General features: G+C 42.1%; 1 protein-coding gene across 1 annotated transcript; it reads left to right on the top strand.

Annotated features, from left to right (window-relative positions):
* Positions 1-23,848: 23,848 nt before the first annotated feature.
* Positions 23,849-55,225, top strand: LOC132814276 (sodium- and chloride-dependent neutral and basic amino acid transporter B(0+)-like). The gene is made up of 5 exons (XM_060823462.1): positions 23,849-23,914; positions 33,097-33,237; positions 35,120-35,348; positions 37,102-37,227; positions 55,059-55,225. Exons 1-5 carry the CDS (start codon positions 23,849-23,851, stop codon positions 55,223-55,225), a joined length of 729 nt encoding a protein of 242 aa, XP_060679445.1.
* Positions 55,226-72,089: the final 16,864 nt, after the last annotated feature.

The raw sequence follows: 72,089 nt of genomic DNA, 5'->3' as shown, positions 1-72,089 counted from the left end.
AGTTATATATGTTTATACATGGTATTAACATTACCAAATATATCCAGGCGTTGGTGTAGGTTGGGGTGGGGCGAGTAGGGTGCTCACTGTTAACTCTAGTTCTGTAGTATATTTGAATTTTCTTCATCCTATTGAGGAGCGCCTGGGTCAAGGGTGGGGCACTGGTTTGGAGGGGATACAATAGACTTTTGGAAAGGAAGTGATACCCCCGGGAACAAGGGAGAAAATCTCCATTTAAATACGTTTTATATTTTTTTTATTTCAAAATAGTTTTTTATTTTACTGTTGTGAGTGTATTAGAGAGCCTTTATTTTTGTGAATTTTATATGCTCTATGCTCGGGATGTTCTGGATAGGGTTTCCCCTCCCGAGGGGTCTCGGATTTGCCTGGACGATTATGGTTGATCAGTCGGTTAAGTGGTGCACCTGGAATGTCAAGGGGAGTAATTCACCAGTCAAAAGGAAGAAAATATTATCAAACCTCAAGAAAGAAAGGGTTGATATAGCTCTCCTACAGGAGACACACTTATTGGATAAAGAACACTTGAAATGACGACAGGGTGGATTTGATCAGGCCTTTTTTTCTTCTTTTAGCTCAAAACGCAGGGGAGTTGTTATTCTTATTCGGAAGAATTTCCCTTTCAAAATCCTAAATCAGATAAAAGACGAATCTGGACGATATATTCTGATTAAAGCCCTTATAAATGGAGAGAAATATGGGATTTTAAATTTGTATTGCCCCCGGCACTTCCTTTTAAATTTATAATGGAAGCCTTCTCAAAGTTGATGGCTCTCGGTGCCTGTCATACAATTATAGCGGGAGACTTTAATTGTATTATGGATCCGGAAATAGATAGGATTCCCAAGAGTACTGCAGGAGTATCTCCCAGATCTAGACAATTGGTGGACTTGAACAAAGAGTTAGGACTATTAAATATATGGAGATGCCTTCATCCACAGGGCAGAGATTTTTCTTTTTACTCCAATCCACACAAATGCCATACCAGAATTGATCTGTTTTTTGCCCCTCGATTTTTTAAAATTCCATATCATCCTGTAAAATAGGCAGTATTACAATTTCTGATCACGCTGCTGTATATATGGAAATCAAGGCGAGGAACAATGAGACATCACCCTGGCATTGGCGTATGGACCCCTTCCTGATGAAAGACAGTAAATTTGTAAAGTACTTCTCTCAAGAATTTAAAACTTTTTTAGAAATTAATTTAGGTACTGCTAGCAACCAATCAATGATGTGGGAGACCATCAAAGCTTATGCACAAGGTTTGATCATCTCATACTCAGCGACCCAGAAAAAATTAAAGGGAGAACAGCAGCGTCTGCTCGAAGCTCGCTTAAAAGCAGCTGAAACAGACCTTCTATTATCAAATTGCAAAGGATTATGGCCCTTAGGACAGCTTTAAACACCACCTTTACCCAAACGGCTAAGAGGGAAATATTATTTGCAAAACAAAGGTCATATGAATTTGGTAAATACTTAGCATTTCTTGCAAAGAAAAAGAAGGCCCCTCAAATATCACGTCTATCAAGGAAAGTACTGGTATTTTTACTCATGATCGTAAAAGGATTAACGCAATCTTTAGAAAATTTTATTCTGATTTATATAAATCACAGGATTGTGAAGACAGGACTTGGAGGATGCAATCATTTTTAAAAAACTTGACCTTTCTGGACCTAACTCAGGAACAGATATCGGTCTTGAATGTTCCCCTAACAATCCAAGAAATACTTGACACAATCAGGCAACTTCAGAGCGGTAAGGCATCTGGCCCAGATGGCTTTCAAGCTGAATTCTATAAAGAATTTACAGGAATATTGGCTGGTCCACTTATGGACATGTATAACTACCCATTCCTGATGAAGGGCTTATGCTCGAAACGTCGAATTCCCTATTCCTGAGATGCTGCCTAACCTGCTGTGCTTTAACCAGCAACACATTTTCAGCTGTGATCTCCAGCATCTGCAGACCTCATTTTTTACACTAACTACTCATCCAGTCAGGGCTGTCTCCCGCCTTCACTGAAAGAGGCAAATATCTCTCATATCCTTAAAAAAGGAAAGGACCCAGAAGATTGTGCGTCATACAGATCAATATCCTTGCTAAATGTATATTTCAAAATCCTCTCTAAAACGTTAGCATTGAGGCTAGAAAGTGTATTGCCACATATCATAAAGGAGGATCAGACGGGGTTTATTAAGGGCCGTAGATCATCCAATAATGTTAGAAGGGTTTTGAATGTGATTCAAGCCTGCCATCAGGGAAAGATACCAGGAATAGTAGTCTCATTAGATGCGGAAAAGGCATTCGACAGGGTTGAATGGTCATATTTGTTTTACACATTGGAAAGCTTTGGCGTTGGAAAGGTGTTTACCAAATGGGTCTCAACACTGTATAGTGATCCCAAAGCAGTTGTGATTACCAATGGATTAGGCTCGGATAACTTCAGTATGGATAGGGGCTGCCGTCAGGGATGTCCTCTCTCGCCATTGCTATTTACGCTAATAATTGAGCCACTAGCAGAAGCTATACAGGCCGACCCTAATATGACGACCCCGAGGATTGGTACAGGTAAACATAAAATTACCCTTTATGCAGATGATGTTCTTCTATTCCTCAGTAATCCTTTGATGTCCGTGCCTCACTTAATCTAAGTTTAGTGTATTTTCAGGCTATAAAATTAATTTCTCAAAATCGGAGGCTCTGCCAATGGGTGGCTTTGGTAGTATATCCCACTTATTGGATGGATCCCACTTTCCCTTTCAGTGGTCCCTGGAGGGTTTTTTATAATTAGGCATTTTTATAACCCCAGCATTTGGTCAGTTATACAAGGCTAACTTTGTGCATTTACTGGAAAGGATAAGGCAGGACCTCCAGCGATGGAGACCTTCCAATTTCCTGGCTAGGTAGAATAGCACTAATTAAAATGAATGTCCTGCCCCGTCTCCTATACCCTATGAGAATGCTTCTGGTGATGCTGCTGAGGCTGGCACTACGTAAATCATAAGGCTGGTTGGGTTTCTTTATTTGGAATCATAGACAGCCCCTCATTAAGCTGAAGAAGCTACAGCTTCCACAGGCAAGGGGAGGATTGGATTTCCCAGATTTTAGGAAATATCAGTTAAGTTCCCTATTAATTACATAGCTGATTGGGTCTTGTCTGACCCGCAATCAATGTGGCTGGACATCGAGGCTTCTCAAGTAAAATGCCCACTTATTAACCTTTTATTTTCAGACAAGAGGAAAATCATTACGGATCACTGTAAAAACCCCATAATACTAAACACAATTAAAGCTTGGAATATAATGCGGCAAAATGAGGGCAACTCACATAAAACATCCCCTTATGCTCCGATAGTGGGAGCATGGGGATTTCAACTGGGGTTTACAGGTGCCACTTTCAAATTCTGGAGATCCAGGAGTATCTCTTGTTTAGGGGATCTATTTAAAGAAGGGATCCTGATGTCTTTTGAACAGCTGCGTCAGAAATTCGGATTACCTAATGGAGACCTCTTTTGATACTTCCAAATTTGAGATTACATACAGAAGAAGACTACGTTATTAGATAGTCTTTATAAATCAGATAGAGAATGTAGAATGCTATGGCCAATGGGGGTATCTTCCATCAGTACTATTTATCATTTACTACATGGTGAAGTATCGGGAGATATAGACAATCTGCTTAAAATATAGGATCAGGATTTGGGACTGGAAATCTCTATAGAAACATGGAATGACATTTGGGAAAATGCCAGAAGAATCACCATCTGCAACAGAACTCAGGCTATTCAGCTGAAGATACTTCATAGGGCCCATATAGCACCGGATCGATTGGCAAAATTTAAGGCAGGAACATCTCCAATGTGTCCCAAATGTAAAATAGAGGTGGGCACTTTTGTACATTGCCTATGGACCTGTCATAAGATCCGTAGATATTGGACTAAAGTAGCAACTGCTATGACAGAAATCTTAGGAACGGAAATTAGAGTGGAACCTGTATCTCTCTTTTTGGGCTTTTCGAACTTACCCTCCCTGGATATGCACGGGAAGAGATTATTTTCTATTCTCTTTCTATGCAAGGAAAAATATTTTGGTAAACTGGGTGGCTGAGGGCCCCCCTGGACTTTCAATTTGGCACAGATTAGTTATGGAATGTATTCCCCTTGATTTCCTTACAAATATGGTGCACCAAAAGACCAAATTATTCCATAAAATATGGCAGTCCTTCTTGAATTATATAAATACATATATTTCGGCCGTCCTAACAAGGGCTTTTATTTAATTGAAATGGCGAACCTGGCTGGTCCGTGGCCCCTTGGGAGAGGAATCCCGCACGAATACGGGTTTTGTTACATATGATGTTAATACATTCCCAGTATGTATCTCAGTACCCAATTTCTGTGTTATCCGTTGGGTTTTTGTTTCTCTTAATTTAATAATGTAAGAGACTTAATTCTGCACTCTAGTTCGCTGTCGGTAGTAGTTAGTTGAGTTTTTTTTGTCGTTTTTTTTTTGTTAAATTTTGGTTATTATTTATTTAAGATTTAATTGTATATCAATGTTTATGCTTGGGTTTTTTTATTTTGTAAACTTGTAAAAATGTTAAATTTTCAATAAAAATACCTATAAAAAAACAAGTTTCTTTAAAATTATTGATTCCCATTGAAAGTAGGCACTATTCAACAAATGTACAGAACTGATTTAACATAGTTTGAGATATGAAATTACTGGCCTTCGACATATCCAGTTCACAATTAAGATGTCACAATCTCACCATTCTGAATTACTGATCTCATGTCCATACATTCATCCTTATATTCAGGGTGTGCCACATGGTATGTTCCAGAAGTGATTGGAATGTCTCAGCTGAGACTTTTTGAATTTGCCTCAACATCAGTGACTATACGGAATTAAATGTAGCAGTGTGTGTTGATTGTATGCAGGACTAATATTATCATTTGTTTTGTATCCATTGTTCAGGGTTTGGTTTGGACTTTATTGCCTACCCAGAGGCCCTTGCACAGTTGCCATGGGCAACTTTATGGTCCATTTTATTTTTCTTCATGCTGCTCACTTTGGGACTTGACACATTGTTTGCAAGTTTTGGTAAGAATGACATCTTTTAAGTTCAACAATAATGTTACTTAATTTAACCAATCTCTTTCTACTTCTATAAAAGGAACTTATCTAAGCTATTATGTTTGGAACTACTGCTGATGATTGTAATGCATGAGAAAACAATGTTACTCAAGAGTCAAATTCTCCACAATGTCTTAATGAAACCTCAGCTTGGTTGAATGAAGCGTGTTCCAAGTTGTAGGAAAGAAATATTCAGGTCATTGTTACCTAACATCTGGAAGATTTACAGTGGAATTCATGTTTTTTAAAAATCTGCATTCATGTTCAGTCGCTGTTCACAATTTTGTTTTTCTTCATTCATTCATGGGATGAGATCATTGCTGCCTAGGCAGCATTTATTGCCCATCTCTAATTGCCCAGATGGCAGTTAAGAGTCAACCACATTGCAACGGGTCTGGAGCCACATCTAGGCCAGGTCAAGTAAGGATGGCAGCTTCCTTCTCTAAAAGACATTAGGAAATCAGGTCAGCTTTTCCAACAATCAATTCATGGTCATCATTAGATTCTGAATTCCACCAACTGCCATGGCAGGATTTGAGCCTGGGTCCCTTGGATATAATCTCTGGATTAACAGTCCAACGATAATACCATTAGGCCATTGCTTCCCCTTTCCTTGTTCTTTCTGTTGTATCATACAACTCATATTTCTGTTTCTGCTGCCAAGTTCTAGGTGTCTCAATATAATAACTATCATTTTTGATGTACATCTAGACCCTTTTCATCAGGAACAGGATTTGTTAAAATGTATTGAGCAGCAATTATGTTGTGATTCAGTTAACAGACTAATCTGGAGGCCTGGATAAATGACCTGGAGACATGAGATCAACCTTCACCTCTATGTCAAAAAAGAACTGCAGATGCTGGAAATCAGAAATTGCAGGAAGAACTCAGCAGGTTTGGCAGCATCTGTAGAGAGGAAGCACAGTTAATGTTTTGTGTCCAGTGACCCTTCTTCAAAAAACAGCATTCTGAAGTAGGGTCACTGGATCTGAAATGTTAATTCTGCTTTCTCTCCACAGATGCTGCCAAACCCTCAGAGTGTTTCCAATAGTTTCTGGTTGTGTTTCACGTCAGTGTCTGAGGAATTTGAATTCAATCAAATAAACCTGGATGAAATAACATTGCTGTCAGTAATTTTGACTGTAGAGCTATCATTGTGTCAGAAAAACCCATCTGACACCTAATGCCTTTTATAGAAGGAGATTGTGTGTGAGAGACCTTCTTGAAAACCTCAGAACCATAATCATATGTTAGACCCTGGAATCCTTGATGTGCATTTTGCTTCAATGCTTTATGTGATTAAAGAATCTAACAGAATATTTATTGCAGCTCACTGTTATATTCAAACATTATATTCATGTACGCTTCTCGGTGAGTATGAAAGTACTCAATTACAACATGCAGCACAGTTTGTCAGTATGTCATGCTTGAAGTGGCCCAAGTCAAGATAGTTTCTGAGACCTTTCTGCTTTTAAGTCACATAATTATGCAGGGTTTATATAATGCCTTACAGGTTATTATATTAGATAAGATTCCCTACTGTGTGGAAACAGACCCTTTGGCCCAACAGGTACACACCGACCCTCTGAAGAGTAACCCACCCAGACCCATTCTCCTACGTTTACTCCTGACTAATGCACCTAATACTACAGGCATTTTAGCATGGCCAACTCACCTAATTTGCACATCCTTGGATTGTGGGAGGAAACCAAGCATCCGGAGGAAACCCATGCAGACATCACAACCCACACTCACTCCACACAGACAGGCACCCAAGGCTGGAATTGAACCTGGGTCCCTGGCACTGTGAGACAGCAATGCTAACCACTGAGCAACCTTGCTGCCCCACAGTGACGTGGTAACATATTAATTGTGAGGCATGAAACAACAACCCTCTCTGAAATAAAGTGGCAAGCCACTCAGTTGTGGCTCATTGCTCCGATAGGAAAAATAAACCAGATGAACTGCCTGGCATCAGAAACAGCAAAGGTACAATCTTCCCAATCAGTGTTGCAAACTCTTCTGCAATACAATCTGAGAGAGTTCTCCCACACATTGTTGAACTAAATGTCTAATATTGTCGTTCCCACTGAATCACAGCCTATAGCCCACATCTCAGAATCTTCTATCACCCACCCTGAGATGGTGAGTTACTTTCAGGAGACATTAGCAAGCCTCCATTTTCCAAACATTGCTCTTATATAATTCTGCCCATAGACAGAGAAATCTCTCCCCATTCGCTCCTTCAGTCCTCTTGGCTGCCATTTCTCTGGTGGTGGATTTATCTAAGACTTGGTATAATTCATTAATTAATCACTGATAACTTTTGTTTTCAGTAGAAACAGTAATAACAAGCCTGCTGGACCAGTTTCCTGAGTTCCTTAGGCCAAAGCGTCTTTATCTGACAGCTGGTCTTTGTTATTTTATTTCCTTGGCCTTCTGTTTGTAACACAGGTAAGTTGTAGCTTAGTCATTTGCTATGTTTCCACATGAGCAATCAACCCTCTCTAGACAAGGATACTCAGTAAAATGAGACACTGTTTCATAAATCACAAAGAATTAAGTTCAGTCTAAATAAGCTCCCAGCATTTAGAACCCCACTGCTGGTTTGGTTTTGGACCAGGGGTGGTGATAAAAATGGATAATTGGCAGTCCAGAATAAGAAGAATTAACTGGAGGAGAGCTGACTTCAATGGGCAAAGAATGGAGCTGAGCCAGAGAGACAGGAACAAAATTATGGTGGGAAAAACAGTCACTGAACAAAGGGCTATGTTTAAAATAGACATGATTCAGGTACAATCAAGGTATGTTCTCTCAAAAAGCAAAAGGAAAACAAACAAATGCAGAGCTCTGAGGATGAACAAAGGAGATAGAATACAAAATGAAGAAGAAAAAGTGAGGTTATGATGAGTGTCAAGACAAAAACTTCAAGCAGAACACTAAGGTTCAAAGGGAAAATGAAAAGCATATTGGAGAAGTGAAGGGGGTTTAATAAGAAGATTAAGGTCAGAGGTAAAGCCAACATGGGCCTCCTGGGCCACAGAGAGGCGACGAGTGATGGTTTAATGTGAGAATCATCACACCTCAGGGAAGGGGAGAGGTTGATACTTCGTGGTATCTTCAGCTGGTGCAGGAATTGAAACGCACCTCTGACATCTCTCAGCATTTCAAGACAGCTGTCCAGCCAAATGTACTAACTGATAAGAAAGCACTGTCAGCCAAACATATCAAGGAATTCCAAAGTCTTCTATAGGCACATTAATAGCAAAATGAGGAGTTGAGTCAATTAGGGTAAAAAAGGTGGTTTACACAGTGAATCATAGAATCCTCTAGTACAGAAGAGGACCTTTGGCCCTCAAGTCTGTACAACCAAAATTATATTAATTCTACATTAATCTCACTTTCCAGCACTTGGCCCACAAGTTGAAATATAGGAAATATGGAGACAAGAGACATGACTAAGGGGTTAACTGAATACCTTGCATCTGTCTTTACCAAGGAGATGGAAGCGACACCAGTTATAGTAATGGAGGAGGAAGGTCTATCACGATAAAGATCAATATTCACCAGGAAGAAGTTTTGAGTAGGCAATCAATATTTAAATTGACAAGGTCCAGAAGCAGGTGTCATGCATCCAAGAACATTTAGGGAAGCAAATGTAGAAATTAAAGCACCACTGACCATAATTTTCCAGCCTTCCCTAAACTCAGGGGAGGTGCCGACTGGTTAGACAATTGCAGACGTTACGCCTTTATTTTTAAAAAAAACCTATGAAGGTAAGCCCAGCAATGACAGACAATTCAGTTTAACTTCAGTGGTGGATAAAAATCTGGAAACAAATATTAATGACAGAATCAGTTGAGGCATAGATAAATATGTGGGTTAATTAGGAACAGTCAGCGTGGATTTCTAAAAGGCAAATCATGGCTGACAATTCTTGAAGAGGTAATAGAAAGGATCGATTAGGGTAATGTCATTGATGTGGTGTACATGAACCTTCAAAACTCACTTTAAGCAATGTTACACAGCAGACTTATGAAGAAAGTTATAGCTCATGGTATAAAGGAGATAATAGCAGTCTGGATACAAAATTGGCTGGGTGAAATAAAATGGAGAATGGTGATCACCAAATATTTTTTGGGTTGTAGGAAGGCTTGTAATGGAGTTCGCCAGAGATCGGGATTGGAACAAAAACAGAAATTGCTGGTGAAACCCAGAAAGTCTGACAGCATCTGAAGGGAGAAAGCAGAGTTAATGTTTCAAGTCCAGTGACTCATCATCGAGAAATGGTAACTCCACTTTCTCACCAGAGGTGTACCGTAGCTGCTAGGTTTCACCAGCAATTTCTGTTTGTGTGTTTGATTCAGATGTCCAACATCCATAGTTCCTTGTTTTACATCAGTTGTGGGAGCCCTGCTTTTCCTGCTTTATTTGCAGGGTATAGACCTTGTCTTGTAAGGGACAGTTTCAAAGTTTGGAGGTGACATGAACCTTGGAAGGATTGTAAACTCTAAGCAAGAGAGTTGAAAAGTCCACAAGTTCACAGACATGTTGGTGGAGTGAGCAGGTAGCTTCCAGGTAAAGCTCAATGCAAGAAGTTTGAGACGATCCATTTTGGGGAGAGAAAACATTTGTAACGTCAGGGGTGCAGTACTTAAGAAGTGCAGGAGTGGTCTGGGCAGCTTTTCACAGATCATTGAAGGTAGTAGGATATGTAGAGAGAGCATATGGTATCCTGGGCTTTAATAATAGAGTTATTAGGGTATAATAGCAAGAAGGTTATGTTGAACTTGTATAAGAAATTTGTTAATCCTCACCAGGTGTGCTGAGCACTGTTGTGAATGCTACAATATTGGAAGGATGTGAACACTTTGGAAGAATGCAGAAGAGATCGACAAAAATGATTCCAAAATGAGAAACTTAATGTATGAGAATACATTGGACAGATTGGGTCATTCTCCTTAGAGAGGAGAGGAGGGGTCAAAAGAAGATGTGACAGACATTGCCAAACTCATATGAGGTCTGAATAGAGTAGATAGGGAGAAACTGTTCCCCTTTGTGAAAGGATCGAAAATGAGATGGCTCAGATTTGAAGCGATTTGCAAATGTAATGAAGAAGATCTTTTTCACGTTCAGGTCTGGAGTGCACAGTTTTGAAATGTGATGGTGAGTCAATTGAGGTATTGGTGATTATTTAATTGGAAAAAGGGTGTGAGGAAGGGGTGTGTGGCAGGAGTCATAATGCTTGCTGGGAAGCAGTGTGGACATAATGGGCTGAATGGCCACCTTCTGTACTGTAACAATCTATGATTCTGTGACTCTTTCTCTTGTTTGTTTGTGGAATGTGAGTATTGCTGGCTAAGAAGACAGTCAACAGGATGTGATTTATCCATTCCCTGCAGCCTTACAGTGCAGTGGGCAGGATAAATTTCCTAATAAAGGGGCTCATGCCAATCACCAGCAGGAAGAGGTGCCATCCTTAGCAAGAGTATCCGATTGACCAGCCATTCCACCAGTGTCAGCAGTGCCACAAGCACAGTGGTGGGCACTGCTGGTACTGCAGGCAAGGCCACATGTGGGACCAAGGAATCTATAAATCCTGGATATTGGGTCGAGGAAGATTTGGAAATCTTTGGTTGGGATGGATTTTGCAGAGCAGTTGAGCATGATGCTATTTGTAATTGGAGTGCCCCCAAGTTGCCCCCTGAAAACAACACCCTCCCTTCTTTCCTTCCCACCATTTTATGCATGTCTTTATAAACAAAATGTGGATTCCTACCGACTTGCTTTGCAAAATCCATTTCCAACTCTCCACCCTCAGTACCCTTGTCCCTTGATGAAGATTTCCAATTCCTTCCTGAAGGATCATCATTGAGCTGAAATGTTAATCTTATTCATCTCCCTGTTGAATATGTCTGCCCTGTTGAATAATTCTAGAATTTCCTGATTTCCATCTCAACCTTCCAGCACCTGAAATTCTTTGCTTTGTAAATCAACTTTCTTTTGTGCCTGGTGCCTGCTTTAGCTTGGTTGTGGGGAATGCAGTTTTGGAAAGTGCTCTTGCAGGACACTTGCCGAAGTGGTGAATGTTGAAAGTGTTCCTTGGTGAGTCAATTAAACAGGCTGCGTTCTCTTGGATTGTGTCATGCTTTCTGTGTTTCACGAAGTCCATAAGCCTCATCAATTGGACCACAAAACTGTAGAATAGAAATCAGAAGGAATGGTCATCAAACTTTACAGCACTGTGGTCAGACCTTACCTTAACTACTGCGTCCAGTTCTTCCCAACAAGACAGACAGACACGTGGATACTGGAGACTGTAATGCTAGGAGTCACAAGACTGACCCCTAGAATTGGGGTTTTGAGTTATGAGGAAAGATTCAAGAAATTGTACTTTTCAGGCTGCAGACCAGTTCATTTTGAGAGGTGATCTTATGCGGTTATAGAATGTGATTTTACTCAGAATATTAAATTTATGAGATTGGAGAACTTGGTTTAAAATGAGGAAAAGCAATTTGAGAATTTATGTCTGGAATTCTGCAACACATGAAGAATGATTGACACACAGCACTAATTTCTGCATTGAGCAGTGGAGGCTAAAATCTAGAAATCATTGATGAAACAATCAGATGTTGCAATATCAGGGTGTTCACCAATTATTAACGTCTGTATGAAGATGGAGTGATGACCTTCCTCATCCAGGATAAAGCTGTGGTCTCTATATTTATTGCTGCCTTTAATTCCCACGATCGCAGTAATAAAAAGAAAATATTTTGACTAATGTTGCAGATTTAATTTAATAAAGACGATTGCAATTTGAGCAGAGGGAAAGTTGATGAGGAATATGTGTCATCTGAGAATGTAGTAGAGGTCATGGGAAGGGGAGATATCTAGAGGACATTTGTGAACATTTCATAAATATCATTAGTACAATGTTCCCAGGAAGTTAAAACAGTGAATAAAATATTGAAAGGCATGGAAAGATCATAATATATAGATCCAGAGAGGTGTTGCACCTGACCGAGATCACATCTGGACAGAATCATAGACTCTCTGCCGTGTGGAAATACCATTTAGCCCATCAAGTCTGTATTGATCCTCTGAAGAGCTGCGCACCCAGAACCATCCTCTACCTTACAACCCTGCGTTCCCCATGGTTAATCCGCCTAGCCTTTGCATCCCTGGACACTATGAACAATTTAGCATGGCCAATCCACCTAATCCACATATTTAAAATCTGGTTGAAGATTTGTAGCTCGGGTGTCCGTTGTTGTGGTTCTGTTTGCCGAGCTGGAAGTTTTTGCTGCAAACGTTTCGTTCCCTGGCTAGGGAACATCATCAGTGCTATCGGAGCCTCCTGTGAAGCGCTGCTTTGATGTTTCTTCCGGTATTTATAGTGGAAGCGGCAAGAACAAACCATTATAAATACCGGAAGAAACATCAAAGCAGCGCTTCACAGGAGGCTCCAATAGCACTGATGATGTTCCCTAGCCAGGGAACGAAACGTTTGCAGCAAAAACTTCCAGCTCGGTGAACAGAACCACAATAATCCACATATCTTTGGACTGTGGAAGGAAACCAGAGCACCTGGAGTAAACCCACACAGACATGGGGAGAACTTATAAACTCCACACAGACAGTCACCCACGGGTGGAATCAGACTTGCATTCCTGGCATTGTGAGGCAGCACTGCTAACCACTGAGCCACCGTGCTGCTACATGCAAAATTGACTGTTTATTTCAAAAAAGAAAAATGGAACACAACTAATTCCAGCCCTTCAAGGAATGAGAATAAATCGAGTAAACAGGGCATTTTGCGGTTGAGAAAAGATAAATTCTTAAATCCTTTTAATGTCTATTTTAAAGATTTGAATGTTATGTTTTTTTCCATTTAATGCTTTCTAATTTTCCATTTCATTTTAGGTTGGGATTTATTGGTTACATTTAATGGATTATTTCTGTACTGGATGGATTCTCATTGTAGTTGCTCTGTTGGAACTCATTGGTCTCAGCTGGATCAATGGTGGGTATGACTGGAAAAAAATATAATTACAATTGAAATGTATTTATGAGAATACTTTCACCTCTTCAGAGAACACTACAAAATCTACACTGGATATTGTGCAGATAACTATAGGGTTTGAACCGTTAGTGAGGATTTAGACTTGAGTCAAATGAATAATGACAGAGGCAAAAGTTTAGGATTATAAAATTCATGAACTAATTTTATTGAACTATGTTTACAAAATCACAAGGCTATGATACAGATATAACAGGTGAACAACATCATGCATGTCCCACAGTGAAAAGCAAAATTTAGAAACTAATTGGCTTGCTATTCAATCATGCCCTCACTTGATAACTACCCCACAGCAACTGAATCCTTCCAATCCAATTAACCTGTGGCATACTTGCCTTCATTGGAAGTGGCATTGATTGTAAGAGTAGGCAAATTATGCTGCAGCTTTATGGACCTTTAGTTAAGTCACACTTGGTGTATTACATACAGTTCTGGTCACCACAGTAGCAGATGGATGTGGATGCTTAGGAAACGTTTACCAGGATGTTGCAGGGTATGGGGATTTTAGCTATGAAGAACATTTAGACAGACTGGGTTTGTTTTCATTGGAATATGAAAGGTTGAGGGGTGACTTGATAGAAGTTTAGAAGATTGTGATGGCATGGATTGAGTGGAAGGTAAGAGGTTTTTTTCCCCAGGGTGGAGGGATCAATTACTAGGGGACACACTTTCAAGGTGTGGGGGGATGTTTCGAAGTGATCTACAAGGCATGTTTTTCACACAAAGGGTGGTGAGTGCCTGGAACACGCCTGCTAGAGGAGATGGTGGAAGTAGACACAATAGCAGCATTCAAGAAGCACCTGGACAAATACATGAATAGGAAGGGAATAGAGGGATACAGATCCTGTTCGTGAGGACAGTTTTATTATGGAAGAGCAAAATGTGTAAGCGCAGGCTTAGAGGGCCGATAGGCCTATTTCTATACAGTTGTATTCTTTGTCCATTCTGACTGTTTCAAAACCCCCAAATATTCCCTTCCTCCTTCATAACAGAAGCATCACATGGGTAGATTCTTTACATTGTTTCAAGACTTCTCACTTCCCTGACCACAATGATGATCCTACAGAATCAGGAGATTCCCTTAATGAGATTGTTCCTGTGAGTGTCTTGATCATCATAGAGATTAGGAACATTAATATGCTTCCTGATCCTTTATCTTGGGACACAGGAATAAGAGTAGGCCATTCAGTCCATCAAACCTGTTCCCCTATTTAATACCATCATGGTCAGTCAACACACCAATGTCTTTTATCTGTGCTATCCATATCCATTCATTCCATTGGACAAGTTTCTTGGTCATTTTCTTGCCCTTATGGTGCCCTGAGAATACAGCCAAGGGAATACTATTTACTGATTACCTGTTTACAGGAATTAACATTAGCCATTGTTTCCAATCCCTTAACCATTGTTCACACAAAGATCAGGCTCATCAATTCTAAAGTGATGAATGCAATTTCTTAGCCGACATTTTACATTTCCAGATTTTGGGACACCAGGCATTGGCTGGAAGCTGTACACCAGGATCAGGCAGATGTCCCAACACACTGGCTATATGGGAATTGCCTGGGAATGTATGATACTCATGGAAATACCCAGTGTCAAAAATCCTCTGAATAAGTTCCAACTCTGAGTTAGAGACAGAGACTTCAGAAAGTTCTGACTGACTTATAATTACCCAGGAAATGTTAGAAGGATTAAAATCTGCTCTCATTATAAAAATGACTCCCTCAATCATTCACGTTGACCTGACAATGAATAACATTAACAGTCTCCCACCAAGTCATTCACCTGTGACATCACTTCCCATGGGCATGTGACCACCCACCACTCTCTATTCCAGACAACACACACCTCTCATCTCCACTATCAAACACCCCCGACTCCATACCTGACCAGATCCAAATCTTCCACAACCCTGCTCCACAACCAACATGACTTCACCACATCATCAATCCCCACTCATTGGCACCTTTGGCCTCAACCTGCCACCTCACTTCATCTCCCATTCACCTTGAACACTTGTCTTCTCAAAACAGTGTGAGAGTTCCTTCAGGACCTTTAAATCTTGGAGTACAGATAATCGATTTGGTGATAAGGAACACTCTGTTCATCCAATTTGAAATCTTCAGCAATCCTTTCTCTGTTTAACCTGTTCATCAATGCCACCTGTACAAGATGAACTTCAACAGAAAACAAGCTGCCCTGAAGACAGGACAGCGCGAGTGATGGTGTCTCTCTGCTTCCTTGCCATTCACAGGGATAAACAGATTCATCAAGGACATTGAGATGATGATTGGGAAAAGGAATTGGCTTTTCTGGCTCTGGTGGAGAGCTTGTTGGATTCTGATCTCTCCGTGCATTTTAACCGTAAGGAGATGTTACATCTTTGAGTGATTTAAGCTGAATGTAAAAATGTACAGTAAGTCCCTTTCATCATGTTACTGATTTTACTTTCTGTGTTTATTTCATTCAGGCAATCTTAGTCTGGTCCTTAACAACATTTGCCCTTCCAACATATGAATACTCTGTCTGGTCAATAGCGCTGGGCTAGTGTATGATCATCTTCTGTATTATGTGGGTACCCATAATAGCCGTGGTGAGAGTTGTCCAAGCTGAGGCCCCCACCTTGTGGCAGGTGAGGAAATGTTTGAAAGATCAGGAAACAGTTTCTGTGACAACCTCTCAGACTCCTACTTTACAGCAACTTTTAGTAATACAGTGCCTCTACTGCTATATTATATCCCACTGTACTCCCAAGAAGTGTCATAAAGTAAAATCTTACACCAAACCTCACGACAAATTACACAGTAGAAGAACAGAAGCTTGGCTGAACCAGTCGGTGTGAAGATATGTTGAGAAGGAGAAAAGAGAAATAGAGAAGTCTAATAATGAATATGTAACCACTGGTGATTGTCATTAAAATGCATTTGGTTTACTAATGTCCTTCACGAAAGGACATAATTGATTCTTACCTATTTTGAGAGCAAACAAAACATCCGACATCAACCTAAGCACCAGACAGGACAAACGCAGCCTTGCCGACACTGTGATGTCCTCCTTATTTACATCTGGGGACTTGTTGCTTAATCGGAATAGCCTCTCCTATCTCTGCATCATGCACCATTTGGCTAATATTTCCCAGGTTATTTCCTCATATCTCCCCATGTGATAGTAATGCTCTTTCAGGTAATTTCAATTTTTCTCCGGAAGATAACCCAATCATTTATCCCAATTTTTGACAACTTCCTCATTGTCCCATTTAATTTGAGGAATGTCCAATTCAGAAGCCTCTGAACTTGGCTCTTCCTTCTGTGCTGTAATCATTAACACCTTCTCTTGCTTTCCTTCCCTGTCAAAATATCTTTTGAGTATCCCACAAGACACACTCTGTGAGATTTCTTCCAGTCTGGGGTCCATATCAAGTAGTTTACCTCACTCAGTGTCCTTTCGATTTTATAAGATCCACTAAATCCTGCTTTTAAAGGTTCACCTATTACTGGAAGTACCACAATACCTTATCCCTGATAGCAAAATAGCGATATTTTGATTTCTTATTCCACTTGCTGAGTCATTGTGAGCTGTGGTACTTTTAAATGCTGTTGAGTCAACTCCCTAGCTCAATTTAATCATTCTCTAAAATTTGACACAAAGTCCAAATGGGTGGTCTCTGAATTCTGACATATTAATTTCTCCTTAATCAATTTTAGTGGTCCTCTCACTTCATGTCCAAAAACTAATTCAAATAGACTGAATTAGGTGGATTCATTTGGTACATCTCTGATCATAAAAAGAACAACCAAATTCCCTTATTCCAATCATCTGGATAATCCTGACTATAAGCCCTCAACATGGTCTTTAGTGTTCAATGCCATCTTTCTAACGCTTCCTGCGATTCTGGATGGTACGCAGTAGATTTGAATTGTTTTATGTCTAAACTGTCCATAACTTCCTTAAATAGTTTGGATGTGAAGTTTGACCCTTGATTTGACTGTATCTCTGTTGGTAGTCTGTATCTAGTGAAAACTTTGAGTAATTCCTCTACAATCCTTTTAGCTGTGATATTGTGTAATGGAACAGCCTCTTGAAATCTTGTCGATGTATACATTATTGTTAACAAATATTGGTTCCCACTTTTTGTTTGTGGTAGGGGACCTACTCAATCAATTAAGACTCTGGTAAAAAGTTCCTCAAAATCTGGAATAGGTATTAAAGTTACAGGTTTTATTACCATCGGTGGTTTTCCAATCACTTGACATGCATGACATAGCTGGCAAAATTCAACTACATTCTTGTGCAGTCCAGTAAAAATGTCTTTGTATTTTAGCTTGTGTTTTCCTCACTTCTAAATGGCCTCCAAGTGGTGATTCATGTGCCACCTGCAACATTTCCTTTCTATACCCCACTGGCAATACAATTTGATGAATCTCTGCCCATTTCTCATCTGCTTGAATATGTGATGGTCTCTGTTTCCTAATTAAGACATCATTTTTCAGGTAATAGCACACAGGGATAAATTCAGACTCCTTCTCTGTATATGCCTTTTGATACAATTGCTTTAAGTTTTCATCTTTCTGCTGAACCTCAATGAGTTTTGCACAGGTAAAGATATTTGCATGATTATTTATTTATTCCTGTTTTATCTTAACTAACTGATCGAATACAGTCTCTGCTAATGCTACTTCAGATTTCTTATCTGTACCCTTTGATCTCTCCTCCTTCAACTGGTGACTCTGTGACCTCATTACTACACAAACAGGGAAGATTCCCAAGTCAGATTCTTGCAGTGCTTTAGTTGCTTGAGTATCCACAGGTCTTTCAACTACAGTAGGCAGCACACCTACCAGTGAATCAGCTGTATCATTCACAAGGACAAATTGTTTTCCTGGAACCGATACTTTGTCCAGTACTCCTATACACATTCTCCACTCTTTTCTAGTCACTCTAGCATCATTTTACATAATTGAGCACTTTTTGTCTCACCATGAACTCTTGTTACCAGTAACTTTTCTGGCAATAGTCCTTCAGGAGTATATTCCTCCACATCCTTCAACATCACAGACTGAGAGAATCCTGTGTCCCTTAATATTATAACCTCTTTACTTGCTACTCTAACATGAATAAACTTTACCTTTTCAGGTATATTTTTAAAGCAGATCTGGCATTTCTTCCTTAACCAACCTTTGATCAGCTTGTGCACTCTGATGCAGCTTTCTAGCTCCCACTGTTACCACTCCAACAACACTTCCAGGGTTATACTGCTTTCCCATGCCTGGCTTTCCTGTGCTTTTCCTAGCCCAACCAACACTGTGATTTCATGTGATCTACTTTGTTGCAATAAAAACACTGGAGCTTTTACCTTCTTCGTCCCCTTCTGAGGTTTCCTTTTTACGCTGTGATAAGGTCTCCTTATGATCTTCACTGAGATCTATCTCACCCTTTCCACAGGAGGATTTCTCTTTTCCCCAACTTCTATCCCTCATGGATTGAAATTGATGCAGGAAGTCAGACCGTGATTTATGGACCAACTCATAATCATCAGCCACTTCAATTGCTAAGCTTGCCATTTTTAACTCTCTGCTCTGCCAAATGAATTTGCACTATGTCAGGCAGTGAATTTTTAAACTCCTCCAAAATAATTGTCTCTCTAAGGGTATTGTAAGTTTGTTCTATTTTTAAAGCTCGTATCCACCTACCAAAATTACTTTGTTTAATTCTTTCAACCTCAATATAAGTTTGACCAGGGTTCCTCCTTAGATTCTTTAAACGTCTGTAGGCTTTCTGGTACCAATTCATATGCGCTTAAGATTGATTCTTTTCCCTACTCATACTCCCCAGATACCTGCTCTGATAGCGATGTGAATTCCTCACTAGCTCAACACACAAGTTTGGTTTGGATCAACAAAACCCACACACTGACTGGCCATTGCATTTGTTTAGATTCTTTTTCAAATGAAATGACAAGGGCTTCCACATTCTTCTCATTAAATTTAGGCCTTGTTTGAACATACTTAAACAGTTTCTCACTAGGCTTCTGACTGCCAGGGGCTTGCTCATCCTCACTCTCTTCCTCACTAAACCTACCTTCAGCCTGCATCTCCATCCTTTTGTGCTGACTTCCCTTTTTAAGTGTCAATTTCTAAAGTTCAATCTCTTTGCTTTTTCTTTCTCTTCTGCTAGAGTTCTTCATTATCTTTCTTTCTCTGTGGCTAAAGCCCTTAATGTGTTTGTTTTTTCTCTCTCTTCTGATTTTAATTGTAATTCAAACTGTTTCATTTCTGCTGCCCTTTCCTTATCTCTCCCCTCTAACTCAAGCTGCTTCATTTACAATCGAATTCTTGCCATCTCTACAGATCCTGATAGTGTTTCCAGCAAATTTGAATACTGAGCTACTGCTGAATTCATCTCATCTTTCCTCACATTAGGAGGTAAATTCAACCCTAGCTTGTCTATTAATTCCTGCAGTTTGGTCTTATCTGCCTTTTGCAAAACCCCCGAGGTCACTTCTTCCACCTCCAGGACCTCCTTGGTGATTGAAAGAGCCATTGCCATCTGAACACAGTTTAAACCAACCAAATCAACACCCGAAATAAAAGACACTAGCAACTACCACTCGCTGTTTAAATCCCACAAAAAGCCCCCAGTCTGTCATGGACTAGGTCTGACTGTAACTTTGCTATTTGTTTAATGAGGTGTACAGTGGATATTCCTGGAGCACATCAGCTTGGTCAACTGCCAGGTTTTAAACAAACAAAATTTATTTACAAAATTATAAAATGAACTACAAGGAACTGAAAACAGAATACCCGATAACTTATCCTATCCAAACCCTACCTAAGAATGCTGTTCTGAAAATTCCTGCAACAATCCCAGTACACAGATCCCTAAGCACAAACAGCAAACAATGGCACAGGCAGCATACAGTTCAAAATCAGAAGGGCACAACGACAGAGAGAAGGCTTCCAGTTTCCCCCATGACTCTACTCCCTCCCGTACTGAACTGAACAGCTAGAGAGCTGGCCACGTCCCCTTGACAAGACCAAGTTTTCAAAAGGTCTTTCAAGCTTTTGATCTGAAGCAGTATTTGTTCGGGGAAACAACAAGGCCCCAGTGAACCATTCAAAGTTCAGGCACGATGGAGCCTGGCCAATTATCCCCTCTCTAAAAAAAACTCAAGGGCAAACTAACTTGTACCAGACCATTACTGTGACAATTGTTGGGGACTTATAATCCAATCCAATCAAAGTGATCACCCCTTTCTTATTTTTAGTTCATCCATATAGCTAGACAATCACCCAGGAATATTCTGTCTAAGTACAAGTTGAATTCCCTAATCAAAAACATCATTCCCTCACCTGTCTTGTGCACCTTTTTATCCTCCTGATAGCATCAACATGCCAAGCACTAAGCTGCCAATTATCATCCTCCCTCAGCCAAATTTCTGCAAAGGGTATGATATCCCAGTCCCATGTTCCTATCCATACCCTACGTACATCTGCCTTACCTGTCAGTCCTCTTGCGTTGAAATAAATGTGTTTAATTCATTATTTTTCCTCATAGCCCGCCATGCTCTTGCCTGCCTTGTTTATTGAACTTTCTCCCTTTATCTTCTGTATCAGTTCTCAACCTTTTCTCTTTTCTCATTGTTGCTCCCATCCCTGACCCCCATCAAGGTTTAAGAAAGTGCAGTCAGAGAGGAGAAGGGTATTATTAAGCAGGAGAGGGGTCAGAAGGGATTTACCAGGATGTGGCCAGGTATGGAAGGTTTGAGTTATAAAGAAAGGCTGAAACGTTTTTTCACTGGAGCGTAGGAGGTTGAGAGGTGACCTGATAGAGGTTTATAAAATAATGAGAGGTATAGATAGAGTTGATGGTAGTTGTCTTTTCCTTAAGATGGGGAATTTCAAGACTAGGGGGACATTTTTAAGGAGAAAGTGAGGACTGCAGATGCTGGAGATCAGAGCTGAAAATGTGTTGCTGGAAAAGCGCAGCAGGTCAGGCAGCATTCAAGGAGCAGGAGAGTCGATGTTTCGGGCAATTTTTAAGGTGAGCAGTGAGAAGAGAGAGATTTGAACAAGATATGAGGCAATTTTTTTACACCAAGAGTAGTTTGTGTGTGGACTTCCTGAGAAATGATGGATGTGGGTACAATTACAGCGTTTAAAAGATATTTTGATGGATACGTGAATAGGAAAGGTTTTGAGGGATATGAGCCAAGACCAGGCAGGTGAGACTAACTTAGTTTGGGATTATGTTCAGCATGGACAGGGTAAACCAAAGTGTTTCCATGCTGTATGAATCTATGACTCTGACCAATCAGAAAGAGGCTGGCAAGAAGTCAGGAAAGCTCCAGAGTGCATTGCGATCCGGAACAGATTAGTGTTGGATCACCACATTTATTTCTGGAGAAGGTGGGACATACAAGTGTTCTGGTTTTCTGAAGGTATTGCTGAATGTGATGGTGGGATTTAAAACTAATTTTTGCAGGGGTCTGGGATACTAAATGGAGGTTCAGTAAAGGTTGATGTACTGAAAAGTATTGAAGAACCCACCATTGCAATGCAGAAATACGTGCAAATATATTCAAGTTAGTGCAGAATGGAGTGTGGCAAAGATGGATGGTATTTTTTAATGCAAGGAGTCTTGTGAGTAAGGCAGAGGAGTTGTGCGTGTTTATTAATGTATGAGGATCTAATATCATTGCTATCACAGAGATGGTTGTGGTTGAGGAAAGAACATGATTGTCAGCACAATATTCTGGGTTATAGAATCTTCAGGTGAGATAGGGGAGATGGGTGAGGGTGTAAAAGAGCTGGTGTCACCACATTGATCAGGGAGTCAGTTACTCCAGTAAGCAGGAATAATATCTTAATAACAAACACAAACAATGCTGCAGAACACAGAAGGTTTGGCATAATCAATAGAGAGATGAACAGAGTTAATTAGTTGAGTCCAGTACAAGGCTTCTTCAGAGTTGAAAGTTGTAGTAAAATGGGCCTTTATACTTTTGTCAGAGACAGAGGAGGGTGTAGGGGCCAGAGGACCAGTGCAAAAGACAGGGGGCAGCAGCAGCAAGAGAGAACAGCTCCTTCGGGTGATTGATGGCGGTTGCAGCTGCCATGGTGATCGGTCTTCCTGTGTTTTTTTTTGTTTCTGCATGGGAGTCGGTTGGGGCAGGGCCCCATGCAGTCCCAGATCCTTGGCTGGCTCTGGCTCTAGCACTGAGGTCACAGATGAGGCCTGAGCCAGGATCCCGATGACTGGTGGCAGCTTCGCAGGGAGAGCAGTAGGTAGGAGATCAGGCCCATGGCTCCAGCTCAGACATAGAGGCTTGTGGGAGACATGGCAATGGCAGGGGTGGGTCCATAATTAAGAACTCAGAGCCCAATGACAAGACCCTGGAGCCCGTTACAAAGACCCTGGCTGATGTTAAGCAGTGAATGGAGGAGGAGCGGAGGGTATTAAGAAGAAGAGGGAAAGATGAACTCAAAAGCAGTAAAATTTTGCATTAAACTCAGTCTTTCAAGATGACGCTGAATGTGGTGACACATTGCATTTTGTACAAGAGAATACACTTTTTGTTGTATTTTTATATGCAATCATCACTCTTCCAAACCCACTGGTGTTTGTGATTCAGCCAAAAGATCATGCACCTAGCAAAGCTTCTAATGATCCAGCCAGATGGCTAAGCTGATCAGTAAATAACATTTGAAAGCAATGGAAGTTTTTCAGTAATTAGCTCTGGATCTCACACTGAGAGAGCCCTATCTAATCATACAATTCAGAATATTGCTTTCCCCTATCAATAACCTACTCCAATACAGATGAAGACTTTTGAATATTAATGTGCTGCTCTTTCAATTGGTGACTTGCTGATAGTCAGAGGCAACAGTGTAGGAACCATACTATTTAATAGTTACTTAACTTTTCCAACTATAGAACTATTACACCTCACTTTAGTAAGCATAGTTATAATTTAGGCGATAACATTTCATGATGGAATGCTAAGAAAGCAATACAGATTTACTTCTCTCTTATAATCTTCTAACTTTAAACATTTGGTTAGAGGTGAGACTGCCAGATCAATGGACAAGCAATCATGTTTTTCCCAAATCCATGTACATTTCATCTTATATAGGGATTTCAAAACTGCAGCCACACATTCAAAACTAATTAAAATTTCATTACGTAAAATGAACTCGGGTAGCAGGGGATGACAATTATATTTCTAATATGGGAGAAGACCCGTTCATTTTTAGAAGAAATCTTAGATAGCTTTTCTTTGGCTGAAGTTCAACTTGGTTTGGATTCACTTGGAAGCTATTCCTTTTAAAACCAGCGCTTTGCCCAAACCCTGAGGACAGGGAATGAATGCCCTTTGATCGTAACTGTTCTGAAAACAAATCATTTAACTCAATAGAAATGTTTAGTGTGGAAATTGAATGATTAGCTCAGTAGAGTTACACCTGTTATGAAACACAGTAAGAGGCTGACTTCTGACTCAACAAGAATAATCCATTCATGAGAAGTTGAAGGACTTTTGGCCAAAAGGAGTTTCCTCATTTTACTTCCAATTCTTGTGCAAGTGGAAGAATAGTTCATTGATGTCTGAAAATGGACCGAAGGCATTTATTTCGGTTCTTACTGAATGACAATCGGCCAAACCCTCCACAGGATACGGTGAGTATTTCAACAAAACAAAACAGTAAAAATCCATGTAAGACAATTTCAGATACTATTGATTTGTAGATTTTGGTCGTTGTGAATTGTAGACTCTCTGTGGACATCTGGCTGTTTCTAACCTGACAGACATTGCTGCTAAATAGAGAACTGCACCATTTTCCGATAGTTGTGGGAGTGGTGACTATACATTTCACTTGAGATCGAGTCTGAGAAAGATTAATGTCTGAGCTTGCCATTTCAGTTCTTTCTCCCAGGATACCGCCAATGAACATGGTGCTGTGGGTGATGAGAATGTGGAACGGGGTAACTGGTCTTCGAAGACTGATTACCTGCTCTCAATGATTGGTAATGCAGTGGGTTTTGGGAATGTTTGGAGATTTCCTTACCTGGCTTACAAAAATGGAGGAGGTATGGTAGAGAAATTAAAAATATCGGAGAGTAAGAAAGGCAGAACTAAATGGATCGATTTGTTGACTTATACTGAAAATTGTAGTTCAGTAAATAACAAATGTTTATTGCACTAAAAATGATATAGTAAATAATGCAGAGTTAAACAATTTCAATGTGAACTGGTAAATTCAATCCCACAGCTAACAAGTTTGACTACTATTTTCTGATGAAGAGAGAGATATGTCAAGGTAATAGTTTAAAATTAGCAATGTGATGCATCAAATATATGCTATTGATAAACCAAAGTAAATGGTTCATTTATTAATTTGCAATGTATTTTCAATTGATATTGTTTAGAATGCATGAGCCATCCACATCAGATATATTTACTGCACAATGTGTGAAATCCTCAGAATAGCAGGCTCCTCAGTCAGGCCCTGTGTTCAGGTTTGTACATTATCATCAAAACTGCTCAAATCAGGGCTCTTCACAACCCACACCATTGGGTTGATGGAAACCAAGCGCAAATGTATAAGAAATGTTACAACATGACTGTGTAAAGTGACCTGAAAAGATATCTGATTGTGTTAGAGAGTGAAATTCACAAAACGGGAATTTGGACATTCGTAGAGATTTCAGGGTAAATTTTAATCCACCCCACACAGTGTAAGCATGGAGTTTCACTTGAAAATTGAAATCCTTTCCGCTGTTTTCCAGGTGCATTCCTTATTCCCTATTCTGTCATGCTGGCCCTTGTTGGGATACCATTGTTTTTCTTGGAGTGTTCCTTTGGTCAGTTTGCCAGCCTTGGTCCTGTTGCAGTGTGGAGGGCTGTGCCTATATTACAAGGTGAATGTTTATTTTATCGATAAAGTCGCAGCAAATTCGGAAAAGTAATAGTGTTGATTTAATAAATAATAATAAACCTCCCTTATCTGACAAAGGTTAAAGCCAAGCTTGTGAAGTAATGTTGCACTCTGATCTGCCATACACGTTATTAGATGTGGTACATGCTGTCTATTGGTTTTTGGTTCATAGTTTGTCAGGTTTTTTTAATAAAAATGATGAATTGAAACCCAGGATTCGGGACCTAACACAGCAGAGTGACATCACTGGTAAGGCATAAGTTCATTGGTTGATAATAGCTACTAACATGACTATTATTGGCTACTTTCAGGTTGAAGGTAAATAAGGGAAATATTTAAGGTTACAAATTAAAAGAACAGATGGAATTTTTTGAAAAAAACTAAATTAAGAACTTTTTAAATAATATCGAGATGTAGGGCTAGACAATATCTTGTTACTGCATGAAATTGGAGTTGATGGACCCTACTGAGGAGCTGAAAATGTGTTGCTGGAAAAGCGCAGCAGGTCAGGCTGCATCCAAGGAGCAGGAGAATCGACGTTTCGGGCATGAGCCCTTCTTCAGGAATGAGAAGAGTGTGCCAAGCAGGCTAAGATAAAAGGTAGGGAGGAGGGACTTGGGGGAGGGCCGTTGGAAGTGCGATAGATGGAAGGAGGTTAAGGTGAGGGTGATAGGTTGGAGTGGGGGTTGGGGCGGAGAGGTCAGGAAGAAGATTGCAGGTTAGGAAGGTGGTGCTGAGTTCGAGGGTTGGGACTGAGACAAGGTGGGGGAGGGGAAATGAGGAAACTGGAGAAGTCTGAGTTCATCCCTTATACGCCACATCGGGTGCAGCGGATGCAGCAAATTATGTGTGTGGAGGTGCAGGTGAATTTGTGGCAGATATGGAAGGATCCCTTGGGGCCTTGAAGGGAAGTAAGGGGGGAGGTGTAGGTGCAAGTTTTGCATTTCTTGCAGTTGCAGGGGAAAGTACTGGGAGTGGAGGTTGGGTTGGTGGGGGGTGTGGACCTGACGAGGGAGTCACGGAGGGAGTGGTCTTTTCGGAACGCTGATAGGGGAGGGGAGGGAAATATATCCCTGGTGGTGGGGTCCGTTTGGAGGTGGCGAAAATGATGACTGATGATATGAGGTTCAATGTGACCACATCTGTGACAAGTGTTGGTTTCTCTTGTGTATGACCTGTCCTTCTTTGTGTGTGGCTGCATCAAGCTGTGTGTAGCTCCTCAGTACACAAACACTAAATCTGACTATGTACTGAGGTTCTACTTGTCCCTGGTGTTGTGAAGGATGGGACTGGTCTTGTTGCTGCAGACTGCTCCAAGGAATTAAACTGTTCCATATCGCCTGTCCTTTGTGAAGAATTTCAAAACACTTTTCACCACAGGTCTATTAGGAAGAGGTCAGTATGTAACATCCTCAAGACCCTGTGGGAAAAGGACAGGTTAGTCAGCAGACTGTCAAAGTCATTTCGCAGAATGCCTCATCGCTAGAATTTTCCAACAAGCACCATGACATCACTTGGCTCATGGTGAGAAGGGCAGTACCTGTGAGATTCTTCTCGTATGCCTGGATTGTCTGCGCCACTGCATGTTGCCTACAAATCGGTTTAAGGAGGGGGAGTTTGTGACTGTCCCACATCTCCTGCTGGAATATGCCTTTGCAAAGAGAGACTGGAGAGAGATGCCACAACTGTGTCACTCGCCCATCTCCACTGACTTGCAGCTGACTGCACTGGACCCGCTGTTAGAGGAGTCACCATTCTTCAGGCGCCATCTCATCACTGCTGGGCCCATCTCAATGCTGCCTCCAATACTGGGTAGACTGTTGGGCCCCACAACCAGGAGTTCCCACTCCGGGCCTCCCGTGATTCCAGCCAGGAGTCTCCTGCTCTGCTGATGCCTTGGTGACACCAGGTGTCCCCGCTCTGGGCCTACTGCGAGCCGGAGTGCCTCATTCCACTGACAGGCCAGTCTGCTGGTGTGCCAAGATTCTCACTCCAGCCACCGTCCTCCAATATGCCAGCACTGGCACCTTAAAGAGTCCATCACCTCCGTCTCCGATTGCTGGAGGAGCAGGGGAATGTCCTTGCTACCATCACTGCCACCTCCAATTACCGGAAGGCTGTCACCACTCCGTGTAAAGCCCGCTCTTGTTGCCTCTGACCAACCCACCAAAGAAACAAGAAATGAGAAGAAAAAAAATCAAGAGAGAGCAGAAATTAAAAGATTTTTAAAACGTAGATGGAAGTGGATGAGCTCTAGATAAGAGTCTGCATGCAGCCCTGCTACACTGTCGCCATCTTGGAAAATTGAGGCTTTGCAGAGCAAAAATGACCCTGATGAGAGTTATGTCCAGGCCTCCCAGCAGCAGTCAGGATATGGGTCAGAAAATAAATCAGGAGGTAGAAAAGGCATGTAAAAAATGATGCACAATTGCAGTAATCATGGGAGTCTTCAATATACAACTGGACGAGGAAAATCAGGTTGGTAGGGGATCCAATAAAAAAGGGATTTGCAGAATGTCTACGAGGTGATTTGTTCGAGCAACTTGTGATAGAGCCCTCCAGGGGACAGGCAATTCTGGATTTGGTGCTGTGTAATGAGGCAAACTCGATTAAGGAGCTTAAGGTGAATGATCCATCGGGGGCAGTGGCCATAATATGATAAAATTCACCCTTCAGTTTGAAATGGAAGAGCAGGAATCTGGTGTAAGATCTTTAAATTGAGTCAATGCAACCAGAAAGCCATGAGGGAGGGGCTGACCTGAGTTGATTGGAAGGGGACCATAACAGGGAGGACGGTAGAGCAGCAATAGCAGGAGTTTCTGGAGGTAGTTTGAGGGGCAAAACAGAAATTCATCCCAAGGAAGAAGAAACATAGTAAAGGGAGGATGAGGCAACCACGACAGACAAGGGAAGTCAGGAATAGCATAAAATCAAAAGGAAAAGCATCCAATGTGGTGAAAATTAGTGGGAAGTCTGGAAATTTGGAGGCAGTTAAAAACTAGCAGAGGATACTTACAAAAGCAATAAGGGGGAAGAAGATGAAATCTGATGATAAGCAGATTGTAATATAAAAGAAGATTGCAAGAGTTGCTTTAGATGCATAAAAGGTCAGAAAGAGGTGAGAGTGGACATTGGACCATTAGAAAATGAGGCTGGGGAAGTAGTAATGGGGAACAAAGAAATGGTGAAGAAAGTGAATAGGGACTTTGCATCAGTCTTCACTGGTGGGAGGCACCATTAGTGTGCCAGGATGTCAAGAGTCAGGAGGCAGAGGTGAGTGTAGGGGCCATTCCTGTGGGGAAGGTGCATCAGGACACTATTCAAAAGAGCCACAACACACTGCAGTACACCAGAACTGCAAAAAGAGGAAGAGGAACACCTATACAAGGTATTCGCCAAAAACGGATACCCACGCAACTTTATCACCAGATGCCTAAGAGATAGACCACGGAACGAGGGCATGCCACAACCAAAAGGACTAGCCACACTACCATACGTCAGGAGCGTCTCAGAACTGACAGCCAGACTACTGCGACCCTTAGGACTCATAACAGCACACAAGCCAACTTCCACACTCAGACAACAACTCACTAGAACAAAGGACCCAATAGCCAGCACGAGCCAAACCAACGTAGTTTACAAAATACCATGCAAGGACTGCACAAAACACTATATAGGACAAACAGGAAGACAGCTAACAATCCGCATCCATGAACATCAGCTAGCCACAAAACGACACGACCAGCTATCCCTAGTAGCCATACACTCAGACAACCAGGAACATGAGTTTGACTGGGAAAACACTACCATCATAGGACAAGCCAGACAGAGAACAGCCAGGGAATTCCTAGAGGTATGGCATTCATCCACAAACTCCATTAACAGACACATAGACCTGGACCCCATATACAAACCACTACAGCTGAAACTGACACCCGGAAGCGGCAAGAACAAACCACTATAAATACCGGAAGAAACAGCAAAGCAGCGCTTCACAGGAGGCTCCAATAGCACTGATGATGTTCCCTAGCCAGGGAACGAAATGTTTGCAGCAAAAACTTCCAGTTCGGCGAACAGAACCACAACAACGGACACCCGAGCTACAAATCTTCAACCAGACTTTAAACTTTGACAATATTTATAAAGCAAAACACTTTTCTTTGTTTTCTTGCTCTTCAAGGATAATATTCATGACCAGAATGCTTAAACATGAAATGGTTAGAATCATGTGTGACTGATGTTCATTTCTCTGCTTTTAATTGTAATAAGTTATTATTTTAACACACAGTCCTGAGACTGGATTTAGATTAACTGTCTGGAGGTAGATACCATGTGTAGTAAGATGAAGGATCTGAATTCATTGGAAGACATAGTGACTAAACCAGATAGGTTTCACAGTGCATTGTGAAGCAGTCAGTGAAACATTGTCAGAAACTCTTTCACATCAAATCAGCTCTGCAGGGAATCTCATCAACTTGTTTGAACAAAGCTTTACATTGAAAAATATCAATACACACGAGGGAAAAAAAGTCATACAGAATATCAAACTTCAAATTTATTTCTGAGTGCAAGAATCAAAGCTTCTATAAATCAAAAATTAATTTAGATATTACACAACTCTGTCTGTTAGATACATTGATGCACTATGTCTAAAAACATCTGTGTGTAATAAAGAGTGTCCTAACTTACTACATGTTTTTGTTCTTATTTTCTGTAGTAAAGTAGTTTTACGCCGTTCCAGTTCAATGGATGAGACTGGGGAGGTAATCTGGTATTTAGCCCTCTGTCTGCTTCTTGCCTGGCTAATAGTTGGGGCAGCATTATCAAAAGGAATCAAATCTTCAGGAAAGATAAATGATTGGTGATAAATAGAGTTAAAACTCGTGACAAAGTAACAGTAAAGCTAGAAACGATAAATAATTTGTGAAGTGTCTGGTTTATCTCCCAGGTGATGTTAACAGTGTCTCTATGGGAAATGGGAGATTCATAATTCATCAACACTTCAGGCCTGAGGGAGATCTGAAGGACATTCTCCTGAGGGAAAGAACAGCAACTTCCCCAAACCCCTGCAATGTGTCCCTCATTCTAGGGGTTCACTCACTGACACTGGAATTCTGGGTGAATTTCCAATTGCTGTGGAAGGCTGAGGAAGGATCGGGGGTTGGGGGGGATGGGGGGGGTGGGTAGTGGTGGTGGTGATGGGGAAGGATTGAACACGATAGGATCAGGATTTTATTTGAGTGAAATGAGATTTTTCTGGACATGAGGATGGGACTGAGACCTGAGGAACAATCATTAGGTAAAAACAATAAAATGCTGGTAATGCTCAACAGCTTATGAAGCACCTGTCAAGACAAACCAAGCTAATCTTTCACTTCCATGGACTTTCATCTGACCGAGAGAAATAAATAGCAATTTAAGAGGTTTCTTAAGACAATGGACATGGGGAATATGGTTCGGTGAATAAAAGGAAGATTCTGTGATAGGTTGGAGGACAACAGAGGTTAACTAACAAAGCTCTGACCTTCATCCCCGTTGTATTGTTGGATAGGTTCCAAACCAAAGAGCAAATGTAATTTTAAGGCTGTTAGAAGAATCACAACATGTGACATTCCAGTGTAATGTGCCTTTAGTAGTTATTAATGTTGAAGGAATATGTTGTAACAGCTGTGGGTGGAATCTGTTAGTGACATGAGCAGCCTTTGCTAAGGTGAGATTTAATGCAGAATCAGGTGAGAAATCTCATAAGGTCCAACTTGACGTCAGGAACAACTTGCTGTGTCTTTTATGTACCTACCCAGTGAGGAGGTGAGCTTCTTGGGTAAGAATTACCTTTGAGTAAAAAGTGAGGGGTGGTGCCAGTGTAGTTTTGCGGAAGATGGACTGTTCCACATATCCTACGAAGGGACAAGCAAAACTGGGTCCCATGTGGGTGCCCATGGCAACTCCTTTAGTTTGGAGGAAGTGTGAGGATTGGAAAGAGAAGTTATTCAGGGTGTGGACCAGTTCAGTCAGTCGAAGGAGGGTGTCAGTGGAAGGTTACTGGTTGGTGCGGCGGGAAAGGAAGAAGCGGAGGGCTTTGAGTCCTTCGTGATGGGGGATGGAAGTGTACAGGGACTGGATGTCCATCGTGAAGATAAGGATCGTGAAGATAAGATTTCTCCAGTTTCCTCATTTCCCCTCCCCCCACCTTGTCTCAGTCAATTCCCTCGAACTCAGCACCGCCCTCCTAACCTGCAATCTTCTTCCTGACCTCTCCGCCCCCACCCCACTCCGGCCTATCACCCTCACCTTGATCTCCTTCCACCTATCACATCTCCATCGCCCCAAGTCCCTCCTCCCTACCTTTTATCTTAGCCTGCCTGGCACACTCTCCTCATTCCTGATGAAGGGCTCTGGCCCGAAACGTTGAATTTCCTGTTCCTTGGATGCTGCCTGACCTGCTGTGCTTTAAGCAGCAACACATTTTCACCTAAGAATTACCTTTAACTGATTCTTTTCATTGTGTAATTTCTGTTATTATGTCTGAAGACCTGTGTCCCCTTAAGAAGGGTTCGAGATCGGTCAAAGGAATCGACAAATGCGGTCTATTCAAAAAACAAGGGTCATTAGTTGATTCAGTTAAGGTACCTTGATGCAATTCTATCCAGCAACACAGAGATTGAAGCTTCTGTGTTCTGGGGAAAAGTTGCGCAATTACATTTGAAAATTACACATTATTTACGTGTTTTTAAAGAAATAGTACAGTCTTAATTGCAAGAAAGACCAATCACATATGATTTACAGCGAATTAATCTAATGATATTTTCTGGGAAAGGGTTCTTAACTACAAAAATAATGTCCAATCAATTGTAATATGGTGATATGATTGAAGACAGGCTAATCCAATGGTATTTCCTTTAAGAAGGATATCTAATTTACGTAAATTGTCATGCCATGTATTAGTTCAACGTTTGTTCAAATGATCAATTAATGTATCAGTGTTTATCTTATGAAAACTCTATTGTCCTTATCTTTCAACTGCAAGTTAGTTCTGCAAATCAGCAGTATGTTCAGCAGTATGATTCACAGGCCATTTTATAGTATTCTTTTAAATCGAGAAACCATTTTGTTGTAATAAAAATCTTCATATTTTGTTGCCTAAATTCAAATTTGAGATCCTCATGTCTATAGGTTTAGCAGTGTTTAAATAAGCACATTATAACAAGGTATCACAAAACAAAGTCTCAACATGCAAACCCTGTGAACTAGATGAAAACGCTATCCTTGCGTACATCCTCCATGTTACTATTCCTCTTCAGTTTGTCATCTGTTCCCTTTGATGCATTGATGAGAATCCATTTAATTTGCCATTTGGTTGGATAATATTGTCTTTATTCCAAGGTGAATGATGTATAAAAGTAGGCAAAACTTGCTACAAAGGTACAGCAGCTACTGTTTTGGTCTCCTTAGTTAGGGGGTATATTTGTATTGGAGAAAGTTCAGGGAACATCTTTGTATTAATTCTTTTGAAAATATAAGTTTGAGCCTGTACTCACAGGAATTTAGGAGACCAAGAAATGATCTTCAAAGATTTCGAAAGGTCTTAGAAAGCTTGACCTTCTCAGAGAATCTCGAACGGGGAGCACAGTTACAAAATAAGGTTCTCCAAATGAGGTAGAGATGAAGTGGAATTTTTAATCTTTCAAATACTCTTCCTCCGAAAGCAGTAGAGGTCAGTTCATTGCATATATTCAAGGCAGGGTTTGACAAATTGTTGATGTACAAGAGAGTCAAAGGTTCTGGAGAGGGCAAGTGTCAGGGTGATCAGGCAGAATCTTATTGCATGGTGGGGCCACATGGCCTTGTATTGCTTCAAGGTTTTATTTTCTTCTGTTGTACCAGTAATACAGGAAAATCTAACAAGGTGCTCTCCGTGCTCAGGTGGTTTATTTCACTGCGACATTCCCTTACGTGGTTCTGACCATACTCCTGATCCGAGGGGTTACCCTGGAGGGAGCTTCTAAAGGAATTGAATTCTACATCGGAAGCCAGTCAGACTTCTCCAGACTGGCTGATGATGAGGTAAATACAGCAATATGAATGATTGAGTCTCATTAGTATTTTTAGTTGAATCGATTCGTGCCTCAGCACATTTACTTTGTTAGCTTGTCATCATTGATTTAAACTGAAAATGTGTTGCTGAAAAAGTGCAGCAGGTCAGGCAGCATCCAAGGAGCAGGAGAATTGACGTTCCTGAAGAAGGGCTCATGCCCGAATCGTCGATTCTCCTGCTCGTTGGATGCTGCCTGACCTGCTGCACTTTTCCAGCAACACATTTTCAGCTCTGATCTGCAGCATCTGCAGTCCTCACTTTCATCATTGATTTAAAATCAATGTATTGCTTTTGAGTCCTTAATTCAATTCTTGGAAATTTTTAACAAAGCTTGTGATGAATTCAAAGAGTCAGTTTAAGGTCTATATCATCCTGCCATTAACAGGAAAGAAGGTCAGGGCATCAGCTATGATGGACGAGAGGATCGAAATTGATGAGGAATTATGATAGGGATTGGGATGCAATAGAATTCTTCCTTCATGCCTCCTCCTTTCTGAAATCTTGGAAATGATTCAGGAGTTTCAGGGAAAATACCTCATTGACCTACAAAGCAAATACTGACCCACATTTTGCTGTATCAGGGCAATAGAAAGAGCCACTCTTGATGAGCCTTGTCCTTATCCATTCTATGTCAATGATATTTGGTGCTGCAAGTACCTGGAAGTGGGAGATGGAAATGAAAGAACATTGTCAATATCTGAAATCTACATTGGAGTGAACATTGGAAAGCAACTGATTATATCTTGAACCAGTCAGAGTATCGTACTTGGAATATAACAGTGCAAGGACTGAGACAGAAAAGGAAGTGTAAGTTTGAGTGGGTGACTTCCAAGCTGTGATTCCATTCTTCCAGTAGGTAGTTTAAGTGCCAGGAATTGTGACTGGCAGTAAGTAAATGCTTGGCATGTCATTAAAAGGCTGTTTCAATGTCATGTTTCTTGAAACAAATCTCCAAGGTGATTCAGTCAACAGCATAAGGACAGAAACATCATGGAGCCCAGTGAATGCAAATAGGCAGACTAGGCAATACCACATTTGTGAAGCTGACAGTGTCCTCATGCATACTGGATAATGATGGCTGGAATTTTGTATTCAGTCCAAAGATACAGCAGTCTTTGTGAATAGACAATGGTGAACACTATTTATTGTTTAATTTTTCTGACAGGAATTGGATTTTGATTTCCATTTAAATCATTTAACCATTGTTTACATAATCCTTGAAATTACAGTGTAATTTTACTGGTTCCTGTTGATATTAAGCTACTGTGATATTATTACAATATGAAAGTGATCATTATCTATGGTAAAAGGTGTTCTTTGTTGTTACTTTCACGAAAAGAATGGAATTAACTATGGTCAGTACAATACTGCAAGTGAGTCAGTCACTGAAAACCATGGCTGGTGAAAGAGTATACAGTCACGTCTTCGATAGTGCAATAGTCACGTTCCGTGTGACCCTGCGCTATGCAAGAATCACGCAATACAAGGAGCACTTACAGTGTTGCCGATGTAATCATGTTCTAGCCAACATACTTCTTGAATTTTTGCGCTTCAGAAAAGCGTCCCCAATCGTCAATCACGGTACAGGTAATTTGTGTTAATGAAACGTGCATTATACCAGAAAGACCTGTGTCAGATATCCCAGAGGAAATTTAACTGTAAATAATCGACAGTAGTGATGACTGTTCTGTTTAAGAAGAGTTACTGTTGACCAGAGGGAGCTACTTTGCTCAGTTCACCATGGATTAACCACACGGGTTCTCATTATCTTCACAATTAATGTTGTTAATCTGTTGTACATGTTTGTGTTTCATTTCCCTCCAGACATCTATTCTATTTTGTATTTACCAGGTCTGGAAAGATGCTGCAACTCAAATTTTCTTTTCTATCTCAGTGGGTTGGGGCACTTTAGTAGCATTGTCGTCTTACAACAAGTTCCACAATAACTGCTACAGAGATACCATCATTGTCTGTGTTGTTAATTGTGCTACGAGTGTATTTGCTGGATTTGTCATCTTCTCCATCCTGGGACACATGGCTCACATACAAGATAAGCCCGTTTCAGAGGTTGCCCAGTCAGGTAAACTAGAGCTGTTAAAATTGTCAAGGGTCAGACAGCTTTAATGTTCTCTCTGAAGTGATTCAACCCAACATTCCAGTGATTCCAGTGTCCGGACACAATAATCAATCCTCAGATCCAAACTGATAACCGGGCTCTGAAGACACATTGCCATGATGTTTGGTTTATACTGGACAGGGATTGGAGCTGAATAATGCAATGGTATGCCCAGGGTTGAACCCTAGCTCTTAAAAGTGAGCTTTTGAAATAATCACAGAATAGTAAATCTCAAAAGCACTCAGTTAACATTATAATTCACTGTAAGATTTGTTATTTACCTTAGAATTACATTTCATATGAGCCACATTTTATATTTAAGAAGAAAATTTTGAATGAATTCCATAATATTGTGCTTTTAGGTGAATCAGATACACTTTGTATTTATTGATGATTAGTTATTATGTGCTCAAATATTCAATTTGACAGTAGTACATTTTTAAAAATGTTTAATATAAAGAGCAAGAGACATGGAAATGTTCTGTGCTAAGCCACTTGTATCGGTTGATGATGCTGTGATAAGTAATTAATGAACAGGTAAAGTTACAATAAAACACAGTTCACACATTCTGATTACTCCAGTAGCCTGAGCACTGAGTGGTTTGACAGCCTGAATGGAGGCAGGAACATAGGAACAGGGGTAGGCCACTCAGTCTGAGTAGTTTGCCTCACTACTCCATGTAATAATGAAGGATCAAACATTTCAATGTTTTTTACTCATTCCATTCCCTGACCTTGTACACCACTGAGAATCAGAAATATATCAATCTCAACTTTAAATCTACTCAAATCTTGACCTCCACAGCCCTCTGTGCTGGACAATTCCAATGTTTCACAACACTCTGAATAAACTAATTTCTTGTCAGCTTGGCCCTCAGTGGCATTCCCCCTTAGTTTTAAATTATGGCCGCTGGTTTTAGATTCTGCAGACAGAGGAAATAACTTACCTGCAGCTACTCTGTTGTTCTCTTTAACTACGTTGTAAGTTTCAATGCAATTGCCTCTCATTCTACGAAACTCTAGAGAATAAGGCCCAGTTTTCCCAATCTTTCTTCATAGGACAATTCTACCATTCCAGGAGCAAGTCTGCTGAACATTTGTTGCCCTCCCTCTATGCAATGACATTTTTCCTGAGAAAAAGTGACCAAACTGTGCACAGTTTCCAGATGTGGCCTAATCAAGCTGCTATACAACTGAAACAAGACTTCACTATCCCTGTACTCAAATCCTCTTGCAATAAAGGATGACATTCCATGAGGCTTCCTAATAGCTTGCTGCACACACATGTTAACCCTCAGTGACTTAGCACCAAGGAGACTGAGGTCTCTTTGTACAACTATTTAAGAAACACTCTAAATTATCTGTTCAATTATTTCTCCCCATTCCCTACTCTCCAACATTATTCCCTGCTTTAAAATGCCAGTTTCACCAATATATCAGAGAGATTCTTTTTTTGCTTAGATTGCAAATGTCACTCTGAACTCAGTGTTCATTGCTTCTAAATATTATAATTTCTGAATTGAAAGTGATTAATATTACAAATATATAATAACTAATGTTTTTTATTGTAAACACATATCCGCACAACTTTGGTGACATGAATAGTTTTGCAAATGGTGGCTAATATTGGCAACTGTAATAAATGAAATGAAATGAATGTCAACAACAAGTTAATAGCAACGTTCATTATGTCATTTCAATTCTATTCACTGTTCAGGTTTCGGTTTGGTCTTCATTGCCTACCCAGAGGCCCTTGCACAGTTACCGTGGGCACCATTATGGTCTGTTTCATTTTTCTTCATGCTGCTCACTCTGGGAGTTGACACACAGTTTGCAGGTTTAGGTAAAAATGGCATTGCATCACTTAAAAAAATCATTTCTTTTGAAGAAATTATGACAGTGTTGGGCAAAAAAGTGCTGTTGGTGATGTTAGTGGACAAACGCACAACATTTCTTTGTAGCAATTGTTCCCTCATTGTCTGAAAGAAGAATGCAGCTATTTGTCTTAAATGATTAGCACCTGCATCATAATAAAAATTGGGGAAAAGTTGCATCGGCATCCAAATGATTTCACAATACAATTTGCACTAACAGCGATGGTGAGGGAAGGCATCATAGAAGATCAAAATGTGAGTTGGAGTAAATGAGAGAGATGAGGTTCAGTGTTATTAGGAATTAGTAAGTGAGGATGGAGAGTGTATGAGCAAATATTAAAAGAGAAAGACAAACCAGTAGAACTTATTAGCAAAAGCATGCAGCATTCAGAGTTAAGTTGATGAGCTGACAATACAAATAGAGACCAGTCACACCACCTGGTGAAGATTATTGAAATGTGGTTGCAGGAAGATCAGTACTGGGAGTGAAATGTCCTAGGGTAATGAGTATTCCAAAGGGATAGGCAAGTAGGAATAGGAGGTGGAGCTGTTTTATTGGTTAAGGGAGATATCAAGGTGCATTAAGAAAAGATATTGGCACTACGAACCAAGATGTTGGATCAATCTGAGTGGATATAAAAGGCAAGGGAAGAAACCCCTTGGTAGGAATAATTTACAGACTCTCAAACAGTACTTCCAAAGTAGGGCTGAGTATAAATGAGGCAGTAATGAGGGCTTATGAGCCAGCCACAACAGAAATTATGGGTGATTTGTACATAGATATTGATTGGATTCATCAACTTGGCAAGGGTAGTATTGAAGGAAGATTCATAGAGTGTCTGAGGGATTATTTCTGATGGCAACGTGTCATGAAATCAACTGGCTACTTCACATTTGGTATTGTGTAATGAGGAAGGATTGGTAAATGATCATGTAGTTAAGGATCATCTTGGAAGGCGTGATCACAACCTTCTATAGTTTCAAATTCAGATGGCAAGAGTGAAGACAGAGTCGTATACAGGAGTTTTAATGTTGGCCAAAAGTCATTATACAGGCCTGAGAAAGCAGTTGGCCCTGAGGGACTCAGGAAAAATATTAAAGGAGCAGGACATTTGAAAAATGGTGGCAAATGCTCAATGAGTTACTAAATACCTGTCAATTAAAGTATATTCCTGAGAGGAAAAGGAATTATAGAAAGGTAAAAGATAATCCATGGCTTACCAAGGAGGTCGAGGATAACATAAAGACAAAAACTAGGGCATATCATACTGCAAATGTTTGAGACACTCTGGAGAATCAGGAGATCAATAAAAGGAAACTAGCAAAAACCATAAGCTCTGACACCAAAAGCTTCTATAAGTATATAAAAAGGAAGAGAGTAGTGAAAGTAAATGGTGGCCCTTTAGAGGGTGGAAATGGTGAGGTAATTATGGGAAACTCAGAAATGGCAGAGGCACTAAACCAGTATTTTGTGTCTTTCTGCAGTGGAAGATTATAATTTCTTCCCAAAATCTGCAGTTACTATAGAGGAACTTGGTGAAATTACTAGGGAAAAGGTATTAAGTAAACTGATGGAATTAAAGGCAGATTAGTCCCCAGGACCTGATGACCTGCACCCTAAGGCAGCAGAGATAGTGGATATATTAGTTACTACATTCCAAAATTTCCTCGATTCTGGAAAGGTGCCAGTGATATGGAAACACTTTAATGTGAAGCCTATATTTGAAAAAAGAGATCGGCAAAATGTGGAAAATTGTAGATCAATTAGTTTGACCTCAGTCATGAGGAAGTTGCTGGAGTCAATAATAAGGGAGAGAACTGACCACTTGGAACAACAAAGCTCAATTCCCCAGTGGCAGCATGGTTTCATACAGGACAAGTTGAACTTGACAAAATTGTTGGAATTTCTGAGGATGTAACTTTCAAGTTGGATAATGGGGACACAGTGGATGTGTTATATCTACACCTCTAGAAGACATTGATAAGGTGCTGCATTAAGACTGATACAAAAGGTTAGACCGGAGGGTGTTTGGGGTAGAGTATTGGTTCGGATAGAGGATTGGTTGACTGACAGAAAGCAGAGGGGTGGGATAAATGGGTCCTTGTGGCAAACTGTAACTATTGGGGTATCATAGGGTTCAATCCTCTGACATCAACTGTTGACAATCTATATCAATGAGCTGCCGAAAGGGACAGAATGTAACAAAACAAAATTCACAGCTAGAGAATGAACTAGATTGAAGATTTGTAGCTCGGGTATCCGTTGTCGTGGTTCTGCTCGCCGAGCTGGAAGTTTTTGCTGCAAACGTTTCGTTCCCTGGCTAGGGAACATCATCAGTGCTGTTGGAGCCTCGTGCGAAGCGCTGCTTTGATGTTTCTTCCGGTATTTATATTGGTTTGTTCTTGCCACTTCCGGGTGTCAGTTTCACTGTCAGTTTCAAGAACAAACCAATATAAAAACCGGAAGAAACATCAAAGCAGCGCTTCACACGAGGCACCAACAGCACTGATGATGTTCCCTAGCCAGGGAACGAAATGTTTGCAGCAAAAACTTCCAGCTCGGCGAGCAGAACCACGACAACAGATACCCGAGCTACACTGAAACTGACACCCGGAAGCGGCAAGAACAAACCAATATAAATACGGAAGAAACATCAAAGCAGCGCTTCACACGAGGCTCCAACAGCACTGATGATGTTCCCTAGCCAGGGAACGAAACATTTGCAGCAAAAACTTCCAGCTCGGTGAACAGAACCACAACAATGAACTAGAATCTGGCAGATGGAATTTAACGTGGATAGGTACGAGGTTACATATTTTGGCAAGAATAATGAAAGAGCAAATTATTAATTAAATCAGAAGCAGATTCAAAGTGCCTCAGTGTAGAGGGATCTGGGTGTCCTTGTGTATGAATCACAGAAAGTGGGGATGTAGGGGCTGCATCTAATAAGAAAGGCAAGTGGAATCTTGACATTTATTGCAAAAGAACTGGTTTATAAAAGTAATGTTGTCACAATTGTATGAGATGATGTTGAGACCATACTTGGAGTATTGTATCCAGTTCTGGTTTCTTTACTTGAGGAAGAATGTGGTGGCATTAAAAGCAGTTCCGAGGAGGTTCTCCAGGTTGATTCAAGGGATGAAAGGGCTGTCATATGAGGAACAAGTGAATACGTTGGACTTGTACTCGCTGGAGATCAGAAGAATGAGGGATGATCTGATTGACACACATAAAATGCTCAAGGGGATTGATAAGGTAGATGTGGAACAGATATTCCTCCTTGTCGGACAGTCTTGAACAAGAGGTCATAGATATAGTCTGAGAGGAAGTAGGTTCAAAACTGGGGTGAGGAGAAACTATTTCTCTGACAGGGTTGTGAATCTGTGGATCTCACTGCCCCAGAGTGCAGAAGAGGCAGAATCAATCAACAAATTCAAGAAAGAAATAGATATGTTTTGATGAAAAATGGGACAAAGGGCTGTGGGAAACAGGCAGGAATTGCGACCACAATAAGAACAGCCATGAATGTGACAAATGGTAGAGTGGGTTTGAAGGGCTGAATTGTCCACTCGCTCCTAATTTCTATGTTCCTCTGCCCAATAGCTATTATGGTGATTTTCAATCTCAGATGTTAATGTTCTATATCTTTTCTTTGCTCTCATGCCGAGAATTTATCTTTTCGTTGAGGCAGATCTTGCTGTTCAAGAAATGGGGATTTTTATTTACCTGCCTTACAGGGAGCAGGATGGTCAGCAAACTTATTCACTCATGTTGAAACTCACTCATGTTGAAACTCACTCATGTTGAAACACCCTACGTGATATTTGAGGATAACGATGATGCAGTTTTCCTCTGCATCAGAGCAACAGGAAAAATACAATTGGGAGAAAAATACATATCTCAGAGACAGAAAAATGGATGCAGAAACCTTTTACTCCAGGGCTTTGGTGTGTCCAGTGGTGTTTTGTCCTGTCATTGTGCAAGTTATTAATTAATGTCTTCATTTGACATTTTCTTCCATTAGAAACAGTTATGACAGCCCTGCAAGACCAGTTCCCTACATTGGTCCAATCAAAGCGCCTTCTTCTGACAGCTGGTGTTTGTTCGTTATTTTATCTGCTTGGCCTTCTATGTGTGACACAGGTAGGTTGTATTTCAGTGATATCAGCTGTTTTCACATGTACTCAGTAACTGTAAAAGGTGATCAAATTCACAGGATGAAAAAATAAAGAAGACATTAGTGTTCTGGTCCTTTCTTTTTGCAGTTGTTTAATGTTGTGCAGTGATCATGTCTTATTGATATCTTGCTGTGATTCTGAGTTTATTCTCAGATAATCCACTCTTACAATAGGACTGGGAAACAGGAGCACGGTTCAGTTTATTATGTCATAAAATTGCTCAGCAGACACATTCGTTATCGCGGTTAGTTGTTACAGGGAAGCATAGCTGCTCTCCCTTCGCAATATGTACTGCACACTGAACGAGTCTATAGCTGTCAGTGATATGTATTATATCAAGGTTATATGCTCATCAGCATGTTCTTCTTAAAATGATATTACTATATTCCTATAACATACATGAATGAAAATAAATATATCTCAGACTGGTTGTGAGAACTATCACTCCAAAAATAGGTCACTGTGCTTAGGAGTTTAAGAATTGAACTGTTTAAGACTTTAAGTGGTTGTACAATGAATCAATAATTTAATAATCCTTCCAGATCTCATGATCTTCTTTCTGTCCTGTGATCTAGATTTATCAACTGACTGTTCTTGGCTCACTGATATTTTGGTGACTTTCCTTTTGTTAAAGAGGAGATTATTTTCATGGTTGCGTTCAACATTTTCATTCCCTGAGTTTACCTCTGGTGGTGTTCTGTGAACAGTCAGAATGCTCAATGTTAGAATGTTGTACAATTCCCCAAATTATTTTCTATTCCTCTTTCTCATTGTTCCATTAGATATTGTGACTCCTTGGGTTTAAGGCTCACTGCACTTTCTGAGTACTTCTGTGGGTGACCATGTTCCCTGGATGGGATGTATGATTCAAACCTTTTACCACTCTCACAAACTAGATAATTCCACACCCAGATGTCAAATGAGTGCTGTTTTTATTCTGCCTGAATGTTCAAGATGTTTATCCCATATTTACAGGAAATTGGACTGTTCATGACTTGGCAAATGTGTCCTGACTTGCTTTTTAATGTGATTGTTGCTGGTAATAGAAAGCCCATACCTAGACGTATTGTTATGAAGTGTGACATGGCAATATGGAGATGGTGTCCAGTTGCTCATTTCATGACGGATGACTGAATAGTATGAACCATTTCATTCAGCAAAAATATTGGGTCTGGGATAATGTGGTGAGGTTGTCACATGATGTAGACCCCATGTAGTACACATCCAAGGTATCCTAGGTCCATAAAATATTTATCAGTGCAGTATGATCCAATTTCAGATATTTTCTCCAGGTACACAATGCACTTTATACTTATAGTGATTACCATGGGTGTAGTTGAGTAATCCTTCCAATGTCTGGTGGTTGGAAAATTGGAATATTACTCAGTGACTTGGTGAAAATTGTCACCGTGGATGGTAAGTAAATCTGTTACAAGCTTCAAGCAAAGATATATTGGAATCTTGTGAGGGTAGAGAAATTTTTTTTCTGTTGATGTGGTGGCTGACTTTGACATGCCTGATACACCCTCACAGTCTTCTCGATTTTTCTGTTGTGAACTGAGCAATACACAGTGAGCTGTACAGGGGCCTTTTTCACCCTATGCCCATATGCCCCTGGTATAATGAGGCAATAGAGTTTACTAAAGAGCTTCAGCTACAAGCATTTGTTTATGTTTGAAAAGCATGCCTCTTGAGGGTCCCTGGCTCATCCTTGTCTGGCTAAATCCCTTGGAGCACATCTGACACGTTTTGTATCCCATCAGGCCGGACTTTGATAATAACTTTCCAAAATGCCCTCAGTTGTGAATCATTCATTGTCTTTTTTCTTACTGTTGACCAATATTCATCTGGAATGATATTGATGATGTTTTCTTATGTAATTTTTTTGTAAGTGCAGCCAAACAGCCATTGTCTAATTTGGCGTTGGTACACCTCTCATTGTGTCTGAAGTAGCCCAGATTGTAACAAATATCAAAGTTATATCCCTGAACTTTTATGAGACATTGTTGTAGTCTTGACAGTGCACTTTTCAGTGGTTTATGTCAAATCATTTTCAATGTTTTGTTCCTACAATGAATCATTTACTAAACTGGTACATATGGAAATTTGTGATAGTGCATACCAGAAGAAATGTTTTCTGTCCTATGTTCAAACAGTTAGATTGTTATTATGATAGAATATTGGATCCAAAAGCAATGAATTTACCAATATGTATGCCCCAACACTGTTTTGACAAGGTCAGGCCCAGTGGGAGGGATGACATGGATGAAGGTGCTCAGGCCCGAAAAATATTGAACTTGATATCGAGTCCTGACAACAGCAGGGACCCCAAATGGAAATGGGATGCTGACCAGAGTTTCCAGATGACCTTGGGCTCCTTTCATCGCAGCTAACCCATTGTCACTCACTAATGGTCCCCATAAGCAACTTTTCTTTCGCCCAGGCTCAACAGTATCCATTCCTTTGTCTGCCCAACAAGTGTTCTCTCTTTGTGTGGGCTCCATCTCCACCTGTTGTTCACTCCGTTCTCCCAATCCCTGTCTTCAGTGTATATCCCATCTTTTCCTAGCAACAATGAGTTCTGAAGAAGGATCACTGGTCCTGAAATGTTGACTCTGCTTTCTCTCCACAGAAGCTGTCTGGCCTGCTGAGGCAAATTTTGTTCTTGTTTCAGATTTCCAGCATCCACATTCCTTTGCTTTTAGAATTCCGCAGGTGGCAGAACAGCCTGATCCCTATGCCCTTAACTTCCAGATACATGTACCTGTGAATGCTCCTGCATGGCTGTATGTGGAATACTCTCTGCTTCCCACCAGCTCCACCACCATTGTCACTGTTGGTGCACCCAAGTGCTTCTCTCTGAGAGAAATTATGTTTGAGACACGGAATTGTTCATTCACTTTTAATCTGTAGCAAAAGCTTCCCTTCATTGCCAAGCCTTCAAATGAGGCCTTGTGCAATCATATTCTTCAATTTCTGTTTCTGTTGGGTATAATTGCGTTGTGCAGGAAGAGATCTTGAACCCTTCCCATTATAGTGCACATTCTCTGCTAGCCCTCTGTATCAGCCAGTTAAGAGAAAGATGTGGCCGTTAATGTTTCCTTTGATTTGTTCACACTCTACCCTCCTCCTCTACATTATATACCCTCCCCACCTCTCCTAGCCTTCTCCCTTTTCACCGATGTTCCTTCTGTTTCTCTTCAGTCTCCTCCTGTGATGATCAGCTCCTCCACTATCCCCTATGATATTCCTGCTTATCCACCACCACCACACTGTTTTCTTTTGGCTCAGTTGGCTGGATGGTTGGTTTTAAAGAGAGTGATGCTGGAAAAGCACAGCCGGTCAGGCAGCATCTGAGGAGCAGGAGAGTTGATGTTTCGACCATAAGCTCTTTAACAGGAAGATGATTCCAGCACCACACGTTTGGACTCTGATTTCCAGTATCTGTAATCCTCACTTTCTCCTGGATGGCTGATTTACAATGGGAGGGGGGGAGAGGGGGAGGGCGCGGGGGGAGAGGGGCACCAACAACACAGGTTCAACTTCTGCATTGACTGAGGTTACCAACAAACATTAAATTTGTGAATTAAGAAGATTGATAATCCAACCATCAATAAATCGTTTTGGAGGTTTGACAACTCATTTTGACCTGGTGATTGTGTACCGATTTGAAGAGAAGTGTGTTATTTTCAGTTGCTCTTGACTGGTAACTCAGTTGCCTTGATGTTAGATGCTGCAACTCAGCATCATGTCATGATCATCGGCATCAGAATTTTCTCCCTCACTGTCTGCAAACATGCTTAGCTTAGCCTAGCCTTAGGGGAGACAATGGCCTACTGGTATTATCGGTAGACTGTTAATCCAGAGATCCAGGGAATGTTTTGGGAATCCAGGTTTGAATCCTGCCACAGCAGATGGTATAATTTGAATTCAATAGACTCTGGAATTAAGAGTCTAATGAATTCAAATGAATCCATTGTTGATTGTTAGAAACACCCCTTTGGTTCACTAATGTCCTTTACGGAAGGAAACTTCAATTATTACTTGGTCGGGCCGACATGAGAAAGTGAGGACTTCAGATGCTGGAGATTAGAGTCAAAAAGTGTGGCGCTGGTCAGACAGCATCTGAGGAGCAGTAGAGTCGATGTTTTGAGCTTAAGCCCTTAATCAGAAATGAAGAGCTTGTGCTCAAAACGTCAACTCTCTCTTTTCACAGCAGAGAGCGGCGGGAGCTGGGCGGAAGTTTAGGCGGAGCGCAAAGTCGTTCGGGAAGGTAAATGATTTGCTATTAGAGTGGGTGTGTTAAGAACCTAAATTAAGAGTCCACAGGCTTGCTACAAAACAAGGGTCTAAGGAAGTTTTTAATCGAAGAGTGAGGCTTCAGCTCAGGAGTCTTTGAAAAGGAGGTTGAGTGAAGTGATTACGCCACAGTTGAAGAGGGTGAAGACATGACTGCCCAGCTGGTTCAGTGCGCTATGTGCTTGATGTGGGAGGTCAACGACTCTGGTGTGTCTGACTCGTACATGTGCGGAAAGTGTGTGCACATTCAGCTATTGACCGAGCATATTGCAGCGCTGATGAAAGAACTCGAGGACCTTAGGCTCATCCGAGGGAATGAGATCTTTCTGGACAAGACCTTCAGCGAGGTTATTACACCAATCATGCCAGAAGAGAGCAGAAGAGAGCAGACGATGAGGAAGGCAGAGAGGAGACAGGTGCAAGAGACCCCGGGAGAAGTACCTGTCAGGAACAAGTTGAAGCTGTTGGAAACAGTGGAGACTGATGACACTGCCAGTCCGCGAGGCGGCCAGGTCTGTCAATCAAAAGTTGGCGCAGAGGCAGAGCGGAAGAGTCGGACATCGCATAGAGCCGTGGTAATAGGGGACTCCATCGTGAGAGGAACTGACCGGGGTTTTTGTGGCAGCAGACGGGATTTAAAGATGGTGTGTTGTCTTCCTGGTGCCAGGGTGAAAGACATCGCAGACAGAGTGCAGGAAATCCTCAAGGACGAGGGTGAAGAGCCAGAGGTGGTGGTACATGTCGGCACAAATGATTTCCGGAAGAAGAGGAGGCATATATCACAGCGGGACTTTGGAGAACAAGGAAGAAGGCTGAAAAGCAGGACGTCCAAGGTGGTTATCTCTGGTTTGCTTCCAGTTCCTCGGGCTGGTGAGGCCAGAAACAGGGAGATAATGGACTTGAATGTGTGGTTGGGAACTGGTGCAGGAAGCAAGGATTTAAGTTCTTGAATCACTGGGGTACATTTTGTGGCAAACATAAATTCTACAAGAGAGACGGTTTGCACCTTAACAGGTTAGGGATCAGCATTCTGGCAGGCAGGTTTTCTACTGCAACACCGCTACATTTAAACTAAGTAGCGGGGGGGAGGGGACAAACTGGATGTACAAAAAGGGAGTTGAAGGAAAAGTTAGAACAAGAGAAGTCAAGAAAGACAACGGTATCAATGAGGCAGAAAATTCAAAAAGGGATCATGCTGTAAGGTTGAGTGGAATAGGGGTTGATGGGAAGGGTGAGAGCAGTAACAAATTAAAAATGCTGTATATGAACGCACGAAGCATTAGAAATAAGATGGATGAGCTTGAGGCTCTTTTGGAAATTGGCAGATACAATATTGTGGGGATAACTGAGACGTGGCTTCAAGTGGACAGGGCCTGGGAAATGAATATTCAAGGCTACACGTGCTATCGTAAGGACAGACTGATGGGCAGAGGGGGTGGAGTGGCCTTGTTGGAAAGGGACGATATTCAGTCCCTTGTGCGGGGGGACCTAGAGTCAGGGGATGTCGAGTCAGTGTGGATAGAGCTGCGAAATACTAAGGGTAAAACGACCCTCTCGGGAGTCATCTACAGGCCCCCAAATAGTAGTCTGGATGTCGGATGTAAGTTGAATCAGGAGCTGAAATTGACCTGTGGTAAAGATGTTACTACAGTTGTTATGGGGAATGTTAACATGCAGGTAGACTGGGAGAATCAGGATGGTATTGGACCTCAAGAAAGAGACTTTATGGAGTGCTTCAGAGATGGATTCTTAGAGCAGCTGGTGCTGGAGCCGACCAGGGAGAAGGCAATTCTGGATCTAGTATTGTGTAATTAACCAGAATTGGTCAGAGACCTCGAAGTGAAGAAGCCATTGGGAAGTAGTGACCATAATACATTAAGTTTCAATCTGCAATTTGAGAGGGAGAGGGTACAGTCGGAAGTGACAGTATTTCTGTTGAATAAAGGGAACTATGGAGCTTTGAGGGAAGAGCTGGCCAAAGTTCAATGGTGCAATACCTTAGCAGGGATGACCGTGGTGGAACAATGGCAGATATTTCTGTGTATAATGCAGAAGTTGCAGGATCAGTTCATTCCTAAAAGGAAGAAAGATCCCAGGAGGAGGCATGGGTGGCCGTGGCTGATGAGGGAAGTTAAGAAACATATAAAGTTAAAAGAGAAAAAGTATAACATAGCAAAGATAAGTGGGAAAACAGAGGACTGGGAAGCTTTTAAAGAACAACAGAGGATTACTAAGAAGGAAATACGCAGAGGAAAAATGAGATACGAAGGTAAACTGGCCAATAATATAAAGAAGGATAGTAAAAGCTTTTTCAAGTATGTGCAAGGCAAAAAAATGGTTAGGACTAAAATTGGGCCCTTGAAGACAGAAACAGGGGAATATATTACAGGGAACAAAGAAATGGCAGAAGAATTAAATGGGTACTTCAGATCTGTGTTCACTGGGGAAGACACAAGACTGGGGAAGACCCTGAGGTAGCAGTGACCGAAGGACCTGAACTTAAGGGAATCTGTATTTGCCAGGATTTGGTGTTGGAGAGACTGTTAGGTCTGAAGGTTGATAAGTCCCCGGGGCCTGATGGTCTACATCCCAGGGTACTGAAGGAGGTGGCTCGGGAAATCGTGGATGCGTTGGTGATTATTTTCCAGAATTCGATAGATTCGGGATCGGTACCTGAGGATTGGAGACTGGCTAATGTTATACCACGTTTTAAGAAAGGTGGGAGAGAGAAAGCAGGAAATTATAGACCAGTTAGTCTGACCTCAGTGGTGGGAAAGATGCTGGAGTCTATTATAAAGGATGAGATTACGGCACATCTGGATAGTAGTAACAGGATAGGACAGAGTCAGCATGGATTTATGAAGGGGAAATCGTGCTTGACTAATCTTCTGGAGTTTTTTGAGGATGTAACTCTGAAGATGGATAAGGGAGATCCAGTAGATGTAATGTACCTGGACTTTCAGAAAGCTTTTGATAAAGTTCCACATAGGAGGTTAGTGAGTAAACTTAGGGCGCATGGTATTGGGGGCAAAGTACTAGATTGGATTGAAAATTGGTTGGCTGATAGGAAACAAAGGGTAGTGATAAACGGCTCCATTTCGGAATGGCAGGCAGTGACCAGTGGGGTACCGCAAGGATCCGTGTGGGACCGCAGCTTTTTACAATATATGTTAATGATATAGAAGATGGCATCAGCGATAACATTAGCAAATTTGCTGATGATACAAAGCTGGGTGGCAGAGTGAAATGTGATGAGGATGTTAGGAGATTACAGGGTGACCTGGACAAGTTAGGTGAGTGGGCAGATGCATGGCAGATGCAGTTTAATGTGGATAAATGTATGGTTATCCACTTTGGTGGCAAGAACAGGAAGGCAGATTACTACCTCAATGGAATTAATTTAGGTAAAGGGGCAGTACAGAGAGATCTGGGTGTTCTTGTACACCAGTCAATGAAGGCAAGCATGCAGGTACAGCAGGTAGTGAAGAAAGCTAATAGCATGCTGGCCTTCATAACAAGAGGGATTGAGTACAGAAGCAAAGAGGTGGTTCTGCAGCTGTACAGGGCCCTGGTGAGACCATACCTGGAGTACTGTGTGCAGTTCTGGTCGCCAAATTTGAGGAAAGACATTCTGGCTATTGAGGGAGTGCAGCATAGGTTCACAAGGTCAATTCCTGGAATGGAGGGATTACCTTACACTGAAAGACTGAAGCGACTGGGCTTGTATACCCTTGAGTTTACTAGACTGAGAGGGCATATGATTGAGACGTATAAGATTATGAAAGGATTGGACACTCTGGCAGCAGGAAACATGTTTCCGCTGATGGGTGAGTGTCAAACCAGAGGACACAGCTTAAAAATACGGGGTAGACCATTTAGGACAGAGATGAGGAGAAACTTCTTCACCCAGAGAGTGGTGGCTGTGTGGAATGCTCCACCCAAGAGGGCAGTGGAGGCCCAGTCTCTGGATTCATTTAAGAAAGAGTTGGATAGAGCTCTCAAAGATAGTGGAATCAGGGTTATGGAGATAAGGCAGGAAGCGGATACTGATTAGGAATGATCAGCCATGATCATATTGAATGGCGGTGCAGGCTCGAAGGGCTGAATGGCCTACTCCTGCACCTATTGTCTATTGTCTCCTGCTCCTTGGATGCTGCCTGACCAGCTGTGCTTTTCCAGCACCACACCTTTTGACTCTCTGACTGGGTTAGAAAATATAAATCTTTTATTCAAAAAGAAAGAAATACAGAGCAGTTAACTTACTATCTATCATAAGTAAAATGTTAGCAATTATTATTAAGGAATTGGTGGCATGACAATGTAGGTTTTGAAGTAGTCAAATAGAGCCAGTACGGTCTTGTGAAGGGAGAGAACATATTTCACCAATTTGTTAGAATTATTTCAGAAATAATATGAGTGTTTGGATAATGGGGAAATGGTGGATGTACTTTTTCTTATATTTCCAGAGGCATTTGATAAAGTGTCACATTAATATTTATTGTAGAACATAGGAGCTCATGGTACAGGGGTTAGCATATTGACATGGACAGAAAATTAGCTGGCTAATAGTAAACAGAGAGTCAGCACAAATGTGTTTTTTTTTCAGGTTCTCATGATGTAACACGTGGCGTGCCTCAGGGTCAATTCCTGCATTTGAATGATTTACAATTTACATCAATGACATAGATGAAGCAGTAGAAGACACAGTTACCAAAGTTGCTGATGACATAAAATTGGAAAGTAATTTTCAAGGAAGACATAAGGGGGCTATAAAAAGAGAAATATGGTTTAAGTCGGTGGGCAAAGATGTAGCAAATGGAGTATAATGTAGGAAAACATGAAGTGTTTCCCTTTCAGCAGGAAGAATAAAAAATAAAACATCATATCAAAATGATTAGAGATTGCAGAACTCTGAGAGACAGAAGGATGCGTGACAATCAAAAGTTACTGTGCAGATGCAGCATATAGAGTCATAGAGATGTATAGCATGGAAACAGACCCTTTAGTCCAATCTGTCCATGCTGACCAGATATCCCAACCCAATCTAGTCCAACCTGCCAGCACCCAGCCCATATCCCTCCAAACCCTTCCTTTCATATACCCATCCAATTGCCTTCTGAATGTTGCAATTGTACCAGCCTCCACCACTTCCTCTGGTAGCTCATTCCATACACGTACTACCCTCTGTGTGGAAAAAAGTTGCCCCTTAGGTCTCTATTATATCTTTCCCCTCTCACCCTAAACCTAGGCCCTCCAGTTCTGGACTCCCTGACCCCAGGGAACTTTGTCTATTTATCCTATCTATGTCCCTCATAATTTTGTACACCTCTATAAGATCACCCCTCAGCCTCCGACGTGCCAAGGAAAACAGCCCCAGCCTGTTCAACCTCTCCCTATAGCTCAAATCCTCCAACCCTGGCAACATCCTTGCAAATCTTTTCATATTTCACAATGATGGCACAGTGGTTAGCACTGCTGCCTCACAGTGCTAACTGTGCCAGAGACCCGGGTTCAATTCCCGCCTCAGGTGACTCTCTGTGTGGAGTTTGCACATTCTCCCCGTGTCTGTGTGGGTTTCCTCCGGGTGCGCCGGTTTCCTCCCACAATCCAAAAATGTGCAAGTTAGGTGAATTGGCCAAGTTAAATTGCCCATAGTGTTAGATGAAGGGGTAAATGTAGGGGAATGGGTCTGAGTGGGTTGCGCTTCGGCGGATCGGTGTGGACTTGTTGGGCCGAAGGGCTTGTTTCCACACTGTAAATAATCTAATCTAATCTTTCCAATAGGAAGGAGACTAGAATTGCACACAATATTTCAACAGTGGTCTAACCAATGTCCTGTACAGCCGCATCATGACCTTCTAACTCCTGTACTCAATACTCTAACCAATAAAGGAAAGCATACCAAATGCCTTCTTCACGATCCTATCTACCAGCGATTCCACTCCAAGGTCTCTTTGTTCAGTAACACTCCCTCCGCCCTTACCATTAAGCATATAAGTCCTAAGATTTGCTTTCCCAAAATGCAGCACCTCGCATTTATCTGAATTAAACTCCATCTGTCACTTCTCAGCCCATTGGCCCATCTGATCAAGATCCTGTTGTAATCTGAGGTAACCTTCTTCGCTGTCCACTACACCTCCAATTTTGGTGTCATCTGCAAATTTACTAACTGTACCTCTTATGCTCACATCCAAATCATTTATATAAATGACAAAAAGTAGAGGACCCAGCAGCAATCCTTGTGGCACTCCACTGGTCACAGGCCTCCAGTCTGAAAAACAACCCTCCAATATATTTAGGAAAAACGAAGAGTGTGCTGCTGGAAAAGCACAGCAGATCAGGCAGAATCCAACGAGCAGGAAAATCAATGTTTTGGGTATGAGACCTTCATCAGGAGTGAGGCTGGTGGCCCAAGAGGGCTGACAGATAAATGAGAGAAGGAGTGGGCTGGGGGTAAGGTAGCTGAGAATGCGATAGGTAGATGAAGTTGGGGGTGAAGGCGATAGGTCAGAGAGGAGGATGGAGTAGATAGGTGGGAAGGAAGATGGACAGGTAGGACAGGTCAAGAGGGTGGTGTCCAGTTGGAAAGTTGCATCTGGGATAAGGTGGGGGGAGGGAAAATGAGGAAACTGGTGAAATCCACATTGATCCTATGTGGTTGGAGGGTCCCAATGTGGAAGATGAGGCATTCTTCCTCCAGGCATCAGGTGGTTAGGGTTTGGCGGTGGAGGAGGCCCAGGCCTTGCATGTCCTTAGTGAATGGGGAGTTAAAGTGTTCGGCAATGGGGCAATGGGATTGTTTGAGCGTGTGTCCTGGAGATGCCCTCTGAAACGTTCTGCAAACTGGAGTTCTGTCTCCCCGATGTAGAGGAGACCACATTGGGAGCAACAGACATAGTAGATGATGTGTGTGGAAGTGCAGATAAATCTCTGACAGATGTGGAAGGCTCCTTTGGGGCCTTGGACGGAGGTAAGTGGGGAGGCGTGGGTGGAGTTTTGCAATTCTTTTGGTGGCAGGGGAAGGTGCCAGGATAGGAGGGTGGGTTGGTGGGGGCATGGACTGAACAAGGGAGTTGCAGAAGGAATGGTCTTTATGGACCATGGATAGGGGTGGGGAGGGAGATATATTACCTAGTGCATTCTCAGCTATCCTCCCCCCCAGCCTCATCCCTCTCCCATTTATCTCTCAGTCCCCTTGGCCCACAAGCCTCATTCCTGATGAAGGGCTTATGCCCAAAACATCAACTCTCCTGCTCCTCAGATGCTGCCTGACTGGCTGTGTTTTTCCAGCACCGCACTCTTCAACTTTGATCTCCAGCATTTGCAGTCCTCACCTATATATTTGGGAAAGCTAATATAACTTTATCATTTGCTGCAAGGCTGAGTGGATACAAAAGTAGAGATGTTAAGCTTCAGTTATACAGTGCACTGATGGTTCCATAATGTGAGAGTCTGTATACAGTATTGCTTGTATTATGGAAAGAAGGACACAAATATATTCAAAGCAATTCATAACAGCGGTAACCTTATTAAATTATGTGGAGGTGCCAGTGTTGGACTAGGATGTACAAAGTTGAAAATCACATATCACCAGGTTATAGTCCAACAGGTTCTTTTGGAAGCACTAGCTTTCAAAAGTTTGCTTTGAATTCTATGTCATACGATCTTATACTCCATAACCACCTGATGAAGGAGCGGCGGTCAGAAAGCTAGTGCTTCCAAATAAACCTGTTGGATCATAACCTGGTGTGTGATTTTAACCTTATTAAATGGTGGAGTAAGCCCCAGGGACAGGATGGCCTACTCCTGAGCCATGTTCCCTTATTCAGATATTTGTGTTGAATGGGAATGTAGTTCAGATACTGAGTGGGGAGAGTTGGTAATTTCACAAATCCCATTAATGCAATGTTCCCAGGCAGTTAAAACTGGAGGCAAAGAGTTAAGATGTACATGAGGTCTAAATCTAGGATGTATTTAGATTAGATTAGATTACTTACAATGTGGAAACAGGCCCTTCGGCCCAACAAGTCCACACCAACCCTCCGAAGAGCAACCCACCCAGACCCATTCCCCTACACCTAACACTACAGACAATTTAGCATGGCCAACTCACCTAACCTGCACATTTTTGAAGTGTGGGAGGAAACCAGAACACCCGGAGAGTGCTCACGCAGACACAGGGAGAATGTGCAAACTCCACACAGACAGTTGCCTGAGGCGGGAATTGAACCTGGGTCTCTGGCGCTGTGAGGCAGTAGTGCTAACTACTGAGCCACCATGCCGCCCATAGGGTCATAAAGTCAGAGATGTACAGCACAGAAACAGATCCTTCATCCATGGTATCAGATATCCTAAATTAATGTAGTCTTATTTGCCAGCATTGGGCCCATATCACTCTAGACTATTCCTATTTATATATCCATCCAAAAGCCTTTTAAATGTTGTAATTATACCAGCCTCCAAAACTTCCATACACACACCACCTTCTGCATGAAACTGCGCCCCAAGGTCTCTTTGTTCAACAACGCTCCCCGGGACCTTAACATTAAGTGTATAAATTCTGCCCTAACTTACTTTTCGAAAATGCAGCACCTCACATTTATCTAAATTAAACCCCATCTGTCACTCCTCAGCCCATTGGCCCAGCTGATCAAGGTCCAATTGGACTCTGAGGTAACCTCTTCACTTATTTGATCACGTGAGATCACATTTGGAACACTGCAGGTAAATTCTGATCTCCCCATTTCAAAAATGACTTTCAGGTGAGAATGGAGAAGAGGGAACAGCAACATAATTGAATCCCACACACAAATGAATGAGGGAATATTGAGCATCGAGTTAGAATTGTGTTGGAACAGTTCTGAAGATGAGTTGTACCAGACTGGAATCAATATGTTAGTTTCTTTCTCCACAGATACTGCCAGACCTGCTGATTTTTTCCAGGAATTTCTGTGTTTGTTTCAGATTTCCAGCATCTGTAGTATTTTGCTTTAGTTATGATGTGGAAGTGACAATGTTGGACTGGAGTGGACAATTTCAGAAGTCATACGATGTCAGGCTATAATCCAACAGGTTTATTTGAAATCAGAAGCTTTCAGAGCACTGCTCCTTCATCATCTGATGAAGAAGCTTGTGATTTCAAATAAATCTGTTGGAATATAACCTGACATTGTGACTTCTGAATTTGCTTTAGTTAGAATTGTGCTTTTATTATAAGCACTTACATGTATACATTTTTCAAATCTCATCAAAGTCTGAATTTGAAAGTAAGAGTACGATCATTTTCCTGTGTAACATTTTTGAATTTTCCATTTAATTTTAGGCTGGGATTTACTGGCTAAATTTAATGGATCATTACGTTACGGACTGGAGTCTCGTTATAACAGCTCTCCTGCAACTCATCGGTCTCAGCTGGATCTATGGTCAGTCAATCATAAAAGAGACGAAACAAATAAACATATTAAATTTAAAGTACTTTGTGAAAATTAAGGTTTCTTTCATAAAATCAGACCAAATGAATCAGATGCTGGCAGACGTGTATCAGAATTCACTTGCTCTTCCTGACAATGAAACCTAATTGGTTCCAGAAACCAGCATGAAACACACAACATCATTTTTTGCATCCTTCACTCAGGATCCACTTGTTTTTGCTGGATTTCAGCCAATTTTACTACAGTCATTGTCTTGTTAATTGCTGATACTTGTATTATTGCACAAATCCAAGATCACATAGGGAGTTTATCTTTCTGCTGTTAGATTGCTTCACAAATATGTGATGTACAAAGGTTCCTGACTGACCTTCAGTAGCAGTGATAATATTAGCAGCCAGCTTGCAGTTACTGTGTGTTTGTTGTATGTAGTGGGCAGCACAGAGCCCAGACTGTGTAAGTATGAGTTTTATAGCAATATAAGTATTTAAGACAATGAGACCATAAGACAGAGGAGTTGAAGTAGGCCATTCACCCCACTGATTTTGCGCCACCATTCAATGAGGTCATGGCTGATTTGACTATCCTTCACTCCACTTTCCTACCATTTCCCCACAATGTTTGATTCCTTTACTGATTTACAATCTATCTTACATGAATAGACTTATATACCTAGCCTCAACAGCACTCTGTGGTAAAAAGAATACCACTGCACTCTAAGGGCAAAAAGTCTTCCTCATCTCTGTCTTAAATATGTAACCTCTTGGTTCTCAGGAGATGCCTTCTGGTCCCAGACTCTAGCATAAGTGAAAACAGCCTCTATTCCTATATCCGATCAAGCACAATCGTTAACAATCATATACTTTTCAAAATAGATCGCCTCTTATTCCACGAAATTCAAAAGAGCTCAAGCCCAAACTACTCGAACACTCCTGAAAAGAAAATCTCTCCATATCCGAAATTAATCTCATGAACCTTCTTTGGACTGCCTCCAAAGCCAATATTTTTTTTTGAGGGGGAGATGATGACCTGATGATATCATCGCTGGATTGTTAACCCAGGTACTGCCTTAGGGATCCAGGCTCGAATGCCATCATGGCAAATGGTGCAATTTGAATCATAAAATCTCTGCAATGTGGAAGCGGGCTAGTTGGCCTAACGAGTGCACACCAACTCTTTGGTGAGCATCCTACCCAGACCCAGACCCCTACCCTATCCCCGTAATCATGCATTTCCCATGCCTAACCAGCCTAGCCTGCACATCCGTGGACATTATAGAGGAAATTAGCACGGCCAGTCCAACCAAGCTGCATAACTTTGGACTGTGGGAGGAAACTGGAGCACCTGGAGGAAACCCATACAGACATGGGGAGAATGTGCAAAATCCACACAGACAGCCACCTGAGGCTGGATTTGAACCCAGGTCCGTGGTGCTGTGAGGCAACATTGCTCACCACTGAATCACTGTGCTGCCCCATTTTATTGAATTCAATAAAAATCTAGAATTAAGAGTCCAATTATGACCTTGAATCAATGTCAATGATTGAAAAAACCCCTCTGGTTTGCTAATGTCCCTCAGGGAAAGAAACTGCTATCCTTACCTGGTCTGGACAACATGTGACTCTGGACACATAGCAGTATGGTTGACTCTTAACTGCTCTCTGGGATGGACGATAAATTCTACTGAGCCAGTGGCATCCTCATCCCATGGAGGAATAGAAACTGTTCCGAATATTCCAGCCATGGTCTCACTAGTGCCTTGAACATTTATAACAAAGCTTACCTATGTTTGTATTCTGTTTGCTTTGAAAAAAAAAGCCAACTATCCATTTTCCTTCCCTCATACCCATAAAATTTAAAGGCCAGGCTTTTCAGATTTATGCACAAGGAACCCCAAATCCTTCTGTGCTGCAGCTTTCTGCAGTCTTTTCAGTCAAATAATATTCAACTCCTCTATTCCTCCCGCCAAAGTGTACTACTCACATTTTTCCACTTTATATTCTACCTGGCTAGTTTTTGTTCTTTCACAGAACCTGTTGTATCTCTCAATAGAATCTTTGTGTCATCCTCACCAAATGCCCTCCCACCTATTTTTGTGATCTGGAAACTTGGTGATTGTATATTTACTTTCTTCATTCCAGTCATAATCGAGGCCCTAGCTCTAATCTCTGTGATACAGTTACAGGTTGCCATCCTGAAAATGTCCCCACTTTGGGTGGCACAGTGGCCCAATGGTTAGCACTGCTACCTCACAATAATTCTGCATTGTTTTGTATCTTGAGGACCACAATAGCACAGAATTACTGAGCTGAAACCAATAGCTGAGTTCTGTAGCCATGAAGATGGCCTCAACCACGATCTTGGTTACAAGTCGTACTACATGTGACCCCATTACACTGTTCTGTACCTGTAAGATCTTCCTTACTGTCCAGTTTTGACACCATCACCTTGATAACTTATTATGATCTCTCTACCCTATTTAATGTGTACAGTTTTGGATTAGTACTTGTTACTTTGGTTAGACCCTCGGCGTGTGACTCTTATACCTACCATGTTATTCCAGTCATTTGGTTTGTCTCCAGAACTACCTTATTTTTAATATTTTGTAATTATCTCTCTTCCTTAATGAATCAGATTATAGATCATCCCTTCACCTGCTATTCAGCTGTTGACACTTTATTCACACCATCTGACACTCTTGATCACCTGCAGAAACCTATTATTCAGTCTGTCAACACTCCACTCACACCACTTGTATGATATTTTGATCTCTCTGATTATAAACTCTGTGTCTGTGTGCTTCTCTTTACTTCACCTGACGAAGGGGCAGTGGTCCGAAAGCATTTGATTTCAAATAAACCTTTTGGACTATAATGTGGTGCCATGTGACTTCTGACCTTGTCCACCCAGGCCAACACTGGCAGCTCCATATGTTGTGGTTACAACTTCATTAAAAGCCCGTTAAGTATCCATACAAACACTGTCAGTCTAGAACAACCCTACAGTGTTACTTATATTGATCCCAGACATAGCAGGCAGGCAGGGGGAAGGAGTGTCCTGCCTGATGGGTAGGAATCTAAAGGTTCTACTGCATAGTGTGGTGTTGAGGTGGGATTTCTTCTTACCACTGGATTGGTAAGATCAGGGCATGACATGACAACCTGGATCAGTGCAATCTCAGCCATCTGGAGGAATACCCAGCAGTGAAAGAAGGAAGTCAATGATCTTCTCCACTTTGCTAGTAAGTGCTACCATGTTTGTTATCTCACCCTCACCGTAACTCTCTTGCTATACCCACCTTCCACTGAGTCTCATGCCCTACCAATCTCACTACAGCTTGCAATCTATCCCCCTCCGCTCACTCACACCTACCCCAATCCCAGACACCATTAATCCTGCAGTCCCTCTGCACTGCTTGTTCACTCAGGATACCTCCCAGCTGCACCTACAGTAACAATTGGGACACGTCCTTTCATCTCCATTAATACCTGCCTCTGTCTCATTTCAGGAAGTAAGCAGCCCACAGTAGAGCAGAAAGACTCAAGCCAGGTGGTGGGCTGAACTTCATTCAGTTCCTAACCCCTTACGTGGAGTAAACACTAATGTTGACCACCCTGAGCAGCTGGTTGCCCATGTCTAAGCACATGGAATTGGTATCAGAGACTGCCCATGACTTACTGTGCCAGCACCCCATTACACCCTCCTTGATTTGACAGAGTCCTGTTGACAACCACAACAAGATTCCTTCCTTTGTGTCTGCACTAAATGGCAAGGAGCGACTGGAATAATATCCTTGGCTGAGGTAGCAAACACACAAAGGCAAAAGGCAAGGCAAGGGAGAGGTGTTGTGAGCATCCAGGCCAGCTCAGAATGAGTGAGAATTGGGACAGCAAATGACCAGCCTGGAGATGCAGCCTGGGTTCATGCTCTTGGGTGTGCTGGCCGAGGCATTACAATGATAGTCACTGGGGCAGACTGTGGTGCAGTACTGAAGTGTAGAAATTTTCTGAGGTGGCCCAGCAAGATATTAGAGACTGGCACATATCAGATCCAATACCATGAATGTAAAGTGTATGTGGCTGGCATCCTTGGAGTATTGTCTGAGACCTCAGTGCCTAACATTTAGGTCATTTGGAGCAGGTAACAAGCTGAATTCACGAGATCCCCACTCTAATCTCCAGGTCAAGTTTTCTCAATGTTGAGCTTGTTAGGTGAGTTTAAGATAGGAAGCTGAATATTAGTTAGGCGTGTTGTACCATTGGGTTAAAAATGAGGTCTGCAGATGCTGGAGATCACAGTTGAAAATGTGTTGCTGGTCAAAGCACAGCAGGTCAGGCAGCATCCAAGGAATAGGAAATTCGATGTTTCGGGCATAAGCCCTTCATCAGGAATGAGGAGAGTGTGCCAGGCAGGCTAAGATAAAAGGTAGGGAGGAGGGACTTGGGGGAGGGGCGATGGAGATGTGATAGGTGGAAGGAGGTCAAGGTGAGGGTGATAGGCCGGAGTGGGGTGGGGGCGGAGAGGTCAGGAAGAGGATTGCAGGTTAGGAGGGCTGTGCTGAGTTGAGGGAACCGACTGAGACAAGGTGGGGGGAGGGGAATGAGGAAACTGGAGAAATCCAAGTTCATCCCTTGTGGTTGGAGGGTCCCCAGGCGGAAGATGAGGCGTTCTTCCTCCAACCGTCGTGTTGTTATGTTTTGCCGGTGGAGGAGTCCAAGGACCTGCATGTCCTCGGTGGAGTGGGAGGGAGAGTTAAAGTGTTGAGCCACGGGGTGGTTGGGTTGGTTGGTCCGGGCGTCCCAGAGGTGTTCTCTGAAGCGTTCCGCAAGTAAGCGGCCCGTCTCTCCAATATAGAGGAGGCCACATCGGGTGCAGCGGATGCAATAGATGATGTGTGTGGAGGTACAGGTGAACTTGTGGCGGATATGGAAGGATCCCTTGGGGCCTTGGAGGGAAGTGAGGGAGGAGGTGTGGGCGCAAGTTTTACATTTCCTGCGGTTGCAGGGGAAGGTGCCGGGAGTGGAGGTTGGGTTGGTGGGGGGTGTGGACCTGACGAGGGAGTCACGAAGGGAGTGGTCTTTGCGGAACGCTGATAGGGGAGGGGAGGGAAATATATCCCTGGTGGTGGGGTCCGTTTGGAGGTGGCGGAAATGACGGCGGATGATACGCTGTATACGGAGGTTGGTGGGGTGGCAGGTGAGAACCAGTGGGGTTCTGTCTTGTTGGCGGTTGGAGGGGCGGGGCTCAAGGGCGGAGGAGCGGGAAGTGGAGGAGATGCGGTGGAGGGCATCGTCGATCACGTTTGGGGGGAATCTGCGGTCCCTGAAGAAGGAGGCCATCTGGGCTGTGCGGTGTTGGAACTGGTCCTCCTGGGAGCAGATGCGGCGGAGACGAAGGAATTGGGAATATGGGATGGAGTTTTTACAGGAGGCAGGGTGGGAGGAGGTGTAGTCCAGATAGCTGTGGGAGTTAGTCGGTTTATAGTAGATGTCTGTGTTGAGTCGGTCGCCTGAGATAGAAATGGAAAGGTCTAGGAAGGGGAGGGAGGAGTCTGAGACAGTCCAGGTGAATTTGAGATCGGGATGGAAGGTGTTAGTAAAGTTGATGAACTGTTCAACCTCCTCATGGGAGCATGAGGCAGCGCCGATACAGTCATCGATGTAGCGGAGGAAAGGTGGGGAGTGGTGCCAGTGTAGTTGCGGAAGATGGACTGTTCCACATATCCTATGAAGAGACAGGCATAGCTGGGGCCCATGCGGGTGCCCATGGCAACTCCTTTAGTTTGGAGGAAGTGGGAGGATTGAAAAGAGAAGTTATTCAGGGTGAGGAGCAGTTCAGTCAGTCGAAGGAGGGTGTCAGTGGAAGGGTACTGGTTGGTGCGGCGGGAAAGGAAGAAGTGGAGGGCTTTGAGCCCTTCGTGATGGGGGATGGAGGTGTACAGGGACTGGATGTCCATCGTGAAAATAAGGCGTTGGGGACCGGGGAAGCGAAAATCCTGGAGGAGGTGGAGGGCGTGGGTGGTGTCCCGAATGTAGGTGGGGAATTCTTGGACTAAAGGGGACAGAACCATGTCAAGGTATGCAGAGATGAGTTCGGTGGGGCAGGAGCAGGCTGAGACAATGGGTCGGCCGGAGCATTCAGGTTTGTGGATTTTGGGCAGGAGGTAGAAACGGGCGGTGCGGGGTTGTGGGACTATTAGGTTGGAGGCGGTGGATGGGAGATCCCCTGAGGTGATGAGGTTATGGATGGTCTGGGAGATGATTGCGGAAGATGGACTGTTGTACCATTGGAGGTCAGAGTCAAGAGTGTGGTGCTGGAAAATCACAGCTGGTCAGGCAGCATCCAAGGAGCAGAGAATTAATGTTTTGGGCTAAAGCCGTGATGAAGGGCTTTAGCCAAAAATGTCGATTCTCCTGCTCCTTGGATGCTGCCTGACCTGCTGTGCTTTTCCAATATCAAACTCTCGATTGGCTATTTGAATAGCCAAGTGCCAATGGCAAGACTGCATGGGTGTGGATTTTTGCAACAGAGGATTTCTGTAACTACAGAGGAATCGCATCAGATTATGCAGGCAAAAATATATGGTTTTAGTGGTGTTATGAAAATGTTGTCAGAAGCTCATTTCAGCATCAAATACAGATCAAAACAAATCGTCACAAGTAGGGTGATAAAGAAAGTTTATGGCGTACTTGCCGTTATTGCTCAGGGAACTGAGTACAAGAATCAGGAGGTCATGTTACAGCTTTATAAGACTTTGCTTAGGCTGCATGACGACTATTGCGTTTAATTCTAGTCGCCACATTACAAGAAGGATGTGGAGGCTTTGGAGAGGGTGTAGAAGAGGTTTACCAGGATGAGGCTTGAATTAGAGGGTATGAGCTCTAAGGAGAGGCTAGAAAAACTCAGGTTGTTTTCTCTGGAGCGGCTGATAGAAGCCTACAAAATTATGAGATGGATAGATAGGGTTGACAGTCAGAATCTTTTTTCCCCCCCACAGTTCAAAAATACTAAGAGAAGCATTTAAGGTGAGAGGGCAAAAGTTCAAAGGAGATGTGAGGGGCAAGTTTTTTTACACAAAGAGTGGCAGGAGTCTGGAACAGGCTGCCGGGGTGGGGGTGGAGGCAGATATGATAAAGGCATTTAGGAACTTTTAATTAAAGACATGAATATGCAAGGAATGAAGGGATGTGAACCAATGGCAGGCAGAAGAAAATAGTTTAATTTTGCATCATGTTCGGTACAATATTGTGGACTGAAGGATTAGTGTCTGTACCGTACTGTTCTATATAAGACCAAGGTTATGATTTGTCTGTCTCAACTACACAAAGTTCACAGAATCTGAGTTGTTATGGTGCAGAAAGAAGCCATTCAGCCCATCATGCCTGTACCAGCCCTCTGAATGCGCAGAAGGCCTTAGTATTATTCCCCCGGCTTTTTCCCATAACCCTGGACATTATTCCCATTTCAGTGATTATCCAGCGCTGTCTCTAGTACACCGAATGATTCTGCAATAAAAGATCAAAACAATGGCACTTTTAAAAGGAGGATGACAGACAAAGGCAGTGACCACAGGGTCAGAGAAAGACTGACCCTGCTGTCTGACACAGCAGTGAATCTGCACTATCACTGCTTTTGCTGTTTGAGTTCATGTATCTCTGGACATTAGAGTGCATTTAGGAAAATTTAACAAACAGTGAAATTCACAGCTGACCTTAGAGGAACCTGTGTGGGTGAGCTCACAGCACAGGAACAGACATGTGCATAGTTTGTACTTGTAATCTTGCTGTAAATCTACAGTAGTGAATAGAGTGGATTCTTTCTTAATTATATCTTTTATTGAGATCGGTCTGTTGATTAAATTTTAAAAATATAAACCATAGGTACTAAGTTAGCATGGAGCAGTGTTTTTTTTTAAGAGCAAAAAGATGGTGCTATTTTCTGGGTCTGTAGATTGTGAAGGAGCAACGATGACCTTTAGTTGAGTGAGGTGCTCTTCCTATCAGATGTGGGAGTTTAGGGAGCATTTCCATGTTACTGATGGTTACTTCTGCAGGAAGTGTCTTTGATTGTGAATCCTATCAGATCGCATGGTTCAGTTGGACCAGCAGTTAGAGGCAATAAGGAATTTACAAGAGCTAGGGAATATGACGGGTGGCAGTTATAGGAAGCGAGAAAAGCCGCAGAAACATTCAGGTAGATGGGTTAACTTCTGGTAAATTAGGATGGGTAGGCAGGTAGTACAGGAGTCTTCTGTGGCTGTCCCCATCTCACACAAGTATGCTGTTTTGGAAAATGTAGGGGGTGATGGACTTTCCGGGGAATGTAACACGAACAGCCAAATTTCTGGTCCGGAGACTGGTTCTCAATGTAATGAGGGGTACGTCAGGTTCCAAGAGATCAATTGTGAGAGGGGACTTTCTAGTCAGAGGCATAGACAGACACTTCTGGGGCCAACAGTGAAAAATCAGAATGGTGTGTTGCCAGGATCAAGGATATGTTGGAGAGAGTGCCGAATGTTCTCAAGGGGGAGAGGGACCAGCAGGAGGTCATTGTACACTTTGGAACTAATGATATAGGAAGGGAAAAGGATGAGATTCTAAAGGGACAATATAGAAGCTTAGGCAGGAATTCAAGAGGAGGTTCTCTAGGGTAGCAATATGTGGAATAACCCTGGTACTACAAGCTAATGAGGGTATGAATAGAAGGAAAGAGCAGATGAATGTGTGGCTGAGGAGATAGTGCAGGGGAGAAGGGTTTACATTAATGGATCAATGAAATCTCTTCTGGGGTAGAAGTGACCTCCACAAGAAGGATGGATTGCACCTGAATTGGAAGGGGATGAATATACTGGCAGGGAAAATTGCTCAAACTGCTCAGGAGGATTTAAACTAGTAAGGTGGGGGGTGGGGTGGGGGTGGGAATAGTGGGACCCAGGGAAATAGTGAAGAAAAAGATCAATTTGAGATTAGTCGGGAAAGGTGACTAGTTAAAGCAGGCAAGAACAAAGCAGAAAACAACTACAGGTTGGACTGATAAATTAAACTGTAATTATTTCAATTCAAGAGAGCTAACGAGGAAGGCGTGGTTAGGAATATCGGACTGGGATGTCATTGCAATTACAGAGATGTGGCTCAGAGATGGACAGGATTGGCAGCTTAATGTTCCAGGATACAAATCCTATAGGAAGGATAGAAAGGGGGGCAAGAGAGGAGGGGGAGTGGCATTTTTGATAAAGGATAGCATAACTGCTCTACTGAGGCAGGATATTCCTGGGAGTACATCCAGGGACGTTATTTGGGAGGAATTGAGAAATAAGAAACGGATGATCACCTTATTGGGATTGTATTATAAACCCCACCAATAGTCAGTGGGAAATTAAGAAACAAATTTGTAAGGAGATCTCAGCTATCTGTAAGAATAATAGAGTTGGTATGGTAGGGGATTTTAACTTAGACTGGGACTGCCATCGTATCAAGGGTTTTGATGGAGAGGAATTTGTTAAGTGTGCTGAAAAAAATCTTCTGATTCAGTATGTGGATGTACTGACTAGAGAGGTGCAAAACATGACTTACTCTTGGGAAATAAGGCAGGGCAGGTGACTGAGGTGTCAGTGGGGGAGCACTTTGGGGCCAGCGACCATAATTCTATTCGTTTTAAAATAGTGATAGAAAAGAATAGACTGAATCTAAAAGTTGAAGTTCAAAATGGGAGAAAGGCCAATTTTGATGGTATTAGGCAAGAACTTTCAAAAGCTGATCGCAGGCAGATGTTTGCAGGTAAAGGTACAGCTGGAAAATGGGAAGTCTTCAGAAATGAGATAATGAGAATCCAGAAATAGTATATTCCCGTTAGGGTGAAAAGAAAGGTTGGTAGGTATAGGGAATGTTGATGACTACAGATGTTAAGGTTTTGGTTATGAAGAAGAAGAAAGCATATGTCAGGTATTGACAGCAGAGTTCGAAGGAATCCTTAGAGTATAGAGGCAGTAGGAGTATACTTAAGAGGGAAATCAGAAGGGCAAAAAGGGACATGAGATAGCAATGGCAAATAGGTTTAAGAAAAATCCAAAGGAATTTTATAAATACATTGAGGACAAAAGTGTAACGAGGGAGAGAATAGAGCTCCTCAATGATCAGCAAGGAGGCCTGTGTGTGGAGCTGCAGGAGATGGGGAAGATACTAAACAAGTATTTTACATCAGTGTTTACTGTGAAGAAGGACATGGAAGATATAGAATGTAGGGAAATAGATGGTGACATCTTGAAAAATGTCCATATTGAAGAAGAGGTGGTACTGGATGTCTTGAAATGCATAAAAGTGGATAAATTCCCAGGATCTAATCAAGTCTACCTAAGAACTCTGTGGGAAGCTAGAGAAATGATTGCTGAGATATTTGTATCATCGATAGTCACAGGTGAGGTGCTGGAAGACTGGAGGTTGGCTAACGTGGTGCCACTATTTAAGAAAGGTGGTAAGGACAAGCCACGGAACTATATTTCAGAGAGCCTGACATCGGTGGTGGGCAAGTTGTTGGAGGGAATCCTGAGGGACAGGATTTATATTTATTTGGAAAGGCAAGTACTGATTAGGGATAATTATAATGGCTTTGTGCGTGGGAAATCATGTCTCACAAACTTGATTGAGTTTTTTGAAGAAGTAACAAAGCAGATTGATGAGGGCAGAGCGGTGGACGTGATCTATATGTGTTCAACAAGGTTCCTCATGGAATACTGATTAGCAAGGTTAGATCTCGTGGAATACAGGGAGAACTAGCTATTTGGATACGGAACTGGCTCAAAGGTAGAAGACAGAGGGTGGTGATGGAGAGTTGCTTTTCAGACTGGAGGCCTGTGACCAATGGTGTGCCACAAGGATCGGTGTATTTTGTCATTTATGTTTTGGTAAGGCAAATCAGAGCAGGACTTGTACACTTGTTGGGAAGGTCGTGGGGGGAGTGGGGGTGTGTTGGGGGGTGTGGTTTGCTGAACAAAGAGACCTTGAGGTACAGGTTCATAGTTCCTTGGACGTGGAGTCACAATTAGATAGGATAGTGAAGAAGGTGTCTTGAATGCTTTCCTTTATTGGTCACAGCATTGAAATAGGAGTTGGGAGGCCATGTTGTGGCTGCCCAGGACATTAGTTAGGCCACTTTTGGAATATCATATGCAATTCTGGTTTCCCTCCTATTGGAAGGATGTTGTGAAACTTGAAAGGGTTCAGAAAAAAATTACTATGATGTTGCCAGGGTTGGAGGATTGAGTTTCAGAGAGAGGCTGAATAGGCTGGGGCTGTTTTCCCTGGAGCGTTGGAGGCTGAAGGGTGACCTTCTCGAGATTTATAAAATCATGAGGGGCTTGGATAGGGTAAATAGACAAGGTCTTTTCCCTGGAGTGGGAGAGTCCAGAACTAGACAGCACAGGTTTAGGGTGAGAGGGGAAAAATTTAAAAGGGATGTAAGGGGTAACTTTTTCATGCGGAGGGTAATCCGTATTTTGAATGAGCTGCCAGAGGAAGTGGCAGAGGCTGGTACAATTGCAACATTTAAAAGGCATCTGGATGTGTCTATGATTTGGAAGGGTTTTGAGGGAAATGGGCCAAATGCCGGCAAATGGGACTAGATTAGGTTGGGATATCTGACCAGCATGGACGATTGGACTGAAGGGTCTGTTTCTGTGCTGTACATCTCTATGACTCTATTTGCTACTTGTGCAAATCAATCAAAACATCAAGGACTAAACAGCACAGATTTAATGAGATTGAGCTAATTGTTCCTGTTTGCTCTGCCCAGACCTCTCATTATTTTGTGAACTTTAGTGAAATCCCCCTCAGCCTCTTCCTCTCCATGGTGTGAAATTCCACATTCTCTAATCAAAACCTGGCAGTTAATTGTCAATCAGCATTAGTGGGTGCATTCTCCACGGCAACATCTCTGCCAATCAAATTCATTTAGCAACCAATCAATAGTCTCCTTTCAGATGACAGAATTTACTTTTCACCTTGAATTGGTTGGGATTCTTGCAAAATGTCCCAATAAATGCAGGACAAAAGGATTTGACAAAATGTGTCTTTTCTCAACAATACATCTAAAGGATTATTTGATAAACTATTCTGTAATCCTTATCATTAATGCTCGTCGGTCTACATCATTTGCTTCTCTGCAAGTATTTCTAATGTAAACAGTGTTCGGTTTTCGGGTTTTGCCCAATTCACCAAGAATTTCTGTTTTCGTTTCTTAATTCAGCTTACACTGTGGTATCTCTTCCCAATGAAAAGCTGCTCTGTGACATCATTACAGGATTCTAAACCCCTAATGCAATGGTTAGGAGGTTGGTCTTTGAGGTTGTTGTAAACAGCAAGTTCTTACAGTCCTGCACTAGTAGGCAGGAGGGCCCATACAGTCTCCTCGTTTGCCATCCCATGCTTGTGTCCGGCCTACAACATTATAAGGTGTACGCAAAGCCTAGAGCATCAGTTAATATTCCCCTGCAATTGTGGGTTTGCGTGGTAAGGGGAGAACAGAAAGGCTCAGAAAAGGAGATGGCTGACTCTATCAATGAGACCAGCTCAAAGTCCCAGCCTATCCAGATATTCATTGCATTCCTGACCTTGCTGTTGAGTCTCCCTACTCTCCCTGGACCTTCGCTCCCATTTCCTGTCATGTGACCTCACTACTGGCTCCCCTTGTGGAACTCCAGCACTTTGATTCTGGAGGTTGCTTCTGGTGCCAGCAGTGACCATTACTCCCCGTGGCACTGCTGGTCAGTCAGATTGGCAGGCAGTTCTGTTCAAGGAAAATGCACAAAATGGAGGATAAAAATCCCATATCCAACCATTTGATGCTCTGAGCAGCTTGAAGTGACTCTGGCACAGCCATAACCTGTACGGATATATTCCCCACCAAGTCTTCGGGTTGTCGGACAGGAAACCTTGCTATCCGAAAAATCCTGGTCATTGTCTTTATAATTTGTAGGTTAATTGACTGGCTACTGGTGCTCATGTTTCCCGTCTTCCACCTTAAGTGAATCCATGCTTCTCCATAGCACTGTGGCTTAAACCACACCAGGCCTTGTTCATCTGCCAGCCCTGTCCTTGTTGATCACTATGAGACGCTAATCCAACATCACACTTTTAAAATTTTCACCCCTGTATCATTGAGCAAATCCTCTCTCTCGTACCCTCCTCCAACTGTGTGAACCATCAAAATACCTGCACTCCTACAATTCTGACATTTGTTGCAACACTCACCATTTCACTCACTCTCCCATTGGTAACTGTGCATTCAGCAGGGTTAACCTTAAACATTGGAATTGCCTCCCTAAACCTCTTCATCTCACCATGTCTCTGACCTTTAACATTTAATGAATTGCACTAAGGTCATTGCATCAAACTGATTGTCTGTGAAAAGTCCATTTCTTTCAGTCTGTCTCACTGCCAGTGCACAACAGGATCAATTGAAGTGTCTGGATGAAAGTATAATCTTTGTCATGAAATATTGTTTGCTATAGTGTGAATTATCAGGTGTCGGGATAATCTGATTGGAAACCAGATTTCTTTTCCACTTAACAGTGGGTGAAAATCCAACAGAAATGATCAAACATTTTACATTTCCATTCACAGAAAATATCTGCTGCTTGCACATCAGCTCCTGATTGGGGTCCCTACTTGGAACAACACAGAGGGGAAAGATACAGGAAGAAGCCTGACTCTACAGAAGACCCAAACTGTGTGCACCTTCTGGTCATTCCTGAGAAGTAACAACGCAAAGGAAAATTCCTGTTCAATTGGTAAACATTGGTCCTGAAATTCCACAGCCATTCTGGAGTACAATCAGTGTCACTTCATTGAGTGCTCCCTTGATCAGTCAGCACCTCAGCCAAGACCCAGGGATAAGATTTGCTGAAGTTTCCTGTGCCCACTGTAAACATGGGCATCAATTTGGGGCAGGATGGGGCTGCTGAGAATTACTGAGCATTCAAGTTCCTGCATCATGAGTGTTCAGTCATGTTCCTCCCTGCGTCCTGGTGATAATACACAGGATTCCAGTCTCTGTACATTGTGGACATTAGCTCCTGCTCTCACAGCCCCCACTTACAGTCTGCACTGCCTGGGGGTTCCCAACAATTAACGACAGGATGAGGGAAGATTTGATGCAGCGGAATCTGATTCAAAATGATATTAGTCATAGAAGGTGCAGAAAGGGTTAATGCTGAGGATTGCATTAAGAATGGCCATATCAATATCATCATTCTGATTTGGGTGGAAGAATAGTAGCTTGATTAATAAAACCTACCACTAAAATCCTCTTTACAGTCTACCATATCAGTGGAATATGTACCTATTGCTAACATGTAATAAATGACACATTGGTTAAGACAAAGGCCTGTGCTTGTTGGAGGACCAAGTGTTTTTCCTCGACCACACTTGATAAAATGAGCCCTGCAAATCCCTGCCAGGAAGGATATGTTGGCAGTGAACCTGCCTTGATGGTTTGATAGTATGAGCAATCTCTAACATGATGAGCAGTGGTGCAGGTTCCGGTGAGCTTTGAAGGTATCTTCAGGTATAACTTTAAGATGATAAACGCATCGCAATTTTTGACAAGACAAAATCAACAGAGTGAGATTCATCTGGTAGAACACATTAAAGTGATTGGGATTGTCTTTAACCCCACATGCAGCTCTGAAGAGAATGGGAAATGTCTACTGGGCAGCACGGTGGTTCAGTGGCTAGCATTGCTGCCTCACGGCGCCAGGGACCCGGGTTCAATTCCTGCCTTGGGCAACTGTCTGTGTGGAGTTTGCACATTTTCCCTGTGTCTGCATGGGTTTCCTCCGGGTGCTCCGGTTTCCTCTCACAGTCCAAAGATGTGCAGGTTAGGAGAATTGGCCTTGCTAAATTGCCAGTAGTGTGAGGTGCATTAGTCAGGGGTGAATGTAGGGGAATGGGTCTGGGTGGGTTTCTTTGGAGGGTCAGTGTGGACTTGTTGGGCCGAAGGGCCTGTTTCCACACCGTAGTGAATTTAATCCAATCTAAAAGAAGGGGGACCCATTCATTACACTTGCAAACAAGGTGTGAATCATCTATTTTGACAACATAAGCATGAGAAAATCCTCCTGCACAGCTATACACAGTAGCAGCTTTGTTATACAGCAACATACAAGGCGGCACGGTGGCACAGTGGTTAGCACTGCTGCCTCACAGTGCCAGAAACCCGGGTTCAATTCCCACGTCAGGTGACCGACTGTGAGGAGTTTGCACATTCTCCCCGTGTCTGTGCGGGTTTCCTCCCACAATCCAAAGATGTGCAGGTCAGGTGAATTGGCCATGCTAAATTGCCCATAGTGTTAGGTAAGGGCCAAATGTAGGGGTATGGGTGGGTTTCGCTTCGGCGGGTCGGTGTGGACTTGTTGGCCCGAAGGGCCTGTTTCCACACTGTAAGTAATCTAATCTTAAAAAAAACAAATCCTTTAAGATAAGGAGACATTGAGATTTTGTATCATTAAATGAAAAGGAAGCTAAATAATCATATGAGGAAGACAAGGCAGCAGTAATAGTACTGTCAGCAAGATGTCATTTCAGAAATGGGCCAAATAGTACATAAAATTGGCACCTTGCCAATAACTGTTCTTAAGATATTGATTTTGCCTCCAAACTAGATACTTAATCAGAAACCGAACAAATATACTTTTATATTCAATGATCTAATGTACCAAGTTGCTCATAAAAGTTGCATCAGATACACTTGATGAAATTCTGCAAGGTTTTAAAAATCACTGTCCAACAAATTAAATTCTTGAAAACACAATATTTATCAGGTGTTCAGCTTCCAGAGAAATCTATGAGTAATTTATTTAGTGATCTCTACATAGTAGTGGAAAAATATGACTATGAAGCCTTGAAATCACCGTTCATTGGAGATAGAATTATTGATGGATTACTGGTAAGTCTTTTTCAGTTTTGTTGTGGTCCAAAGAAAATTTTCAAGAAAGCCATTTAGATGGTGAGAGAAGCAAAAATCTGGAAGCAAAACAGATCAACATAAGACAGGGGATCAACCTTACCACAAGATGTCAGCAGATTCTCTTCAGCTCCTGTGGTTCAAAAATCCTAAAGACAGTAGAATAACCAGTAGAGATTTGGCCAGACAGCAGATACTAGGAGTGAATGTCAATGCATTGGAGAAAGCAAACTTCACAGGCACAGACAGTATCCTCTTCCTACTTTTCCCTTTGAGCATTTTAGTCCTAAGAACTATATCTGACTTCTTCTTGAATACACTGAATGGTTTGATTTCAATCACTGTCAGTGGCAAAGAATTCCACAGGCTCACCACTCTCTGAGTGAAGAAGTTTCTCTTCATCTAATTCCTAAATGACCTCGTCTGTATTCTCAGATTGTGAGCCCTGGTTCTGGATTTCTTGGTCATTGGGAACATCCTTCCTGAATTTACCCTGTCTAATCCTGTTAGCATTTTATAGGTTTCTATCAGATATCCACTCAGCCTTCTAAACGATGGTGAATATAGTCCTAATCAATCCACTTTCTCTTCATATATCAGTCCTGTCATCCCAGGAATAGTCTAGTTGCAGTCTTTGTTGCAGTCCCTCCATAATTATTCCAGCAATCCATGAATCAGTCTATGAACCCATCCGTCTATGAATACATCTATGAATTCACCTGTCATTGAATCTGACCATCCAATCATGAATCCAACCAACTGTCTACCAAGTCCATCTGCCTGGAAATTTGGCCCACTTTCTGAGAATCAATCAGTACATTATTTCATGCACCTATCTGCGAATCCATCCTTAAATCTGTGTTTCCCTCCATGAATCTAGCTGGCGATCCATCCACACCTTTGTGAATCTTTCCATCTGTATATCTGCCCATAAATCCATCACATCATTGTTCTGTCTGTATGTGAAT

This window comes from Hemiscyllium ocellatum, unplaced genomic scaffold, assembly GCF_020745735.1.
Source record: "Hemiscyllium ocellatum isolate sHemOce1 unplaced genomic scaffold, sHemOce1.pat.X.cur. scaffold_781_pat_ctg1, whole genome shotgun sequence".
Classification (NCBI taxonomy): domain Eukaryota; kingdom Metazoa; phylum Chordata; class Chondrichthyes; order Orectolobiformes; family Hemiscylliidae; genus Hemiscyllium; species Hemiscyllium ocellatum.
Note: the sequence above shows the minus strand (reverse complement) of the source record. Positions and strands in the feature narration are given on the sequence as shown.

What these genes read in the sequence shown, in the direction of transcription:
- LOC132814276 (XM_060823462.1), top strand. Translation starts at nt 23,849, where the DNA reads ATGGACCGAAGGCATTTATTTCGGTTCTTACTGAATGACAATCGGCCA. An exon ending in CCAGACTGGCTGATGATGAG is followed by an intron (nt 33,238 to 35,119) that starts GTAAATACAGCA and finishes TGTATTTACCAG; the next exon opens with GTCTGGAAAGATGCTGCAAC. An exon ending in CACACAGTTTGCAGGTTTAG is followed by an intron (nt 37,228 to 55,058) that starts GTAAAAATGGCA and finishes ATTTAATTTTAG; the next exon opens with GCTGGGATTTACTGGCTAAA.